The 72089-nt window shown below is 33.9% G+C and overlaps 4 protein-coding genes across 7 annotated transcripts; 2 read left to right on the plus strand and 2 right to left on the minus strand.

The window, feature by feature from the left end:
* The first annotated feature begins 10564 nt into the window (after positions 1-10564).
* On the plus strand, positions 10565-12270 carry LOC107852947 (pentatricopeptide repeat-containing protein At2g20540). The gene has a single exon (XM_016697980.2). The coding sequence runs from the start codon at positions 10633-10635 to the stop codon at positions 12220-12222; it is 1590 nt and encodes a 529-aa protein (XP_016553466.2). The 5' UTR covers positions 10565-10632; the 3' UTR covers positions 12223-12270.
* Positions 12271-16609: 4339 nt separating this feature from the next.
* LOC107852956 (zinc finger protein ZAT9-like) lies at positions 16610-17916 on the plus strand. The gene has a single exon (XM_016697988.2). The coding sequence runs from the start codon at positions 16630-16632 to the stop codon at positions 17848-17850; it is 1221 nt and encodes a 406-aa protein (XP_016553474.2). The 5' UTR covers positions 16610-16629; the 3' UTR covers positions 17851-17916.
* A 6754-nt stretch (positions 17917-24670) lies between these two features.
* LOC107867863 (cation-chloride cotransporter 1) lies at positions 24671-53428 on the minus strand. Of its 4 annotated transcripts, XM_016714322.2 has the most exons (13): positions 52906-53428; positions 47855-47992; positions 47351-47429; positions 45605-45696; positions 37168-37282; positions 36924-37024; positions 36727-36788; positions 36388-36615; positions 34564-34678; positions 34211-34405; positions 30578-30978; positions 26869-27030; positions 24671-25963 (listed from the first exon to the last, which is right to left on the minus strand). In XM_016714322.2, exons 1-13 carry the CDS (start codon positions 53076-53078, stop codon positions 24885-24887), a joined length of 2940 nt encoding a protein of 979 aa, XP_016569808.1. In that variant the 5' UTR covers positions 53079-53428; the 3' UTR covers positions 24671-24884. The 4 variants fall into 4 exon arrangements, with proteins under 4 accessions (XP_016569808.1, XP_016569814.1, XP_047249546.1 ...); XM_016714328.2 differs by lacking the exon at positions 52906-53428 and having other exon boundaries at positions 47848-47987; XM_047393590.1 differs by lacking the exons at positions 45605-45696; positions 52906-53428.
* A 13877-nt stretch (positions 53429-67305) lies between these two features.
* On the minus strand, positions 67306-69428 carry LOC107852960 (pre-mRNA-splicing factor ISY1 homolog). The gene is made up of 2 exons (XM_047393596.1): positions 69197-69428; positions 67306-67711 (listed from the first exon to the last, which is right to left on the minus strand). The coding sequence occupies exons 1-2, from the start codon at positions 69418-69420 to the stop codon at positions 67684-67686; spliced, it is 252 nt and encodes an 83-aa protein (XP_047249552.1). The 5' UTR covers positions 69421-69428; the 3' UTR covers positions 67306-67683.
* Between the last annotated feature and the right edge of the window lie 2661 nt (positions 69429-72089).

The following is a 72089-nucleotide window of genomic DNA, read 5'->3' on the forward strand; positions in this document are numbered from 1 at the left end:
AGTTTAATATGCAACATTATACATTACTGCATCTCAAACATGTGTAACTTTATGTGTAATTATTGTATGATTTTATTTTTTTCAGGGCATGAAATACCGTATAGACAAAGGCCCGGGCATCCTTTACATATTTTGAGCTCATGCAACCGTGGTTTTGCTGAAGACTTAAAGTCTTATTTTGGATAAGATGTTTTAGGGGCATTTAGAAATACTTTATTTGGGATTTTTCTTGACCTTCCACAGTGCAACTGGATTGGGCAGATTTCAAAATATATTCTTATGCTAGAAATCCAATAGGATATTAAGGACGAGATTCATGTGTGTGTGCAGGGGAAGATTTTGAAATTTACCAAGCTTGAGTTTGCCATTATCACCGGCCTTAAATACGCTGGTGATATTGATGAGTTTATGTATACTTCATCATCAAAATTTCCTTTGATGTCGAAGTATTTTCCTGAATATGGAGGTGGTATAACTAGGTCAAAAATGATAACACGTGTGAAGATGGGAAATTTCGAGAACTCTGAAGATGTTTTGAACCTTGAGATATTATATTTTGTTCATACATTCATGTTATCTCAGCATAAAGAAGCACCAATCAGTGTAGCTCACTTTCAGATGGTCAAGGATGGTTGGTACATATACTTTCCATGGGGGAAGATAACTTTTGAAAAGTTGATCAATTCATGGCGGCAAGATTTCAGAGTCGCAAAGCAGTTATATTCTTTGGGTGGAATGCCCCACGCTCTAAATGTCTGGATATTTGAGTGTTGCTCTGAGGTAGATAAGAAAAATACTTTGCGACAAAGAAACATCATCCCAAGAATACTTAACTGGTTTGTGGAGTGTACAAGGCCTAAGTATGAATCTTTTATGTCTGGCATGTTCAGTAAGGTAATTGTATAACATGTTAAGTATTTTTATTTTATACTCAATTTATCGAAGTTCTAATATTTAATTTTGAAATTAATTTTTCAGTGTTCTTTCAAGAATGACCAACCTACAAGCGAAGAAGTTTGCACGTTAGATTTGTCTTTCTCTGAAGATTCTATGCTTTTTGATCCAATATCTGCTGCTTCCACTTCTGTTGCTGCAATATTGAAAAGGTCAGGCGATGAAGATCAATCTCATGTTGTCACTGCAGATGACAACTATGATGATTTCACCACTAGACCTACTAAGGAATTTCTAAGAAAGGCTCGTTTGGCTACACCTTTATCAATTGAACAACCATCCAAAAGAAGAAAAATAGTTATATTTCAGAAAGTTAGTCCAGCTGCGACAAATGGACAGAAATCAACAAGTTCTCCTTCAGTACGTCATGTCTCTGGTATGTTTTCTAAAAAATAATAAGAATCAATAGATAAACTACAAATTCGTGTGTCTGATTTTAATCATTCTCATCAAGGAGAAATTGGTGTGTCTCCTGAGCGCGAACAACTCAAGTCTGTTCCTTCATCTTCCACAATGCCTGAAGGAACTCCTAAGTCTAATTTAGATATGACGCAGATAAAGAGTTATGTCAAAACATATGTAAGTTAATTTTCTTATTCACAAATTTTTATTTTTGTAAAACACTACTTGTTTCTAATATCTTATTGTTTATCTGTATGTTATAAGGTTGATAAACAAATTGTTGACCTGAAAACACTAATCTCCAATATACCTGTCGAGATCGTTAAAGCCTTGAAGAAAGAAGAGAATAAGAATCTCTGGTATAAAATAATATTTTGTTCAAATTTTTAATACTTTGAATAAATACTCATACATTAGTATTATTCATGATATATAGGAGGAGAAAATTGTTGATCAACAAGAAGGTGCAGAAGAAGACCAAAAAATAAATGACAGTGTTTATAAAAATGATTTGCCGGTAATTTTAATCAAAATTAAATTGGTGTGTTACCATAACTCTGTATAACTCCAACATCTTAACCTATTTTTGTTTGGTTCTTATACAATATGAAGATGAGGATAAGGGACCAGTCATTGAAATATCAAATAATGAACCATCAATACTTGTATCTTTGAAAACAGAGATCCAAGATTATGTCCACATCCATACTGAATGTCCAACAATAACTGAGGTTCAATTCGAATAGAAGTTTGTTATACATTCACAACCATGCATAATAGATATCAAATTATAAAAAAACATTTTCAATCACGATTATATAAATTTGATTAAACATACAGACATCCACTTGTCAATTATTTGTAGGATGAGCACATAACTGATAAAGAAGAGGGACATGAAGAAGAATCGGAAAACACACACATTAATGATATGAAATATATATCGGTACATTTTTGTCTCTCCTGTTGGTTTGTTCTTGGATGAATATCAATATATTAAAATGCTTTATTTGGAGGCTGTTACAGTATTATTATACATACATTTGAATGTATAATGATATGTTATACATTATTAATACTAATAATCTATTTGAGAAAATGACTGTTCTTTATGAATATTCTCATACATATCTATGTTACTTTGAATTATTTATGTAGTAACATTTATCAATCACCTAACAACTCAAAATAAATATGAATACATTCATACGCACTCCTTACAAACAACAATTGCAAATCACTGTTATAAATTTTTTTTCCTGTTCAATTATGTCTTACTTTGATTAAATGTTCAGGCCTTTTAATTATCACTTTATTTAGGCTGAGCTTATTCCTGATAAAGAGCAAGCTGGTCTTGAAGATTTGGAAAAAGAGCATGGTCCTGTGATGGTATATTTGTTGTTATTTTATTAAAATTATCTACATAAACTTACCAGATATGGTACATTTGTTGTTATGTATTGTACAATAATAATATTTGTCTTTATGAAATTTTGATGATGACGACTATTTGACAGGATATGAACTCAATCCACTAAATTACAGTGGATTATGTATAATTTGCATCGTAATACTATCTTATTTTGAGGTTGTTTCTATTTCATTATACATTCATTTGAATGTATAACATTATGTTATACATTAAATCAGCATATAACAGATACATTTGCATTTTTTATAGATATGAATTTCAAATCACTGGTACATATTTTTTTCATTCAATTACGTATCACTTTGACTAAGCTTTCATACATGATGATTGTTACTAAATATAGGATGAGCATAACGCCACAACAGAAGCAGGTTGTAATGAAGAATTGAACATTAAGCATAGCCCTGATATGAAACATTCAATGATATTTCTTTGGTTGTTCATGTTGTTTTTTAACTCAAAACTTACATACTTATACATTCACATCCATGCCTAATAGATATCAAATTATATAAAAAGCTTTTCATTCACCATTGTATGACTTTTCAAATCACTATTATAATTTTTTTTCCATTTAACTATGTCTTAATTTTTAAATAAATGTTCCAACATTCTAATTAACTCTTAATTTAGGATGAGCTTATGCCCGATAAAGAGAAAGCTAGTGTCGAAGATTTGGAAAAAGAGCACAGTCCTGTGATGATATATTTGTTGTCATTTTCAATTTTAATCCCGATGGTTTAACACTTCAAATCTAAATACATAAACTTACGAGATATTACTGTTAAAAAGGGATCATAATATTCCTATATGCATATCTCAATTTTTGGATTTTCATTCCACAACGATTTATTTTTGTGTTGTTACTTCGTATTATGCACTTCTAATATTGATCTTTATTAATTTTAGCTCATGAGGAATATTTAACAGTAGATGAATTGATTAGACCCAAGTATTGTGGATTATTTATAATGTGCATTGCAATACTATCCTAATTTGGGGATGTTCCATCTTCATTATACTTTCACATGAATGTATAACAGTTTATTATACATTCATACAGAGTATCATACATTCATATTCAATTTTTATATACATAGATTTCAAATCACCGTTACATATTTATTTTCTTACATAATGATTTTTATTTAAAATAGGATGAGAATATTGTCGCAAAAGAAGCAACTTGTTCTTAAGAATTGAACAAACATCATGGTATTGATGTGAAAAATTTGCAGGTATTTTTTTTGTAGTTCATGTTGTTTTTCACTCAAAATTTATCTACATAAATGTTTTTGTTGTTTAGGTAGAATTAACGTTATACATTAATATGTTTGCTTTTACACATAACACATCAATCTTATTTCTGTAGGATGATGTCGATGCCACAATAACGGAGTCTGTTCAAGACGCTGTAGACGCACTATTATTTAATTTGTCAACACTTTTGGATACAAAGAAATTCGATGTTGTTACACCAAATATAGTGACAGAAAGCTAGTGGTCACTTCCAGATAGTCAGATTTCACCGGATTTTTTGGATGCTCAAGTAAGGGAGATTGAAGCAGCAAAAGCATATGAAGCCAAAAAATTACCTGTAAAAAGAGATCGAAAAAAGTCAAAGATTTTTAGGTCATCATACATCACAAAATTTGGATCGAGCTCTAAAGATGAGGGCAATTCTGCTAATGAACAGAAGCAGATGTATGCTTTTGATGGTTGTACCATTTACGAAGAATTGCTAATTAATTGATCAGCGATTATTCACAGTAGCTTGAAATTGGGTTACTCAAATATCATGCTTCCAAGTAAGTTATTTAAATAATATTTCTAAATTATTGAGAATAGTTCAGAAGAATGAATCTTGGTGAAGTCTAATCCTTGTTTATGTTGCAGGAAACAAACAGACAATCACTATCTAAAAAATGCTCCAGGATTAGGTTATACTCTATTGGACTTTGTTGTTGCACAGACACTCAAAAAAAATTGGTTCTACTTAATGTCGCAACGCAACACATGTTGAAATAATAAGGTAAATTAAACTAAACTATATCATGCTTGTTTAAACTTTTACTAAAAATTTACTCATTGTTATAGAATACATATGTATCAAAATGTGATGTATAATCACATTTTATACATCTAATGGTAACAGATCATACATTCCTGTTCTTGACCACTACATAATAATATCTAAAACATATGACTTATAATCTGTTGAATGATTAAATATCATACATGTGATGTGATGTATAATCATATTTTTATACATGTTTTGTTAACAGATCATACATTCATGTTCATGAACAACACATAATAATAACTAAAACATATGCCTTAGAATCTGTTGTATGATTAAATATCATACATGTTGTGTGATGTATAATCACATTTTATAAATGTAATGGTAACAGATAATACATTCGAGTTCTTGAACAATACATAATAATAACTAAAACATATGTATTTTTCTTTCAGTGTTTAACATATTCTTACCATTTTTAACCTGTAGCACTTAGATGTGATATTCTACCACTTGAGAAAAAAATTAAAGTTGCAGCAATGTAATACATATAGTTATACGACAACCAGCTGCTTTTTCAAAACATATATCAAAAAGACAAACGAACGATATTTTCCTGCAGTTGAAATAGATCAGATATCCACGCAAGAAGACTACACAAAATCTGTTGTTGTGGCTTCAAATGAAATCGCTATAACAAATATAATTAATGAATTCTGCATTCCTGTGGGTTTACCATGCCATTTGATTGATGAGGTATATGTTTTCGTTAACTGTGGAAAAGAATATCACTGGATATTGGTTGTAATTGTTTTAAAGGAGAGAGTCATACTTGTGTATGACTCACTGTCAAGCAAAACGAAAAGTGAACCACCAACCGAAATACGAAAGTTAGCAGCCATGCTGCCTGCTTACTTGTCGGACAGTGATTTCTTTGAAAAGACTAAAAGAATTGATTGGTCTACACTTAAAGCGTACGAAGAAAAACTTGGTCTGCAAACTGGTGAGATAAGTCACGACCCATTTGATGTTGAATACGTCTAAAACATTCCACAACAAACGTCTGATAGTTTGTAAGTGACTATTACTTTTTAAATTTTTACATATATAATCATGCTAAATTAGTAACCGTATTAGTCTTTTATTTTATTATAAAATTAGAGACTGCGGGGTCTTTGTGGATGCATATGTAGAAGTATTGAGTGAAGGACAGCAAGTCTATTCATGTGAGTTTGTAGCTGCAACTCAACGTGCACGGTATGCTTCGTTACTATGGCATTACGGAGTGACGAAGGCAATGAAAGGTTATACGAGTGATCATGACGATCCTCCTAGACCAAAGAATACTTTTCTCCAATCACCTGATGAAAGTGCAATTATTACTTTAGAGTAGCACCTTCTAAAAATATTCTAATTGCTTTTTTAGTTGTTTATGGTAAACAGTTATATGCAGTAATGTTTTTTTGAATGTTGATTTTTAGGCACCATTATATGGATGGCAGTGTTTCTTCTACATACATTTACATTTACATAAACTTTATTGTACTGATTCTATATTGTTTGTTAATTAATTATTTTTTCAAACCTAATATTACTAACACTGTATACCAACAAATTACATATTAATGAATTATATATATGTAAAATATTGTATTTTTTTCAGCATTAAAGAAGTTAAAATTATATTATGAGTTAATTATACATTGAACAGGTATCAAATTATTTTTGATAAATTTATTAGATAACATCATACATGTTGACGTATTCAATAAAATTTAAGAAGAATAACAGTAGATCGTAAATTGTAAACAAACTTAATATATGAGCCATTAGACGTACTATTGATAAGAAAACAAGAATATTTTGTAATATCATACATACATCTTAATGTATAATTCATACTCATACACAAAATTGTTTACTTTATATTTCGCCAGTTCTTATGTTTTTTAAAAGCATTTACTTTAATACCATACATGTTGTTAATATATAATAGTATAGCAAACATAATATATATAAGATATGTTAATATTAAATGTATTATACATTATAACGACATATTAATACGTTACAATAATGAGCAGTAAAGTCACAAAATATGATATTTCAAAACTGTATTAATTGATTGCGAAAATGTCAAACATTAAGTAATAAAAAAATCATATAACAATTAAAAACATAAAATAAACTTCAACAAGCAAATCAACAAAAAACAAAACAAAATGATGTTATGTAGTTATAACCAAACTAACAATTAGCATTTAGAACAACAAAATAAAATCTTCAACTTTCTTTTGGGAAGAAATCGCACATCCTACGATTGTGGCCTACACGCCCGCATTTACCGCAATGATTTGAACTTGCAGTAAGTGATTCACTAGATTTCAAATTCCTTCCTTTTTTTGGCCTCCCAGGAGGTCTTTTATATTTGGGTGGAAAAACTTCTTCGGCATCAACAGATTCTGGAACAATTCAATCTTTCATGTATGGCATAGGAATTATGGGGAGTTCATACGTCTTGACAATGGTGTTTGGCCTGTACAATTCTGAGCAGTAACGTCCATACTCTTTTACATCAATATTTATACTCTTCAAAACAACAATTACGTGTACATATGAAATTTCATCAATTTGATACCGACAATAATTACGCGTGCCACGATCAATATCAACAATATACCTCCTTCCTGATTCATACACATAGCACAGATAACTACCAGCTGCCTTAACCTGTTTGCAATGAATAATTTTATACAGTTAAAAACATACAAATTAATAACAAATATAAAGGAGATTCAACTATCATAATACACACCGTCATCCGCAACGATTTAACTCCATTATCAGTTAGTATTTCTTGAAATCTTATCCCGAGCATTTTGTTTGTATAAGATGCAATTTCATTATTCTGACAATTCCATGCAGCGAATAGAATCCTAACTTCTTCAAGGAAACCTAAAATAGAAAGTACTCTAGCCTCTACCAAACAACCGTTAATACATTCAGCTATATTAGAGGTCACATTCTACCTCTATCAACGGGAGAGTGACATCGAGACCATTTATCATATTCAGTTTCTTCTAGATATTCCTTAACCTGTGGATCAACCTTTCCAACCTTTGACATAATGTAATCAAAATCTTCTTTTCTATAAGCTTTAGCCATTGAATAATACAGGTCACTAAGTCTGTCTTTGCTTTTTCTAAAATATTTACAAATATTTTTTCATAAATGCTAAATACATGCTAGATGGGGAACATTAGGATAAACAATACTCACACTTTTTATGATACTCTCGTTTCGATCCGATACAACACACATATTGTTCCATTTTTCAAATGCTTCTCTAAATATTTCAAATTATAATACCTGCAGCATCAAGAGTGCTCGCCGATACAAACGTTCCTTGATATGGCCCGCTTAAATGTGCACCATCTACAACTACTACTGGACGGCAAAATTTGAACCCCCTAATCATGGGATGTAATGCAATAAACAAGTATTTAAACTCGTTATCTAATGCCTTATGTATCCAAATGTATGATCCAGAATATACCTGGTTCAATGTATATATATAATGGGGCATTTTTCGATATCCATCAGCTAGTCCACCTCTAAGCATCACAATTGCCTTTTGTTTTGCCGGTCAATCCATCATGTAGTTAATATCAACACCGTAGACGACCTTCATCTCTTCAATTATGGCTGCAGGTATGTGTATTCTCTTGTAATTAATTAACTTTGGTGCAGTAAATTCATAGACAAAAGCTATTATTGCAACCAAATTATTCAGTACTCTATCACTCAGGTTGCAACTATGTCCCGAATCAAATGTCTTTATCATAAAGATTTTCGAATGATTCATCGAATACACCTTCATGACCCATTTGCAATCTTTGACACGGCAGTGTAACACATAGGTGTAGTTACATTTTAAAATGTGTTGTCAATTTATTAACATACATATAAAATCAATAATTTGAATTAAAATATCATAATTAAACTGTTACAGTTTTATTATACATTCAAATGAATGTATGATGGCATAATATACATTGTAAATATGCTCCATTTTGTGCAAACAACAAAAATCAGAAATTGAAGTCAACAATGAAACTCCATTAACAAAGGCTATTACAAATCAAAAACATCCTTTACAGCATCTACAAATAATAAATAATAATTTATTTCATACCTTTGTTTGTCAGATCATTTAGTATAGGTGTTAAAGCCATTCGATATTGCATATTTCGCCATAACCGATACCAAAGTTTGCTTATCCTTATAAAGCTGGTTAACTTTTATTTCAGTGTTCTTGCAATCAGTAATGAAATTATTAACTTTAAATTCTGGAATGTCTAATGAATACTGATTCTCTGTTTCAACAACAGTTAAAGCAACTGAATCAGATTCACTACCTTCAATACACATTACAGCTCCAGTTTCACTATAAAATTCGATATCCTTAATCGATTTGTTGAAAGTTATTATACAGAGCGGAAAATTTACAAGCCTAGAACATTGTTTCTTCAACTCAATATAAACCTTCACTCCATTATCATTTCTTATGATAATTGAAGAAGAATTACCATTAACGATGTATTTAACTTTAATTTTTTTTCGAACATCGTTAATACCCAATTCCATCACCATTGTCGCAATCAATTTCAAAAAGTTAATACTTTCTGAAACAACAATGACATCACTTTTGTATACTTTTAAACTTATTTTCGTCTCCCAAACACCAAAATGACGCAACAATATTGGAATGTTCATCTTTTTTTCTCACAAGAAATCACGAACAAAGATTTTTTTTTTCAGAATCCTAAATCAGAAAGAAGACAATTAGAAGTAATGTTTAAGAGTTTTCTTTTGAAATTCAAATTTCAGTTACTATTTTAACTCATATAATAATTAACATCAGGTTATTAAATGGCGTAATTTAAGGAGTAGGGAGATATTTACTGATCCCCAATCCCATGATTGTAGGCAAATCAGATTTATCCTACATTCGGCGAATGTATAACAACCATCCGAATGTATGACAATATTTTGCAAAATAGGGAGAGAAAAAATCTCAAGGGAGATTATGTAAATAGTTTCACTTTATGCGGTATATATGTGGTTTATACTAAAAAGACTTACTCCAATTCGCCCCACACCCACATAGCCTAAAATATGCACCGCTCCGCATAGTCTAAAATTTGCACCGCACTGCTCTATTGTCATCCCTAACTAGTTCTGTGGTTGAAAAAGTTTGAAGGTTGAACTAGATTTCAATGCAAAAATTAACGAGGTTATCCATCAAGTAGTTTCATGTTATATAGACAGCCTTCTAGTCTCGTAAAAAAGTATTAAAGTTTTTTGTTGCAGTTTGATGTTGTTTTTTGTGCAGCTAGCTTATTGACGTTTTTAATGCATTTTTTTAATGTAGTTTGGTATAATTTTTGGTGCAGTTTGGTGATAGTTCGATCTAATTTTTCTATGTAGTTTGGTGACTTTTTGAGTATTTTAGTGCTGTAATTTGATCAAGTTTGATGCAAACTGCTGTTTTTTTGTACTTTTAAGCTATTTTCTTACGAGAAAAATTTAAGAATAAGATGTCCAAAAGAGAAATAATTGAGAAATTAGTGATAGAGAAAATGTAATGGAAGTATATGAATTTCCGTTAGTATACACGGTTGTTTGTATAAGAATATCCAAAGATCAATATTAATAAACTTTTAGATAATATCCTATAGATAAGGGATTATTTATGCCCTTTTCTCTGTGCTACAATAAGACTCCCTTTCTTTCAAAATGAAAATTTTAGCAAAGGCTAATGTCAATAAACACAAGAAGATGCCTTTTCCTACTAGAGAAATGCAGGAATATGAAGCAACTTAAGCAAGCACATGGACAAGTAATCACATGTGGACTTGGGGAAAATAGCTTTGCGTTGAGTAGGCTATTGGCTTTCTGTTCTCATCCTAATCTTGGTAGTCCAGCTTATGGCTGGAAAATCCTTGAACAAACACAAGAACCCACAATTTGCATTTTCAATACAATGTGTAAAGCTTTCTTGCTTAAGGGTGAACTCAATAGAATCATAGGGATATACAAAAATATGTTGAAAATTGGGATGTACCCTGATAATTACACGCTCCCTTATGTGTTAAAAGCTTGTGCCAGAATGAAAAGTTGTCATCTTGGGGAGTTGGTTCATGGGCAAATCTTGAAATTGGGGTTCTTAATTGATATTTTTGTGGGTAATACTTTAATAGGATTTTACACTGCTTTTGACAATGTGGAAGCTGCAAGATTTGTTTTTCATGAGATTCCTTGCAGTTGTGTTGTTTCTTGGACTGTTTTGATTTCTGGGTATGCAAAAAGAGGGGATGTTTATGAAGCCAAACTAATTTTTGATGAATGTTTAGTGAAAGATAGAGGAGTTTGGGGCTCTATGATATCTGGTTATGTACAAAATAATTGTTTCAAAGAAGGGTTAAAATTGTTTAGGCAAATGCAAATGACTGGGATTGACCCTGATGAGGCAATTCTTGTTAGTGTACTTTCAGCTTGTGCACATTTGGGTTCTCTTGATATTGGAATTTGGATTCATAGATATGTGGAGAAGTTGAGAATGCCAGTGAGTGTTAAATTAGGGACCGCTTTTATTGATATGTATGCAAAATGTGGTTGTTTGAATACAGCAGAGAAGTTGTTCGATGAAATGCCGCAAAGAGACCTTATTTGTTGGAATGCTATGTTATCTGGATTTGCTGTGAATGGAAATGGTTTAAAGGCCTTAAAGTTATTCAATGAGATGCAAATCGTTGGGATTAGGCCAGATGATATTACATTCATCTCGATGTTTACCGCTTGTAGTTATGGAGGCATCGCAAACGAAGGTCTAAATTTGTTGAATCTAATGTGTAATGTGTATCATATTGAGCCCAAAGGTGAACACTATGGATGCATAATCGACATTCTCGGCAGAGCCGGACTGCTTGAGGAAGCAAGAAACATAGTCCAAAACATGCCTGGTTCGAGTGATCCTTCAGAAGAAGCCATAGCTTGGAGGGCATTACTAAGCGCCTCGGCGAATCATGCACTTGTTGATTTGACTGAGGCTGAGGCTGCCGCTGAGAGAATTGCGCAATTAGAAAGGCATAGCGGAGCATACATTCTACTCTCAAATATTTATGTTGCAGCCGGTAAACATGACAGTGCTAGAAGGATAAGGAAGAATATGTTAAGCCAATATATAGACAAGGTACCAGGTTGCAGCTCCCTTGAGATCAATGGTGCTGTTCATGAATTTATTGCTGGAGAAAAAACTCACCCTCAATTGGTTCAAATCCATGAACTTTTGGGGACTATTAACCATCATTTAGATACTAGTATACACATCTTACACGGATCTGATTGATGACACATTTATTGGTTTCCTAAATTATGCTTTTGGTTTCTCAATTCATTTTTTCTACCTAAATTTTAACTTTACCAGCTCTTTGATGAGCGTGTGGCCCTTTGATTTAAAATATAATATATTTTTTAAAACATAACTTTTAACTACACATTTTTAAGTATTCAGTCTGTTTGTAGGAGAAGTGGCATCAAGAATTATACATTCACCTGATCAAATTTAAAAAGGGGAAAAGGCTCAAATATGTCACTGAACTATCAGAAATGGATCATTTATGTCATCCGTTAAAAGTTGGGCTCATTCATGTCATCGCCGTTATAAAATCGGTTCATCCATGTCATTACTTTTTAACGGTAGTTTTCTAAAAAACAGTTTTGCCACGTGGCCTCTTATTAGAGGTCCACGTCATTTTCGTAAAAAAAATATTAGTTTTGATCCATTAAAAAGAATTCACCCGCACCCAATCTATCACCTTAACCCACTTTAATATTAGTCTTAATTTTGACCCTAGATTTGAACATATATATAATCATTTAGTCTTCGAACATGAAATTACATACTTGAATACTACGTTTAAAATAATATAGGTTAGAATAATTAATAATTTAAAATGGCAAATGAATAAATTATGATTAAAAAATAATTTGTTTTGACTCTCAAAATTCAAATATCATCACATAATTTAGGACGAAGAGAATACCACATACATGAAGAACCACAACTTTTAATTAGAAAGAATACCTAAAATTTCCTTCTAAATTTGGATTATAAGTTGTATAATTGAATTATTGATAGTCTTAATTATTTCGTGAACTTGACTATTTGGTAGCCTTTATATTCTTTAACGTGGACGAGACGTAGAGCATAATTTATTTTAGGCATGTTAGAGTTTTAAAAAATATAAAATAAATAAAAAACCACCATCCAGGTACGTAGGGTGTTTTCAGTCCATATATTTTTGAGTGTTGTTTGGTACCTACTCACGTAGACACTATTTATGTGTATATTAATGGATCTTTAATGTGTCTATTAAAGAATCAACCCACGATGAAAAAAGTTATGTTCTACGTCTCGTCCACGTTAAAGAGTATAAAGGCTACCAAATAACCAAATCTATGAAATAATTAAGACTACCAATAATTCAATTATACAACTTATAATTCAAATTTAGAAGGGATTTTTAGGTATTCTTCCTAATTAAAAGTTGTGGTCCTTCATGTATGTAGTATTCTCTTCGTCCTAAATTATGTGATGATGTTCGGGTTTCGAGAGTCACAACAAATTATTTTTTAATCACAATTTATTTATTTGTCATTTTAAATTATTAACTATTCTAACTTATATTATTTTAAACGTAGTATTCAAGTATGTAAATTTCATGTTCAAAGACTAAATGATTATATATATGTTCAAATCTAGGGTCAAAATTAATAGTAATATTAAAGTGGGTTAAGGTGATTGGTTGAGTGCGGGTGGATTCTTTTTAATGGATCAAAACTTTTAAAAAATGACGTGGACCTCTAATAAGAGGCCACGTGGCAAAACTATTTTTTAGAAAATCATCGTTAAAAAATAATGACATGGATGAATCAATTTTATAACGGCGATGGCCTGAATGGGCCCTACTTTTAACGGATGACATAAGTGAGTCATTTCTGATAGTTCAGTGGCATATTTGAGTCTTTTTCCTTTAAAAAAATAACGTAATTTTTTATTATGTATTAATAAAATAAATCTATAATTACGTATTTTTTATTTATTAAAAATAACTTTTTAATACGATTTATGAAATAAAAAAAAATAAGCTAGATGGTACTTGATTTGACAAAATGAAGTACTAATATTTTTAAAAAATAAATTTTTGGTAAAAGAATGTAATAGAAAGTTTACTATAATTTATAATAAAAAGTTTTAATTTATAAAAGTTTTACAAAGTTATAAAATTTTAATTTATAATTTTTTTAAAAGAAAAACTCAGAGTACCATCACATTACCCTTTATGTCAAATCATATAAAATGTAATAAATTATTATGTTTTACCTAGTTTTTTGTAAAACATAATAATATATCACGTTTTACTTGATATGATATAAAGGGGTGACGTGATAGTATATTGAGTTTTTTTCGTGTAAAACGTAATAATTTGTTACGTTTTACAAAAATTTTACTGTACACTTCCGTTATCAAGCCGTTAAAAAAAAGATATAAAACATAATAAATTATTATGTTTAGTTTATTTTGATAATTTATTAAATAAATGACTTATTTTGATTCCGAGTTCCCGCTGTAACACCAAAAGTTAGAGAGAGTCTCTAATTCATCAAATGCTTGCTACTTCCTACAACCAAATACCATATAGCTCTATGCATAGACAACTGATAAATGAAAAAATCACCCTAGTTTTTTTTTTCTTTTGAATTTGTTATGATTTACTTTTAAATTTTCTCCTAGTGTCTCCTTAATAACTAAAATAGTCCACTAAATTTAAACTTTACGTACAATAATGTAATTTTGGTTAGAAATAGTCTCCCAACCACATAAATTGACTGTACATAGACGCACGTTTTCTATTACTGACACACTTCTTTTCTCTTACTACTTTCTTAATTAAACCACATATATACGCACGTTTTCTATTAATGATCTACTTGAATTATATTTTGTACGAACGATAAATGCTTTTTTAAAAATATATTGTTTTGAAGAATAAGTAATTTGCTTACTTATGTTTTAGTGTTTGATAAATAAGTATAAAATTTTTTAAAAATAATATTATTCCACAAATATTTATATGTAATGTAAGAAAATATGACTATGCAAGGAGGGTGAATTGGAGAATCAGGAGTTGTGATTAATGCTTAAGGGTGCCAAAGGGTGGGATAGTCAAGGAGCGGAGGTTAGGTACCCGATCCAATTTACAAGCATATCAATTATTTCATCGAGTACTTACTATATATCTCCTATCAATATATGCACTATTTGATAATTTTGTCCATCAATATTTAAATAAATAATTAACGAAAAATTGCTATATAGAATTTTTGAATCAATTTATCGATTTCACGTGAACATCAATATACTTATTTTTTTCCTGATAGGTAATTGTAATTAATTTAATTTGAATTTGCCATGAGTTACTTTTCTTTTAGATTTGTCTTATTTATCCGTACTAATGGAATAAAATAGTCAACTTACAACTTATAATATTGTGATTTTGTGCGAGTAAATTTGACTAAAAAATACTAACTGCTGTAACAATAAAAGGTTGAAAGAGTCTCCCAACCACATCAAATGAATGTATAAATGCACATATGGTTTACATTAGTTATTAATACTTGTGGTGTTTAGCCCGTGATCTCCACACGCCCAATAATTAGATATTAATATTAAAAGAATTTATTTATTTTCAAATTGAGAATCCATGTGAGAGATTGTTTATTTAATTTTTTCACTTTAAAATTATATACATATCTCATAAAAATTATTGTATGTCTTAATGAATATAATGTTTGGTTATTTTTCTCATAAATAATTCTTAAAGTTATTTCAAAACAATTGTATGTCCTACCTTGCTGATTGGAGGGCTGGGTAGCTATGTTTGTTTTCGATCAACGTGTTGATGCACACTCAAGCAGTGGTCCTAATAGGATAATGTTCAACCGTAGGGACCATTGCTTGAGTGTGCATCAACACGTTGATAATAGCAGGTGATAGTGCAGGTAGAAAATAACTCAGGTATAAAACACGAAAATCGAATACTTTATGTATGTTTTTTTATCATTATCTCTTAATTTTTCATAATAGTAATTTCGGATCCAACATGCATACATATCGGGGCCGTTTGTTACACTTTCATTAGCACAAATACTTAATAAACCTGTCAACCAAAGTTTAAACAATTGATAAAAAGGAGTAAGGAACTATTATCCTAAAACTTATGATTTGATATTGAACCTTGGTCATTCTTATTTCATTATTTTCATTCACTTTAATTATTTATGGGTAAGCCACATCAAAAGTTTTTATTTGAAGCCTTCAAACTATATGATATACTCATCTAGGCTAGTTAATTATATAATTACCTTAAAATGACACTTTTTTTCTTCCTTTTTAGTGCACATGTACATACAATGTACAATATGTAATCTTATGTAAGTAAAAATTGACTGAAAAAACACTAACCCTACAACCAAGAGATTTAGAAATAGTCTTCCAACCACACATAACCAAAACCTTCCACTTGTAACAAACTCATTTTTCTCTCTCACTCACTTAACTCTCATCCACATCCAACTAACTCCAACTATAAACTAGGAAAACTTAGTTACTGTCACTAACTAATAATTCTTTATTTATACCAATAGTACTAAGAGTGCAAACACATTACTCCCAAACACTTATATTCATTAAATGAGTGAAAATAATGGCCAAAAAAGTGAACCATCAAGTGTTATACTCTATTGTAGAGTATGTAAGAGGGGATTTAATAGTGCTGGAGCACTAGGTGGGCACATGAGATCTCATGGAGCTGCTGGGGAAAACAATAATAGAAACTATGGGGAACAAGTTAGTGAACCAAAATATACGATCAATAATTTTAGAAGGGATAAATCAGAGAGTCAGAAGCACTCTTATAATCTTCGTACTAATTCTAATCGATTGGTGGCAGGCAATAATCGATCAACAAGTGATGATCGAGTGGATGTTGAAAAATCGGAGTATTATTATGGCCGCGATGGTAAAGAGAAACAACATTCTTCAAGAGAAGAAGAAGATCTCGCGAATTGTTTGGTCATGTTATCGAGCAAATCTTGTGATTTGTCCGATGACAACAACAACAGCGAGTCTAGAAACAAGGCTAAAGAAGTGGAAAAGGGCATGTTTCAATGTAAAGCATGCAAGAAAGTTTTTAATTCCCACCAAGCTTTAGGGGGACATAGAGCGAGTCACAAGAAAGTTAAAGGGTGTTATGCTGCAAAACTCGATGTTGACGATGACGACACCACAAACAGCAATAACGATGATAATGACATCGATGAAGACTTGATGATCTCTACTGGTGATTTAATTTTGCATCAAGAATCTAACTCTTCACAATCCCAATCTCCATCTTCGAGCTCGTTTTCAAGAAAGAGATCGAGGGTGCATCAATGCTCGATTTGCCAGCGAGTCTTTTCATCTGGCCAAGCCTTGGGCGGCCACAAAAGGTGTCACTGGCTAACATCAAGTATACCAGAGACTACTTTTATTCCTTCTTTTCAAGAAATCCAATATCATAATCAAGAACAAGTACTATACAACAAACCTATATTTACCAACCATCATCAACCGCTCGATCTAAATTTTCCAGCACAACTAGGCAATCCAGCTGAAGTTGGGTTGAAATTACATAGTAATCCATTTGAACAGGAAAGTCCAAAAAGCTCTCTCCAGCTATGGACAGACCAACAAGTTGATATTAATCAAAATGAAAATCAAAATCACAAGTGCAAATATTCTTTGAGTAGGGAAGAAGATATAAAGTCCAAAGAAGCAAAGTTGAGTAACCTTAAAGATGTAAATTTAGATGGTGGCTCTTCTTGGTTACAAATAGGGATTGGTCCAACTCCTGATATACTACCAACCCTCTAAGGTTAATATGAAGTGATTGTTTTGTCAATTATAAAAATATAGTTATATATTTATATTTAGAGGTAAGTGATTGTTTTGTCAATTATAAAAATATAGTTACATATTTATATTTAGAGGCATATCCATGATTTGCAAGTTTCTGATGTCATATTATTTTGAAGAACAATGTATATAACGTTATATATCATACTATTTTGAAGAACAATGTATATAACGTTTATATAACGTTTTGAGTAAGCTATATCAATAGCTAAAAAGATTAACCTCACTATGTTTTGTCAAAAAAATATGTCTAGTTTGGTTTGAATCCTTAGAAGCTACTAACCAACATACAATAAAACATCATAGATCAAAAAATGTGTTTTTAATGAAAATATTAATACAACGAACTGGCATGCATGAATGTAAAAATTTGACTCCCGATTATTGGCATTACAAACACTTAACATTATTACAGAACGTTATTGTGGGTGTAAAGGACTATATTTAGAATTATATCTCTACATTTTCTCATTCATATGTACATGTATGAGTTTCGATTGAGACGTTCGAATGCAATGGCACCTCCACCTTTTGATTCTCCCCTATTATATCTTTCGTCTCAATTTATATTCAATTTATATGAGATATTAAGATGTCAGTCCGTGTTTGCAATACATTTAGCTTGAATGTTGTTGTAAAGACTTTATTTATTAATATAAAGATTTAAGTTATTTAATTCAAAGTTCTGAAATATTTTTGTTAAAATGCAGATAATTTTTCTTTCTTTCTTTTTTAGTAGTATTATTTTTAACCTTTTCTTTTTAACAATCAGCTTCAACATCATTTTAAGTAAAAATAAGATCATAAATCACAATTAAAATTTTGTTTGGCACCTCAATGACTAGCTTGGCTGTCTCTTCGTTACTCCATGGCAATGAATATTTTCTTTTTTCAAGACACATAAAGTATGTTCAAATTACTTGAAGTACATTTATGTACTAAGTTACAATCAAATATTCGACGAATATAATCAAACCACATATAGTAATTTCCTCGAAGTAACATTTATATATTTATTAGTTTAGTGTACATATTTTGTATGCCAATCAATAAAATTTTTGTACGCCAATCAATAAAATTGTGTATATGAAGAAGAAAACTATTAAAACATAGCAATGATGTTAAAATAAATATTGTATCTATGTAAATGAATATTATTTATCAAAAACAGAACTTTAGGCTTTGATTATTCTACAATTAAAGTTAAGAGCTACTTCTCCTTGCTAAAAGTGTTGGAATCCAAATAATAAGTATGGCGCCCCCTGATTATTCTACATGATATCGTGCAGATTGTAGCTAATCATTGAAAACATTGGTGGTGATAAATCAAATAAAAAAGAAAACTATATAATAAAAGAAGCATAATATTTGATATGATTTGGTTAAACGACATACAATCATATATATTGTAAAACTAATATGAAAAGTACAAATTAAAACCTATTAAGAGAATAATCTCCCTTTTAAGAACTCTTCAATATAATGACTATGTTGGAAGGATGAATATTGCTTCTTTTGAGATAGAAAAGGGATGTTTTTTGTTAATTATTATAGCAGAAGGATGTAACCTAGATTTGGCCCATAGTTCAGGTATGATTTTAGCCCAAAACTCTAACCATGCATGTTGTGCTATTCTATTATTTGTAAGGAAAAGATCCTCAATGTATACAAGTCCCAAGAAGATTAAATTGTGGTTATGGTAGAAAATTAGAACAAACCACTCCTAAACCTAAGTTTAATTTGTTCGTACATAAAGACTCCCAAACTCCCTAGTAATGGCATTCTGTTTGATGTTATGTTCCACAAGTGAAATCTCTGTTGCGATTCAGGTGCGTTTCTAATCTTTTTTCTCCCTTATATTGCAATCCTTAATTAGTAATTTAGATGACCAGAAAAACACTTACAAACACACCCATTTAGGTTTTTCCTTATTTGAGTACTTGAGTTATCCATGTTTTCTAGGATTTCACCATCCTGAATCTCTCAATGGTCTAGTTTGCCTATGAAACGATTATAAAGATGAATCCTTTCACAAGACAACATGTTTAACTTCCTAGACCCATTGGAAATTTTAGCTGCTTTCAAAGTTGGAAAAGAAAAGTTTAGCATGATCTTGTTTCCCCTCGACGTAAAATTAAGTTACACTTTTAGATCCGAAGAGTTTTGGTGACGATGACAATATTTTTGTGTATGCTTTAATGGATGAAGCAATATGGGTGAAGAAGCAAACAATTGAGCTACCATCAGAGTTATGTGGAGACTATTTGGCCCTTGGAACAATTAACCTTTATTTAGTCTATTGTTTTGATTGGATTAATTATTGTTAACTCTGATTGGATTAATTATTTTTAACTCTTGGATTTCACATCTTATTAATTCTTTATATATGTCTCAATGCGTTGTGGGGCATTGAAAGTATCGAAAGGCGAACCCCTCAAATTTGAGGCGTGAGGCATAAATTAGGAATGGAACAAAACAGTGAAATGGCAAGAAATACAAGAACTACAGTTTCTTCACCTCTTAACCTCGCCCGCCGAATTTTTCTTTAAAGCCTTGAAACCGTATTGCTTCTGTTCCGTGAGAATCAGGCGTAAATTCTTATTGCTTGAATCCCTTCTCCAAACACCCTTTACGGAAGTGGAAGGAGAAACTTGACAATTACCTCCACCTTAGCTTGATCAACTTATAGTCTTATATACCCTTTTTCTAGATCTTGTGGTCCAAAACAACACTGACCATAAAATGACATTTCCTCCAATTTAGGAGAAGGTAGGTTTCCACCCACCACTATGAAGACTTCCATTGAAGTATCAATCATATCCACAAAAATTGATAACATAAACCATTGGAATGTTGCCGAATGTGCCATATTGCCAAGCGAATGTTGGCTTCTCTTGGTCTTACGGGCAATACAAATTTGATAATTGATTCTACTCAATAATACGTTAATCATGCACTTTCAATACATTATCTTTGATGGTATTGTAACATATTATTTATTATTATAAAAATTTGAGAAATTTAATTCAAAATTTCAAAATATTTCTATTGAATGATGGTAGTTTTTTTTTTTTTTTGACAATATTCAATATTGCCAAAAAAAAAATAAAATCATAAAATTAACAAGTAGAATTTTTTGAGGCCTTGAGATTTTGGGGCCTAAAGCAAAGGATTTACTAGCATCAAGCCACCTCTGATATGGTCCATTTCAAGGCATAGGACTTGATCCCATATTGGTATTTAAAAATATGGTGATGTGAGATTTTTATAACTTTGAGTTCTCCCACTCTAATAGTTAACTTTTGGGATGTGCGTCTTCTGAATTGTATCAAATTCATGAATCTTCTTTAATAATAATTGATCGGAATAGAGTAGCATATAAAAAAAAATTAAAAATTACATATACACATAAGGTAACTTTATCTTATTACATAAAATTCCATATTGAAAAACAAATTATAAAAATCCCAAATTAATTACTCAAATCCCTACCTTTTTTACCTTCTCTCTCTTCCTTCTTATACATCCCAAACCACCGTATTTTCTTCCAAATTGTGCTCCTTATTTTCCTCCTAAAACCTTGCTACCTTTTCTCTCCAATTATCTATCTCCATTAAACCTCCTTATTATCTCTCCACACCCATAAATCCTGACGATCTACAATAATCTCTCTCCAATTTCATCACACATCCGCGCACATAAAAATCTTCTCATCTTTTCAAGTTGATGTAAGAAAAGAAAATAAGTTGATCCAGTTATTATACGGGTAAATTTTTCATCTGAAAATTAATATGTTTCTTTTGTTGTTCACTTTAATGAGTCATGTTGTACAAGGAATGGATTTAAACATATATTTTGTTGCTATCACCTTTTCCAATTCATAATTGTGGATTTACAGTGTCTCAAATGGATCCGAAAGCTGCACGCAATGCACGTGATTCACTGGATCTGTTATTTAAGCATTTTCAAATTTCATCAAACACCTAGAGATGTTAAACAATTACAACACTTCTTAGTTTTTGATGTTGGTTTGGATTCTTAGTTTTTATTGTTTTATTGAAACTGCTTATACATACATATGTTATGTATAGTCAGCAGCATCGTTTACTAGGATCATGTTTCGATTTTAATTCAGTGTATTGCAATGACGTAAAATCTATTGTATTGGTACTTCTCAATCATTAGAATGTTAATACTATCTATGTTTGCAACTAATATAATAAATTGTCGTTTATATTCAACGTATAACAAACATTTATACACTTAAGTGTTTAATATTTGTAACGTATGACAAATAATTATACACTACATTGCATGTCAGATATCATTATATTTCAACTACTGAAATCTCATACCTTTAAATATATGTATAATAACACTATACATTCATTACGTCATCATACATTTAAATATATGTATAATAAATCCTAATACAATAAATATTATAACGCAAAGTAATAAGTAACATTATAATATATAAAACAGTTATGTATGAATCAACCTATATATATGTAAGTAACAAAATTTAATCTAAATACTTAACCAATATTTTTTCAGATTCCATACTTCGGATACATTAATAATCTTTTTAACCATTGAATGAGATACGATTATACATTACTTATGTCATCATACTTTGCAATACATGTATAATAAACCCTCATACAATATATATTACAATGCAAAGTATAAAACAACATTATAATATATAAAACAGTTATGTATGAAACAACTTATACATATGTATGCACCATAATTAAATTTAAATAATTAACTAATATTTTATCGGACTCCATACTTCGGATACATTATTAATATTATATAGTAATTACATGTCATAACATTATATAGTCAGAATATTTTTTGAATTTGAATTTTATCGGACTCCGTACTTCAAATATAAAGAATATCAGGCTGCCAAGAGTCCGAATGCCTCAACAATATATTGCTGTTCATATTGATTTTGGGAAACGAAAGAAAACAATCATTTTTTTTTTCAAATTGAATTTCAAATCACAATAACAAAAAAATAATTGTGGTAATGTTTCAAGATATTTTTTGAATTTGAATTACAGTAACTATTTTTAAGCATACATAAAATCAAAACATTAATTACTGTTCTTATTAAGGTAAGAGAATAACTGGATATGATTTATTTTCATAATTTTAGGAAAAACAGTTTCCTCATACATTGGAGTTATGTATGAGGCACTTCGACGTGTATATGTATATTTTCAAATCTGGAAGAAAAAAAATCAATTCGGGATCTTATGTAATTAGTTTCATTTAAGATTGGATTTATGTTGTTTATACTAAAAAAAAAATTACTCTTTATCTGCTCCAATTTCTTTTGGGCTTGAAGTATGATTGATTAATTGATTTTAAACATGCATAATATAAAGTACACACAGCACAACATGCATCGTTACTTTCTCTATAGGTTGTGACATTTGATTAAAAGTGACATGTCTTATTGTAAAAGAAGATTGGAGGTAAGTTATACACAGTGAAAATTTATGTATTTTTGTACTCGCCATCTAAAAATTAACCTATTCTAACAAGAAACTTATTTTATTAAACCTGATATACATATACAATAATGTCAAAAGCATATGGTGAAAATTTGTTATAACTTATAATTAACCAACTAAATCACATTAGTAGTATTAAAAAGATTACGCTATCTATGTACATTTAACTTAATTAATAAATTTAAAGAAGATCAATATAAAAGTTAGATTTCACCATATTTATTTATTAAGCTCTAGCCTGTTTGGAGGGTACCTGTTCCTCATCTCAATTTTAATCCTTTCTCGGTTCACCATAAATTTCGTTGGGGTTCTATTAGTTTGACTTGTTTGGAAACAGGAGTTTTGAGTAGGAAATATTTTGTGACATTTTTTCTATCGAAGTTTTCTTTTCATATATATGCTGCATTATTTGGTCCATGTCAATTCCGAATTTTGTCAACTTAATTGTATACGATGAATCAATCTCTCTACGTCACCATCATATTGTCCGACGCCTAAAGTACAAAATCAGATGTCATAAACTTTTTAAAAAAATTCATGTATATTTATGCTCACTCTTCTTAACTTTATGAGATGAAGATGAAAAGCTATAATAATTGGTTTAATTTTTTTAGAATTAATTCCTTCCAATATTTCTTTTATTGAGAAACAAAAACTACTACTAATTCAGAAAAATCAAGCTAAGATTGGACAATGAAAGAGAAGGAAAAAGTTAAAACGATGAAAGTATATGTACTCACTATGAGGGATACCTGAAGAATAAGATTCTTCCCGGTCTTGTTTGGTTAGGATAACTAATCCGGGATTAATTCTAGAATGAGTTTATCCCATGTTTAATTGGGATAACTCATCCGGGGATTAGTTATCCCCACATCATGGGTGGGATAACTAGTCCCGGGGGATAACTTGTTCCCGATGAAACAACACCTCTGCTTTACTCCCTCCGTCCCATTTTACTCGTCCCAAATTGGGATAGCACAGCTACTAAGAAAAATAATAAATAACATGGCTAGTTTACCATAGTACCCCTATTAAATGATGTTTACATTTTAATTTAAAGAAAAAGTAATTAATGCAAAGGATAAATATGAAAAAAAAAAAATTGTTTTGTCTTGATAAGTAAAAAAGAACAAGTAAAATGGGACACCAAATTAGGAAATTTGGGACGGAGGGAGTATCTTGATGCATCACAAGGGAACAATGTACCTTAACCAACTTGAGATTCATCAATAACGAGATTTTCCATCTCAGTTTTTAAAAGACTAATTAATAACAAAATTTTCTTTCCCCAAATATTCAGTTCAAAAGAATTAATGATACAAAAACCATATCGTACACCCACCTAGAGGAAAAGAGGGGAACAACAAAAGGTAAGATAGAAAGTAACAAATTGAATTTGAACTACTAAAATAAAGCAACAAAGAGAGGGGAGGTAAAAAGGAAATGTATGAACAGCACTGCCTATGTAAACAAAGTGACAACATCTCTACGATATCCACGAACTATCAATAGCCTAGGTACATTCTCAACCAACAGGTCCATATATTCCATGTAGAAAAATGCCGGATGATTGGCAGGAGGAGGAGGAAGACTTACAAACACAACTGCAGCCATCCTCGAGTATTTTAGAATCGTCGAATTCAGCTTCAAAGTGGTATACAGGAATTTTTCAACTTGTTGCTCATTGACAACCACTGGCTTTCCATCAGCCATCAAAGGAGTCTTGTCCCTCTCCGCTCTCTCTTTCATCTCTGCCAGATAACTAGCTATTCTGTGCTGCGCAGCACTGAATGCTTCAATGGATTCTTGCTGTTCCCCTTGGCCTTCCCATGACTTCATGGAAATGACAATTACCTCAGCTTGCATACGCAGGTCATAAAGAAATTTCTTTACATCAGCCTTGAGTCCCTCTGCATCAGAATCTTCCTCAGCAATGCAGAATACCTGAATCTTACAGCCCTCAAAGCTATCTTTTGTGAGAAGCAGTTGAGAGAGCAGCAGCATAAGACCACCGTCTCTAACTATCCAATATAAATCAATGGTTCCATACTGTCTTTGATACTCATTAGGCCATTCATCCAGACCCTTCACGATAACTACTGCCTTGTTTGCGACAACGCAGTCATTTATGATACCAACAAAAGTAGCTGGAATTTCAGTTAAATTTTCACGCCGCCATATCTCAGGGTACCGCATAACAATAATATTTGGCTTCAGATTCCCAAGGCCCATAGTCTGAACAATGCCTCTAAAGCCTTCTGACATGTTGGGAGCAACAACTATTTCTGCAACACCTTCACAATTCTTGTAGTCTATATACGTACTTAACTGTTTGCAAGCGGCCTTGGCATCCTCAGCACGTTCATGATAGTCTCCATCTATAATAGATATAAAGATGGACATTCCCCTGCCTTTTTTCTTCATACAGTTGGCAAAGTCAGCTAGCTTAGGATGACAAGGTACATTTTCTGGCAGCTTGCCCCATGGACGACAAAATATGAGGGGGATAGGGTACCAATTTTTGGGATGTACCTGACTTGCTGCATAAACAATTTGATGTTTATTGTGTGTCATTTTGGATGTCTACAGGCACTACGTAAGATCACTTAGAATAACCTTCTCATGAGAAAATACAAGATAATGCCAAGCCAAGAATAAAAGATGCAATAGAGTCCTTTGGATGGATACTAAAATGTGCTCGATTTAACCAGGATGACAGTATAGTAGATTTCAACTATATGATGCTTACTGAATAGGAGATAAATAGAAGGTGGTACTTTCCTTCGGTGCTCCAAATAATTATAAACCTCACTAATGCTTATATTGCAATAAAATAAGTGAATTGCCCTTTAAGTTTCATTAAACCTCCATGAACTATTAAGCTATGTACGCAAAACCATGTTTTCTATGAACTTATATTCACGGGCCAAATCCAATTAGTGGTGTCCTATGAATCGCAGTTATGTTCCTTCAGGTGGATTTAATCCAAACTCGTGAACTCCTATTAACTATTTCTCTATGCTTATAATTATTCGACTTCATGAGCTCCGTGATTTTTATGAAAAGCATGATTTATGAAACATTATGATTTTTCCTACAAGCACTTGTTTAGAGAAGAAAAACCTATCTGATTTGAGCCTTCTTCAATTGTAGCAACTGAATCAAAAGCAACATAAGATCCAATATATATAAATTTGCACACAGAAAGTGATTCTAGTAATGCACTTTCTTCAGAATGTAGGTAAACCACATAATTGGAAAAAGTGAGATCCTGCAATGACAATCCTAAATTGTGCTTCCTTCACTCAACCTTTAAACAATTACAAAGTACACACGAGAGATGTTTTATGATGACAAGGAATGGACAGTATGGAAGGTCTGATTTATGTTTGTTTGACAAGAAATTTAAATGAATAAACAGATACAGAGATAGACAAGAACGTACCTCCCAAAGATCGTAAACTGCGAAGAGCAAGCTGAAAATATGCACTCTTGAAACCATCACCCCAGTCTCCTGCTTTCCCCTTGATACTCACATAATAATATATTAGACTTGCTAGGGCTAGTGATACCACGGTGAATGACCACGATATCAAAAACATGATCACTGAAAAGGAACAGCAGAAAGAGAACATTCATTACTCTGAAATGCAGAAGGAAATAGAACTCTATGCATTGCCTTTACCATATGAGTCAATCCTTGGATTCTTAGACAACAACAAACCCAGTATAATCCCACAAAGTGGGGTCTGGGGCATTGGATTGGTTGGGGGTGGGGGGTGGGTGATAAAAAATGGAGAGTCTGGCTCATCAGCAATGTTGAATCACTACCACTATTCAGGCAAAGAAACAGGCCATCCTACATCTGGATCATAAACCAAGATTCACACTCTTCCCAATATTACTTGAACAAAACTACCACTTAATGTGGCTGTCTGCACCAGAACAGAATCCTAGAAAGAAAAAAGAACCAAGTCTCAGCAAGCAGGATAATGGGATTTAAGTTATGTTCCAGATGTTCTCTATGTGGTGTTGACTCAAAAAGCATTACTCACCTCTTCTTGCATTACCCAATAACAGATCAGCTATGACAGCTGTTCCTCAACATAATAGGGCTCAGGTGGACTTTGCCTAAGGCTACTCGCGATCTGCTGAAGTGATGGATTATAATAGCGGCTCTATGAGGCAAAAGAAATGGTGGAAAACTTACCTGCATACATATGGTGGATAATTTGCAGAGACCATAGGAGGTTGCACAGATGGTAAGCACTCCTCACTTTCAACCTTGATGAATTTGAATCACCGAGGGAGGAAAAAGGGTGGAAGCTACTAAGGAGGGGTAAAAGAAAAAAGAAGAAGATAATTTGCAGACGGAGAAACACAAGATGGTTTTGAAGTCGGATATAGCTCCACCCAGAAAATCAAGATGAACTTATTTTTTGTTTGATTTCTGGTGTAAATATAGCTTTGTAGATGATGCAGAATCATTACTGGCTCTGTGCAGCTTTTTGAATGGTAAATGTGGCTCTAGGACAGCCTTTCTGCTGATATTAATATACTGTCTACACTTTCAAGAAATGCAAGAAAGGTGCAACCAATTAACAAAAGGAAAAGAAAAGGAAAAGTTGGACTAAGCAACACCAATCAGATCTAGAAGTAAATTAAGAGATCTCTTAAGGAATCAATCAGATCTCTGAGCCCAAAAGTCTGAATTCTATCAAACTGAAAACATTGAGAGTTGTAGAAGAATATAGAAAATGGAGGAACAGTCACCTAAGATCCTCAAACCATGTCCAAACAAACCATCTGATGGATAACAATAAGGTTAATGGTAACAATTTATGCCAAAAATAAATTCACCAACTCATGTACAAGAACAGTAACCAAGAATTCTCCAAGGCTCCAAACCCATGTCCAAGCAAATGATCAGAAGACGTCTAAACCAGGTTAATATTTACATTATCGCCAAGATACAACCCAAGGAAAATCACACCCCAAAAGCTAGCTATTGAGGTAGGAGAACCCAAGCTTATATAAGCCCCAAATCAGCTCCCCATTAAACCAATGTGGGACTTTTGCAATAGGATCATAACAGACCGCCACGCTCCATGTCTATCGTCCTGGATGACTCCAGACTGGGTAGCTTTCACTCTACCACAAGATTCCCAGGTAGCGCTGCCTTCTCAAGTCAGGTGCCCAGGCACCTCCATGGCCCGGTGGGCAAGGAGGGTGATGGGTGCTCTGATACCATTGATACAACTCAGGGAGAACCATAACCCAAAATCTAGCTATTAAGGTGGGCGAGCCCAAGGTTATATAAGTCCCACATCAGCTCCCCATTTAACTGATGTGGGACTTTTTGCAACGGGATCATAACATGTCAAGCGTAAAAGAGAGATACTTTCTTCTCTGTTCTTTATTTTAATATAACAATCAGCCGAATAGACAAATTGACATGATTTTCAAGTTAAGTAAGAACCTATCAATCAAGATGAATATATTCAACTGGAAACAAGATTTCAAGAATCAAAGGTGTTTGGGCTGTATAACTTGGAATCAATTGATTTAAAAACAAAATGACAGATGATAATTCAGTTATAACTACTCACTTGTTAGAAACAAGAAACAACTACAAAAGAGTGACAACAAAATTTTGGCTCTGGATGACACAGATGGATGCGATTGCAGGTAGGAAGTTCTTGAATGATCAAATGTTTAGGAAGTTCTAAAGCAACCACTTTGTAAGCAATTAATGAGAAAAAATGCATCACACCCAGTCGAGAACAAGATAACCAGCACATTTGGACTAAAGACGAGGATAAAGAAGAAGGGTAAAGCTAAAATTGCACACAGAAGATACTCAGAAACACATAAGCATACTGACATGGGGCGTGAGACAACTTTAGAGCTTAGGATCTCTTCTTGATGACTAAAAGACCTATTTGAATCTCTCTTCTTTTTTTTAATGGAAAAGGATAGCTTGACAGGAAATAGCTAAAAACAGGAAAGTAGAATACCTATTTTAAAAGGGAAACTATAAATGAAACTACGAACCTACTAAGGAACGAAACAACACTAGAAATAGTAAGTCCTATTTTTAGTTCTGCAGGGAATCGTCAAACTTGGGCTTCTTGGACTGGAAAACAAGTCCACACACCTATGCTTGGACAAAGAAGAACTTGCACTTGACGTCGAAGGTTAAGAAAAACCAATATAACTAGTTTTGCACCACCTTTCTAGCACTTCTTTCTAGGTTTTTCAATTTATTCTGTAAACTTGTTATTAAAAATTTATTCTGTCAACTTAAAAATCACAAGTTCACCTGAATTATAAGAAATCACAAAGTTGTTCGGCACATTGACAGTTACAAGATCTATACTCCGTCCATATTTTGAACAAAAAGCCACTAATGTCCACAAAATAAATTTCTTTCTGACTGGTAGTATATTTAAACCTCATTGTTTTCTTCTCTTGACTAATTTATTCTTAGAAAGACTGTAATAAGTTGACATTTTGCTGATCATATATTTTGCCAAATAATTGAATCATTCCTAATTATAATTATAGTTTTTTTCTATTAAAATTTCTATGACGCACAGCAAAAAGCAAAAAAAGAACACATCCAGCCCTTTCAAGGTCTCAAATTAGAATTGATAGCAAAAGCCTAGTTTGGTAGCTGAGCGTACAATCAAATGAACAAAAAATTACCCGGGAAAATGTTGCCAATTTCTGTCAAAAATAGGCTAAATGATTACTGATGCAAATTAGGAGAAGCAATATACGGACTACTAAAGGTCCAAGTCAGACATTATCAGGTTCAAGCTCCTGGATACTCACTAATCTATAACAAGTAGCACCAAGTGATGGTTTCTTTGGGCAAGATAAAGCAATATGAAGCAAATATTTATGTTGAGCAAAGAATTTTTCTGTTGCTTGTACTTCTACTACAGCTGTTTGTCTTGAACCGGGGGTCTATCCAGAAACAGCCTCTCTACCTCACCTCTGGGGTAGAGGTACAGATTGAGCACGCTCTACTTTCCCCAAACCCCCACTTTCTGGGAATACACTAGGAATGTTGTTGTTGCCGTAAAGTGATATTAACCAAAACAGAGAAAGAATACCAGTTCTCCAACAGCAAAAGTAGAAGACCGTACCTACACAAAGTAATGCTCCAACAAGAGAGATACTCCAGTGGTGGAATTTCCACCGAGGTCGCCAGCTGGGAGCATCCAACAGATCCAGAAGGAAGCAGGATAAGTTCACACCGGCATAGCATAGGAGGTAAAACATTGTTATAGTTGGTGAAATAAGATCCAAATTCCCAATTACGACACATCCAATGCAGAGGAAGGCAGTGAAGAAAGTAGCCGCATGAGGCTCACTTCCATCTACCACTTTAAAATAGTTCAGAACTGGTAGAATATCGTCGTTTGCAATCGCAGCAAGGAGACGTGGTGCACCAGTCAAGCTTTGAAGGGCTGCCCCCAAGGTTGAAAGGATGATACCGACATAAACAATTGCTGGAAACGGCCAAGCAATTGTAGCGGTCAACAACCTGCACGAGTGCATTAGCCATGCACCATAAGTAGCTTTTGAAATACCATTCAATATAATAATATAATTTTTTTCTTACAAAGTTATGTACTTATTGGTCAAATACAAGTCAATAAAACTCTCAATCACAAATATATTGAAGCTAAACAGATGGAGTATCAGCCTTATAACTGAAAGAAATTACGACCAGAACTTGAGCAATGAGAAAGAGAGAGGCATAATGTACAAAGAAACCCATGTCTTCAAAACCATAACTTGGATGACAGACAAAAGAAAATCATCAGTATGAATTTCAGAAGAAGAAAGCATCATTGATTTGAACCATGCGAGTGAGAAAGAGTCAGTCATAATGAACAAGGAAAGCCATGTCTTCTAAATCCTAGCTAGGATGACGGCCAAAAGAAAATCATCAGTACTAATTTCAAAAGAAGAAAGCATCGTTACTTTGAATCAAGAATAGTGAGAATCGGAACTGAATATCAATTTATAATTTATGCAAAGGCGGAGAAGTAAATCCATTGATGCTAATTACCATTTATAAAAAAAAAAAAAAAAAAAAGTAAATCCATTGATGCAATAATGCAGTCATATAAAGCAAAATTCGAGTTGATTAGCCGTAGCAACCATCTCAAAATTTGTAGTTTACAACTAGTAAACATTTGAATGGAGAAGACAATCTAAAGCTTAAAAGAAAGTTCATCTAAACTCTCAGCTTAGTTGTAACACCTGCTTTTTCCTTTGGGAACTTCAACGACATCTTCACAATTTAAAGCTCAATAATCCTCTCCCTCACAGTAGTCTCTAGATAGTCTAGATATATTTTACTCATCAGGTTTCAAGTGACAAATCCCCTAAATCCTCTTTTTAGAGAAAGGACACCAGAACTAGCCTAGTTCTTAGAGCAATTGTTATGTCCCATTAGAATTGGAATTTTACAGTTTTCATCAAAACTACCTGCTGGCAGAGTATGGACTGCTTAGTTGTGGTTTTGAATGATGATCATAATGTTGGGAATAAGTTGGAAATGATTTGAAGTATGACCTCTAGCCAAGGAGGAGTTATTTTGGAGGTTAAAAGTTGAGGAATAGCCAGTGGGCACACTACAGCCGCCCCATAGCGTACCCATGATTAAATTTTGAGTTGAAAAGACCGGACAGCCAGCGGGGGATTACAGCATGTTTTGACCAAAGAAGAAAATAGAAGCAGCACATTTGGCCACTACTGTGCACCTATTGCACGTTGAAGGATGGCCAGGCCTGGAGTGCTCATGTTACGCGAGCTACAACATATAGTTTATTCCTAGGATGCCACTGCACATGCAATCACACGTGCCCAGTGTCTGAACAATCTAAATTGCAAAAGTTGGGATTTTCCTCTTCATCCCAACTCCTAGTACAGACCACGACTCCAGGTGGAGGATTTCACCCTAAATTTCTTCTCAAACATTAAGGTGAGTTTAATGTGGTTGCTTAATGTTATTTAATCCCCAAATTCATTGATTTTGTCTAGATTTCTGATGCTTCACCTAAAATTTCGTAAGGGTCAAAAATTGAGATTTTGTTCTCTTGAGGTAATGATTTCACTATAGCTTGAGCTAGAACTGACGACTTGCATAGGTTATGTGAAGGCCATACATTGCGGGTTTGGAAAAGGTTCAAGCAATGGGTCACCTCATAGCAATGACACAAGGTTGGATTAGCCTAAGGCCAACGCCCCAAGAAACCCATGAGCATTTGGGACAAGAAATGATGATGGTATGTTATTAGTTTGTAAATGAAAAGTCATGAGCGCATCATTGATCTCATGCCAGTTATGTTGCTTAGCTAGCTTAGGTAAGTGGAGACAGAACCCCCTAACTGTGATTTTCCATCAATGGCATGCTTATAAGTGTTTGTTGAAGTCATACGAGCACTTTGAAGTATCCTGTGGCCTAATGCATGTGGAGACGATATGTGATAGTGTCGCTAAGACGTGAAAGCACCAAATGACAAATTGATTATGTACCAACAACAACAACAAACCCAGTGTATTCCCACTTAGTGGGGTCTGGGGGGTAAGATGTACGCAGTCCATACCTCTACCTCTACCTCTGATGAAGTAGAAAGGCTGTTTCTGAAAGACCCCCGGCTCAAGGCACAAGATATCACACAAACACATAGTAAAGCACAGAAGCAGATGACATAACATAAATACGGCACCCATAAGGAATATAAAACAGAGGAAAGCAGAGGAAAGCACACAGATTCGTAAGACAAATTGATTATGTGATTATGTTATTTGAACTCTTTTACAATTTCATGATTTATTTAGGCCCCGTTTGTCCACGAAAATAATAATATTCCGGAGTTGGAATTGGAGCTGGAGTTGTGTTTGGCCATGAATATAAATTGGAGTTGTATTTGAAATTTTGTGAGAGAAATGGGAGTGAGAAAAGTGAAAACAAGTTTTACTTGTTTTCACTTTTCCAAAAACAATTTTCACTAAAGTGAAATAATTTCTATGGCCAAACACCACTAATTTTCACTTTTTTCACTAAAGTAAAACAATTTTCAGAAAAAAGTGAAAATATTTCCATGGCCAAATGCCGACTTGGACTCCCAAAGTGAGCTACGATATAATAATACATGTTTATGTTAAAATTTGAAATATCTAAATTGAAACGGAACTGAACATGTTAAAAGAATGTTTTGACGGCTTGAAGCCTTATGCTTAAATGCATATATCTTTTTGGGAGATATTATGGATTTCTAAGATGTTCATTTTTCCTCGAAAGGCAAGCATCATCCAAAACAACAGGAGGAGTTGTGAGTTGCATGAGGCCCTCATGGCCTTATGTGATGCCTTCGTGACCTTATGCATGATGCCCTTGTGGACTTATACTAAGATATTCCTTATACTTAATGCCATCATGGCCCTACTGTGAAGCCCTTGTGACATTTTAACGGATTTGATGTGCCCTCGTAGTATTATGGGTTGCTAGTGTACCCGACCTTTTTGAGTTTCCAAACTATATTACACTAGGTTGCATGCAATGTGTTACTACATGGCTATGTTGAGCTCGAGGTAGTGCTAGTTTTATATGCTTACATCGATCATAGTTTGCTACACATGATTGTATCCACCACCTACTTTTGGGAAGTAATTGATATACCTCCGCATACTTAAGTCTCATTATAGAAACTATGACACTCAGTAACAAGAAATATCATAAGAGCATTGCAATTTAGACGAACCTGTCAGTCAAAAGTTTATCTCGTGTTGCAACGGATCCAAAGATCAGCACTGAAACTAGATACAAACCACTAGTCGTCAAAGTTGCTGCTAATGTCCCAACAGGAATTGAACGCTGAGTATCCTTTAGCGAGGCTGAACGGTTCGAACCTGCCATGATCCCAGTCACAGCAGGGAAAAAAAGACCTACCAACGCACTTACATGGAGCAACAATCAAATATTAGACCCATCTTCACACTTTGAACTTACGCATCACTGAAGTAAAAGGCAGAAAATGAATGGACTACTTATTCCTAGCAAAAGTATCATGCGAAATTGAAAAGAGAGAAGGAAACAAAGATCTGCAAGCCTTACTTGAAACTCCAGTATATCTTTCCATTAGGATCTGGAATCCCAGCATTACTAGTCCTCTGATATGCAGGACCCCAATTCTCCTTGAAAGATTTCACACTCAACCCCGTAATTCCAACTGTACCATGCACAGCAAGAGAAGTTAATGACCTTGCCTTCATATAATCAAACAAAAGAAAATCAAATTTAACTATGGATCAGGATAAAGTTTTCCATGAGCGTTTTGCATACGAGGAAGGAAGCTAGAACTCTGCTCCCTCCTCTAAATTAATGATGAAGTCAAGAAGTAGAAAGCTATTAAATTTTGTCCAACACTCAAATGTGACAATAGCATCCATTCCCATAAAGCAAAGAAAGAAATGCACTTGAAGATCTATGCTATAATCATGAGTAGCATACATCAAACCTAACTGTAAATTTAGAATGTCCTAAACGCAGGAGGAAAGGACCTAAATCCATAGAGCAATCAATAAGAGAAAATACCCAAAATGGTCCTCCAAATTTGACTCCCACTCAAAATAGTCCCTATTCTTTGTGGTGAAGCACTAATAGGCCTCCACCTTTCCTATACTAGGAACATATTTAGTCCTAGATAACTTTTTCCAACTAAAACAAACAGAATACTTCCTGTCCATGGAAGGTGAGCCAACCCAGATCTGTTATCAGCAATGGCGTCAGCAATGAGTAGTTTGGAAGCTTTACATAGACATAAGCATTCAGTGTGTTTGACATATTCTTCTTTTCCTTTAAACATTTTTCTCTTTTACAGAAAGAAGTATTCAGTGTGTTTGACATGTTCTTCCTGTCCTAATTTAAAAGAAAGGGAAGACAGTGGAATTGCACAACTGAGATTGTTAATAACATAAAAAAGGAGGTGGTGAGTACACAACATGATGACGGTAATGCAGTGAGCTACCAATTGCAATGACGAGCTCCTGTCACAGCTGAATCTGAGATAAAAAAATCTGAAGACCAGAATATGCTTTTAACAGTCACATCAGACTGTGGGAGGTGAGAAAAGAAAGGGGAGACAGAACCTCAGTGTGTCTTGAAGTGATGCAGTTTAGCAGATGATGAAGGCCCTTGCAATAATATTATAGAAAATAGATTGCCTATTTAATACAAGTTGAACAGGACATTCATCTTAACAGCAAGAGTACAAGTGACCTGTCAATCAAGTCAGTTTGCAAAAGCTGATTGTTCTCAGGTTTTTAAAATTGATGAAGCATTTTTTTCATACGAAGTTTTAAAGTTGATGTAACCTTTGTCTGAAAGAACTTCAAAAAGATAAAGTGCAGAAGAAGAGACCAACCCAGAAGAACAGAGCAATCAGCTTTTGTTTCAGAGAACATAAACTTGAAAGGCACATGAGGCATTCCGTTAGTTATAGACGCTATCGGTTACCTAGTACTAATTCTTGCTCCATTTTGAAAGATGAAGTATTCTTAGTGCTCCACCTCAAATAACGGAGACTATTTTGAGTGGAAGTCCAATCTTGACGAATATTTTTCTCAAAGCAGTAACAACCACAATGAAGCAATAGAAGAGCTAGAAATTGCAGAGGTTGAGATATCAATTCAGATTGATTATTACAGACTAGATTAGCAATAGCAATATGTTTCCACTCTTCTCAAGGGACAGAACAAAATGAATTAGTCGACAGCATACGACTAAGAAAGAGAGAAAAGGAAAAACCTTACACTGTCAAACAAGTTTTTCTTCATATATCTTAACTTTTAAGCAGGTACAATCAACTTCTACGCAGCAGAACACTTCACAAAGCTTTCAAAAAGGAATTTTAAAAAAGTAGGCATAAACAACATAAACCTGCTGGACGATCATGCCTTGCCAAAAGAATGCCAGTGAATATGCACATCAATGACAATAAAACAGGTACAAGGAATGCTGGTGCGACACGATTAATCATTTTTACACCACCAAAAACTATGAAGCAGAGAAGAATAGTCACGACAATCCCATAAATTTGCAGGTCATGCAAACTTGGTCTTGTAATGGGCTCCGCAATATTTGTACCATTAACTTTTGTGACAGTTTCTGCATAAAAGACAGTAAAATTCAGAACTACAAATGAATTTGACAAAATAATGCATTACCCAATAAAGTCTAGGCAATAAATCAACAGCGACAATCTCACTCAAGAAATACCTCTAAGAATGCCAGCAGCTGGTACAGCATCTAGGAAGGTTTCCACAGCTCCCAATACATACCTGTATCATGTGATAGCAGGCAACATTAACTCAAACTTATAGATAGTGCCAACTGATGAACACAATGTAGCCCCGCCTTTGCAACATTCAACAAGTGAGTAGCAATTAGTACAAAAGATCAGATCGTAAACTCACATTGCTCCAGCAACTGCATTTCCAAGAAAAAAACAAAGCCCAATGCTGACACCAACTTCTGGACCCAAAGCACGACCAATGAGATAGTAAGGTCCTCCGCCCTAATTTTGAGAAAACAAATAAAAGATACCATTGACCATTTAAGCTACTAGAAAAAACGCAAGTGCATGTGTCTGATATAGGAAAGCAAAATTGAGATCTTTATCTTCATTCAAATCCTATCTGATGAGCAACTCTTTCCCACCTTCATGGCACCATTGGTGGCAATAGCACTTAATGATATTGTGGTCAGGAAAGTGCAAGATCCACAGAAAGCAACGAGCAACAATGACTCACCAATCCCAGCCATACCAACAATCCTACAGCATAGGAGAAACAAAGCATCACATCATGTCAAATAGAAAAGGATAAGACCAGACGAAAACAAAAATAGATAATTGTTCAACCCCCACCCACCACACAAAGTGCATCTTTCCTTTCTACTTCCTCCTCCTTTCTCTGACTACACTGATGTGAGAAATCATGGGAAAATATTAATAAGGTACATAAACTACATTATTATAGTCACCCTATTTATAAACACTACATTACAATTCTTTTCCATGCACGAATACTATGTACAATCAATACCTATTCTAACAATCCCCCTCAAGCCGGTGCATAGCATCGAGCTTGTTACCTATGTAACTAACATGAGGACCAATGAGGGAGTTGGTGAAAATATCAGCAAGTTGATCACTTAACTTTAATTTTGTAATATCATCTCCTGAGAGTATCTTTTCCCTGATAAACAGTCAATTTTAATGTGCTTAGACCTCTCAGGAAGTACCAGACTGATGTAATATGAATGAACAGGTCCAAGCCATAGGAAAATACCCAGCTTCTTCTCGTAACATATCAACTTTATTCAGAAGCAACATTTCTCGAAGTAGCATTCCCATAAGTAGAGGATGAAATGCTTGATTGTCACACACAAGTTCCATCTTACTGAACTCTCCAAATTTTAATTGTAATAAGGACTTTTTATACAAACTAGCTCACACATTGCTATAGTCATTGCCCAATATTCTGCTTCAACACTACATCGAGTAACATTTTGTTCTTATGCTTCCGGGAGACCAAATTACCTCGTACTAAAACACAATATCTAAATGTAGAACGTCTATCAGAAGGTAATCCTACCTAATCCACACTTCTATATCCAACAATCTGCTCGTGGTCTCAATCCTCGAAGAGTAATACTTTACCTGGAGCTGACTTTATATATCACCTTGAATGCAAACAACTGCATCTCGATGACTATCACTAGGAGAATTCATAAACTAACTTACAACACTCACGGGAAAAGAAATGTCAAGCCTAGTAACAGTGAGATAATTCAACTTGTGGTAAAGTCTGTGTACACTTTACCCTCCCCAGACCTCACTTGTGAGATTCTACTGGGTATGTTGTTGTTGTAATAGTAGTCACAGTTAGGGGTGTTCATGGGTCAGTTTGGATCGGTTAGTGATTAAAACCATAACCAAAATCAATTTAGTCGGTTTTTGAATTTCTAAAACCAAACCAAACCACAAATAGAAAATAACCGTCGGTTTGGTTTTTGTCGGTTTGGTTTGGTTCGATTTTTCGGTTTTTTCGGTTATTGACTAGCCTACTCCAAACATCTCTAGAATAAACTCCTCTTTTTAACCCATAGAAAAGAGTATCACATTGAACAATTTCTCATGAAATATTTGTACAGTGATGGACAAATGACATTATAAACTCTTAAAAATTAGAACAAACACATTAAACAAAACCAACATTGAGATGAAAAGCACCAGCTTTGTATTGTAGGCACTAAGATTATCCAACAACATACAAACACATACATGTACACAGAGCTTTGTATTCTGTTGCAGTGTACTGCAAGAAGAGACAGAGTTGGGCAAATTTGAGTTATCTGTTTACTTTAAAGACTAGCTAGGTGAGCTAATCATATAGGGAAACGATTGAATAAACAAGGAGACATAAAACTACCATTTGAACTAGAAACCATGATAACTCGTATTGTGAAAGCTGAAGTAGAAAAAGTGAGGTAGGGATCGTAGGGTTAACTTATTAGTAATAGTAGGTAGAGTTGGGCTTGGGTTTGGGGCTTTGGGCAATTGGGCTAAAGTATTGGTTGGGCTAGACATAGATTAAAATTTAGTTTTAGATTAAATTTAATAAAATATTCATATTTTATTTATAAATTATAGATAAATACAACAACAACAACAACAAACCCAGTATATTCCCACATAGTGAGGTCTGGGGAGGGTAAGCAGTCTATACCGCTACTCCAGAGGATGTAGCAAGGCTGTTTCCGATAAACCCCTGGCTCAAGACAAGGAATAGTAATCAAAGTCATACCAGAAAACCTGGAACAAGACAAAACATAGAGACGCCACATACAGGGAAAGAGTAAACAAAGACTAGTAAACAATCATAACACCACAAGCAACAAGAAATCATAATAAGAATACTACACCCACCAAGTAATGCCCTACCCTACCTACCCAAAATGGCACTAGCCTTCCATCCTAAAATTATAGATAAATAATTATAATATATATATAAAATTTATCGGTTCAGTTTGATTATTTTCACGGTTATTTTTAAGTAAAACCATAACCAAACCAAATAGCATTTTTTTTTTTTTAAATTTAAAACCAAACCTAACTAAACCAAACCAAACGTCGGTTTTTTTAATTGGTTTGGTTCGGTTTACGGTTCAGTTTGGTTTTTAACCAAACCTATGAACACCCCTAGTCACAGTGAGACAATTCAACTTAACAACCAACCATCTATATATTACAGGATCACTGAGTGGCTCCTTTTGTCCAAGCAAGAGTTTAGCATTCAAATCCATAGGAGTGTCAATGGGTCTACATTCCATCATTCTTGTCTCCTCAAGAATGTCTTAGCAATGTTGTCAAAGACATGCTTAAGCCTTGAAGTGAGGTTCAAAGCATGTTGAGCGCTTCACCTTGCTTAATGTGTCGTTATCAAGGCTTTAAGACATACTTTTCCTAGCCAATGAATATATATATATATATATATATATGTTTTTCATGCATGTAATTATTCATCTTGAACTAAACATATATATATTTGTAGTTTTTCCACTTGTGCCTTTTTTCGTAGAAGCCCACACTTTATTTGCGCTTAACGCCCAACAGATCTTAGAGATTATTTGCGCTCTTTTGCTTTTGATTACATTGTGCCTAAGGCATACTTCCATTGTGAAATAATAATACTTGATCTCGTCTGATTAACCTCAATACCTAGAAACTACTTCAATCTTCCAAGGTCTTTAGTTTAAAAATGTTTAGAAGAGATTTTTTAAATTAGTGATATTATCCTTATCATTGTTGGTGATAGCGATATCGTCAACATACACCATGTGAGAAATAATGGAGAAAAAATATTATTGAATTGTGTGTTTACATAATATCGAGACCCTATTTATAGACACTATAGTACAATCGTTTTTCAAGTAGGATTTTTATATACTATTCTTATTTCTCTTCATATTCTAACACTCCCCCTCAAGCTGGTACATACAAATCATATGTACCTTGCTTGTTAAAAATGTAAGTAATACGAGGACCGATGAGGGAATTGGTGAAGATATCTGCAAGTTGATCGCTTGACTTCACAAATTTTGTAACAATATCTCCCGAGAGTATCTTTTCTCTGATAAAGTGAGAATCAATCTCTATGTGTTTAGTCCTCTCATGAAATGAGAAACACTGGATTTGATGCGATACGAAGGGCTGCTTGATTATCAAACACAAGTTCAATCCTACCGATTTCTCCAAATTTTAGTTCTCCCAGCAATTGTTTGATCCAAACTAGCTCACAAGTTGCTACAGCCAATGCTCGATATTTTGCTTCCGCACTAGATCGAGCAACCACACTCTGTTTCTTACTCTTCCAAGACACCAAATTACCTCCTACTAAAACACAATATCCGGAGGTAGAACATCTATCAGAGGGTGATCCTGTCCAATCAGCATCTGTGTATCCAGTGATATGCTCGTGACCTCGATCCTCAAAAAGTAGTTTTTTACCTGGAGCTGACTTTATATATCGCAGAATACGAACAACTGCATCCCAATGACTATCACGGAGGGAAGTCATAAACCGACTTACAACACTCACAGGAAAGGATATGTCAGGTCTAGTCAAGGTGAGATAATTCAACTTTTCAACCAACCGCCTATACCTTTCAGGATTACTAAGTGGCTCCCCTTATCTTGGCAGAAGTTTAGCATTTGGATCCATAGGAGTGTCAATGGGGCTACATCCCATCATTCTTGTTTTCTCAAGAATGTCTAAGGCACACTTGTGTTGAGAAATAATAATACTTGATCTGGACTGAGCAACTTCAATACCTATCACTCTGTCGAGATCTTTAGTCTGGAAATGCTGAAAGAGATGTTACTTCAATTTAGTGATACCATCTTCATCATTGCCGGTGATAATGATATCATCAACATAAACCACCAAATAAATACACAGATTTGGTTGAGAATATCGATAAAACACTGAGTGATCAGCTCCACTACGAATCATCCCAAACTACTGAATTACTGTGCTAAACTTTCCAAACCAAGCTAGAGGGGACTGTTTCAGACCATAAAGTGACCTGCGCAATCGACATACAAAGCTACTAGACTCTCATAAGCAACAAAACCAGGTGGTTGCTCCATGTAGACTTCTTCCTCAAGATCACCATGCAGAAAAGCATTCTTAATATCCAACTGATAAAGAGGCCAATGATGAATAGCAGCAATGGATAGGAAAAGACGGACAAATGCTATTTTAGCCACCGAAGAGAAAGTGTCACTATAATCAAGCCCAAATATTTGCGTGTATCCTTTGGCAACAAGGCGAGCCTTAAGTCGAGCAACCTAACCGTTTGAACCAACTTTGACTGCATAGACTCAACGGCAACAAACATTAGATTTACCTGCAGGAAGGGAAACAAGCTCCCAAGTACCACTCACATGTAAAGCAGACATCCCATCTATCATAGCTTGCTACTATCCTGAATGAGAAAGTGCTTCACCTATAGTCTTAGGGATGGAAATAGAGAACAAAGATGATACAAAAGCAAAATAGGGTGATGATAACTCAAGAAAGTATAATGTGGGTTAGCATTACGAGTGGAACACATACGTTTTTGAAGTGGAACTGAAGGCAAGTCCGTAGTAGGAGCAGCATCCGACGCAAAACATGAATCATCTGGGACTAATAGTGGACGCGGAAGACGATGATAAGTCAAAAGTAGTGGCACTACAGCTGGAGACGTAGAAGTAACTGTTGATTCCTCAAAGGTTGGTTCGGGTAAGTCTGGAGATATGAGTAAGACCAAGGATCGTGTGGGTAAAATTGGAGATACGAGTAAAACCTCAGAGATATCAGGATGATCAGAAGATGTATAGTAAGATCTAGATTCAAAAAATGTGACATAAGCGGACATAAAGTATCATAAAGTATCGACGAAGATCCGGTGAATAACAACGATACCCATTTTTGAACTCGAGAGTAACCAAGGAAAACACACTTGAGAGCACGAGGGGCTAGTTTATCTTTTCCAGGGGTTAAGTTATGAACAAAGCATGTGCTCCCAAAGACACGAGAGGGGATAGAGTAGAGATGTGACTGTGGAAACAATATAGAATGGGGAAGTTGATTCTGAATGGAAGATGATGGCATTCTATTAATTAGATAGCAAGAGTCAGGACTGCATCGCCCCAAAAATGCAGCAGAACATGGGATTCAATGAGAAAAGTGCAAGCAGTCTCAAGAAGATACCTATTTTTTCTTTCTGCAATACCGTTCTGCTCAGGGGTGTACGGTCAAAATGTCTAGTGAATAATTCCTTAATGAGTCATACACTCCTAAAACTGAGAGGATAAGTATTCTAAGACATTATCACTATGAAAAGTACGAATAGAAACACCAAATTGAGTTAAGATTTCAGCACAAAAACTTTTGAATATAGAAAATATCTCAGAACGATCTTTCATTAAGAAAACCCAAGTACATCGTGAAAAATCATTAATGAAACTAACAAAATAACGAAAACCTAAGGGTGAACTGACTCTACTAGTACCCCAAACATCAAAATGAACTAATGAGAAATAGACTTTAAACGACTCTCAATACTACGTGAAAAAGTAGCACGGGTGTGTTTCCCGATTTGACATGACTCGTCATCTAATGTGGATAAACTAGACAAACTAGGCACCATCTTTTGCAGCTTGGATAGACTCGGATGTCCCAAACGTTTGTGAATTAGGTCTGGAGGGTCTGTAACGAAGCATGTTGTGAAGAAATTTGAAGAGATTAGATGGTAAAGGCCTTGTGATTCATGCCTGTGCCAATCTTCTGTCCCGTACTCTGCATTAGAAAAGAATCATAAAAAAAAGTTATGCTATAATAAAGGGCACGTGTCAAACGACTAGCAGATGCCAGACTAAAAGGACAACAGGGACATAAAGAATAGAGTCTAGAGTGACAGAAGATAGTGATTTGGCTTGTCCAACTCCTTTTGGTTTTGTTCGGATTTCATTGGCTAAAGTAATAGCAGAAAGAGATTGTGAATAAACGATATCAAACAGAAATGATTTGTTACCATAAATATGATCAAAGAAGCACCTAAGTCCACGACCCATGATCCAAGAGTACTAGACTGTGAAACACAAGCAAAAGGATTACCAGTTACAGAAGTATCAGGCTGGGCAACTGAGGCTACTTGCGGAGATGTCTGCTTACTTGCTCGATACTGAAGGAACTCATCATATTCTGTCTGGGCAATATGAGCATTATTGGATGGTCGATTAGGCTGTGGAGATGTCCACTTACTTGCTCGATTCCGAAGAAATGCATTATATTCCTTTACAGCAATAGGATCACAACTGGGTGGTGGACCATGCAAAATATAACATATATCCTGAGTGTGTCTAACTTTATGACAATAACTACACTTTGATCGAGATTTTCCAGAACGACCTCCTCCTCGCCATAAGTTGATATGTTCGTTTTTCTATGGTTTGAGATGCAAGAATAAAGGAGTCAACGGTGGGTGATGAAATTACTTTGTGACTAAGAGGCGCGGCAAAACGAAGCAGACGAAAGAATAACTCATCAATTGTAGGAACCGTACTAGCTAAAATCTGATCACGTACTAAATCATGGACAGTAGAAGGTCCAAGTGTAAGAACTAAAAACAACATCTGTCTATATCTTGTTGTTTTTCCACATCCGCAGTGACGGGCATCAATGTATCAAATTCTTCCATGACTGCTTGTACTTGTCCCAAGCCAGTAGACATATCGGATTCCTGTTTCTTCAAGTTGGTCATTCGAGATATCACATTATAAAAACGAGATATGTCATTAGAGTATAAAGCAAAAGCCTTTTCCCAAACTAGATAACATGTCTAGAATGGGCGAAACAAACTTGGAATCAATAGATTTTGCCTTTTCATCTACCACACTAGCCTTCATCTTTAAGTGATCTTGGACACCTTGATCTTTCCACCACAACTCAACTGAGAAAGCCCAGGCTAAATAATTTGAACTTGCCATCAATGGTTCGGAAGTGATCATAAGACTTGAACATCCGATTCCAATAGTTTTTGAGCCAAAAACATCATACCCACAAGACATCTTGAAAATTTTGACTTGAAAATACCAAGAACAGAATTAGGGTTCTAGAGATTGCTGAAATTCACCAGGGGGAAAAAATATAAAGTCACCGGAATTAGGGTTCCGGTGACCGGAATCTGTGAAACTTCGCTGAAACAGAAAAAACAAAAGCTAGTTGGAGGTCGGAGTATCTGGGTGATCCCAACAGAAAAGAAAAAATTGAAAAAATCGACCGGAGAATGGCTCACGCGCTGACGCGTGACAGATATCGCTGGAATTCCGGTAGGCGCGTGGGGGCGCGTGGCTGGTGACTTTCTGGTGGTTTTGGTCGGGTTTTTGTCACCTGAGCTTTCCGATCCTCTTGGTGGTGGTGTATTTTGCACACAACCCACAAAACAGATAATGACACAAATCAGATGGTGACTTTTTTCCTGAGGCTTCTCATCAATTGCTCTGGTACCATGTGAGAAATAATGGAGAAAATATTATTGCATTGTGTGTTTACATAATTACATCGAGACCTTATTTATAGACACTATAGTACAATCCTTTTCCAAGTAGGATTTTTATATACTATTCCTATTTCTACTCATATTCTAACAAACCACAAATTAACTTCATCCTCACCAGAGATAAAAGGAAGTTCAGCTCACTTTGAGTACCTCACAGAAAAATGTTAAAATTTATATCAACCCATACTTCTGATGTGAGTAGACCACTCAAGCATAACATAGCAAACATAGAGTAATCTACTTTACAATTTACCCACTCAGCATAACAATCAGTGCAGGAATTTATGGAACCCGGGAATTACAAATGCCAAAGTATTGGAAATCAAAGGAAGTTATCCACATCCAGAATGTTGACCATAATCCTTAAAATGCAGATTTATGGACATGAGACTTGATCGCCTTTTGATAGCTACAGCATTATAAATCTTGTCCACAGAAAGAATCTGAAGAGAACACATAAAGGAATGGATATGATGCAACATACCAAGAAAATCTGATATAATATATGATTCCCATAATATTTTGCAAGCATGGCACGAAGACACCCATCAATGTCCCAGACTTGACAGCAGTGGGCTACAACAGCATTCACAGGAAAGAGAGTTAAAAAGGCATTCAAAGCTCCATTGAGCAACCCATCAATAGAGAATTACATAATTCAGCAATGCATGTGAGCTGCAAGTTGTGATCAATGAATTTCAAATCTCAAAAGTGCAAGTTCTGATGAATGCACAAATACAACTAAAACTAAGTCTCAGTCACAAACAAGTTGTGTTGTCAATATGAATATCTCCACTTCTTCATTTAAGCCCAAATGGAAGTCCATAATTGTGAGAATTGATAGTAAATCAAATTGCAAGAGAAGTACGTGAAACCAACCAAGTAACTAGAGAAGCATAAAACAATATCCCTCATACTCTCTTCCATGCTGATCAGAAATAAAACCGGAAACAAACCTCATTAAATGAAGTTGTAAGGGAAATGGGGAAATGAAGGGGAGAACAACCAACTAAACTGTTATATTTTTATTTCAGGCAGCCACTTGAAGAATATATATGCACTCACTTTACCACATATTGGATAATTAATAACACACTAAACAATTCAGATTCATCTTATCTTGCACAAATTATGAGTAAAACTGAGAGTTAGCACAGCAAATTTATTGATAGACACCAAAAGATCAACAAACTTTTTACTGAGGATCTCCCATGCTTTAACCTTTTTGAATATTCTGTTCATGTATTCTGTTTTCTAACATTTTATTTTCGACACAAAAGAACTTTTAAATCCGAAGATCTCAGTTTTATTACAAGAACGGTACTCCACTAAAATAGTATGATAAGTGCCATATTAAAGTGCCAAGGACTACATGAATAGGGAAACAAGTTCAATGGGTCTACTTTCCCCTCTTGCAAAGAAGAGCAAGGCAGGGAAATGGTGATCCCAGCAACCTCCTCTATATTTAAGACTAGATCATCACTAACACGAGATCTAACATTCGAAGATTACTCGTTGAGAAATAAGAACCTTATCCAAAAAAAAATTGACAATTTGGAATGGTGTAAGACATTGATGCTTTCTTTAAAGCAGACTTGAGTATGCAATGATAATTTATTACTAAACCAATCAACAATATGTTGACATACAATGGATTTACTTTAAAGTAAGTTCTACACTTTTGTCTTCTTATAACTTCACTCTACCCTTTAGCCACCTTCTTACCCACTGTTCAGCATTTATTCAAAGATGCAGACGCTATATTTCTTTAACCATTCCCGGTCGGCCTCCCTCAAAAAAAGAGAGGAAGGCATAGGATACGACAACAAAGACCGCAAAGGAAAGAGAATTCCATGGGAGACTCTACCTTGAAAGAAAGTTACATGTTTTGTTGGAGATCAGAGAGGATCAGTTATAGGAGAGGAATAGAAGAAAAGAGAAGGGGTAGTTCCCTCCATTGGCTAGGAAGCAAAAGGGTAGAGAGGATAAAATGTACCCATCCACGTGAACTTTTCCAGTCTCTCAAGAACTGGATAAAAAGGAGCACTCTGTTTACTCCTCCAGTTGTAACAAATCACCATAGGTAAGTTAGATAATTCATTTATGGAAATAGAGTTACATGTTTTCCTCCCCTTTCTCTTCCCCTTCCATTAAGCCAAACGTAGTGTTAATTGGTATGACATAAAACTTCAAGAAAATAGAACGGATGATTAAGAACCTATTACAGTACCCTGGGCCGCTCAAGAGTGATAGACACATTCCCACCATCTCTCGGACTGGGTGGCGCTTGAATTTGATCCCCCGTCATGCTGAAATAGCAAGATTGATTAGAACCATAATATTATTCAAATCTCAAATACTGAAAAGGAAAGTTGAATTTGAAAATTATCAGTTTTGAAAATACAAAAATGATAAGTTAATAAGGACATGCATCAAGTCTTTCAAAATTCGAAATTAACCCCAAGCCAAGACCCAACCAACAGAGAAAGATTCATTATTCTCCAATGTTGTTCACAAGTGCTACAACTTTTAGACAGTTCTGGGAGAAAGTGAGTGAGTCAGTGAGTGAGTGAGAGAGAGAGAAGAATCAAAGTAAATCTAAAGCGATCAATCAACCACGCCTCAAACTGGAACAGGTTGGAGCTGTATTTATTATATTTATATAATACAAGATAAAAGGTTTGTTGGAAAGAAGGAAATAAATGTAAAAGAAAACAGAATGTTTACCTCTTACCTCTTGAGACCTAGAATATTTACAAGAGAATCAAAGCCAAATAGTTCCAATTTGGATTCTCTTTGAGGACCGTTTACACTGTGATTGGGGATTGAACCTTCAGAATCCACATCTTGCTGTATATTCACTTTGACTTTCCTGATAAATAAATTGTGTAAATAAAAATAATGCATATAAGAAAGAGAAGTGAAATTCTCGAACACTTTAAGCGAGAAAAGAAAAAAGAGCCTTTAAACCCAAAAAAAAAGGAATGTTGCCGCTCGTATATAAGACCATCTCATATAATAAGTGTTGACGTATAAGACCATCTCATCTAAGAGCTTAAATTGCTAGAGAGAGCACACTTCTATTTACATAATTATTCTCTCCAATACGACCCTTCGCGTGCGAGCCTGATTCTTTCCATAGGCCAACCATGTGTAAATTCTTTTTTTAATGGGTAGAAATGAGACTCAAACCCACGACCTTTACTTGCACTGATATCATGTTGAAATGTGTGACCATCTCATCTAAAAGCTTAAGTTGTTATAGAATGCACACTTTTATTTACTTGAGTATTCTCTTCAACAATAAGAATTCTAAGTATTGAAGAATCTCAACATAAAAAGGGCGACGTTTACTCCCGTATCTCACCCACAAGAGTTAAACAATCTACTAGTATTAAAATCCTACATAAATCCAAAAGCAACCTTTGAATTAACTAATCTACAAGTTGTAAAGTTTTTAGACACAAAAGAACGTAACTCGTTCAAGAAAGAAATATAAATTCAGAAAATTCCCCACTACAAATCAACAAAAGGGTAAAGAAACAATCATTCATCCAATAGGCTAAAAAGGACCTACTCAGATAAACTGATTTAGCTCAGCGTGAGGGGGTCTTGTTCCTGTGTAGTCTGACATCTCTATATAACCATGTACTCTCCCCAAAATGACAAAGAATCATCTACCAAGTTTCAAAATGGAGAGAACCTTAAATGTTTTTGAAGTCCAGTCCAGGATGTACAGCAACAATAAGAAAACACCAACTTAGTTCATCATAATGCACAACAGAGTTCAACCCCACCCCACACACCCCACTCCACCCCAAAAAGAAAAAAAAAACAGACAGATATTAGAGACAACATGTATCACCATATCTCCCTTTTTCCCAGCAAAAAGTGAATAATCATGATACACACTTCGGAGCTTCATTTTTATGTGCCAGAAATGCTTCCAAGAGTCCTACAATTTCTCCTTTTGCAAACCCAGTTTCTCAAAGTTAACTGAACGATAACCCAATCTGCTAGACATCTCATAATTCAGAGTCAACAAGTTAGCCAGCATCCAGTACAGTCCTTTTAACTAAATCTTCTATTTATCTCTAGATAAAAATAGAAATCCTTCACAGCACACATATCTACCATGAAGAACCAAGCTTATTTATCAAACTTTGGTCAATTTTTGAAGCCTCAAAGAAAATCCTCATAGCATTGTAGGCATTATTATAAACTTGAACCTACTTCTACTTAATACCTTATCTCGACATTTATACTGAAATGAAGTCAAATCATAAACCTTCCATGGAAGGTTACATTTTCTGTGAACTCTGACATGTCAAATTATGAAAACAACAACAACAAACCCAGTGTATTCCCACAAAGTGAGGTCTGGGGAGGGTAAAATGTACGCAGTCCATACCGCTACCTCCGAAGAAGTAGAGAGGTTGTTTCCGATAGACCCCCCGGCTCAAGATAAAGAATAGTAAACAAGAGCGTAATGAAACATGAAGTAAGATGCATGACATAACATAAATAAGGAATAAGACATAATAAAATAGAAATCAGAGCAATACGAATAAGATAAATAAGTGCAATATGAATTAGGGGATAAGAAAAGGACATTTGGAATAACACAACCACCTAGTAGTAACATACACTCACAGACCAAAGGCACCCATCACCTCCAAACCCTCCTGACTAGAATTGCTAACCCGGCTATACATGAGCTCTTCTAACTACTTGCTACAACCCACGCACTCATCCTAGCCTTCTACCCTTATCCGCGACCTCCACACCTTCCGATCTAGGGTCATGTCCTCAGTAAGCTAAAGCTGCTCCATGTCATGTCTAATCACTTCCCTCCAGTATTTCTTCGGCCTACCTCTCTTTCTCTTGAAGCCATCCAACGCTAGCCTTTCACACCTACGAACTGGGCCATCCGTGCCCCTCCTTATCACATTCCCAAACCATCTCAACCTTCCTTCTAGCATCTTGTCCTCCACAGAAGCCACTCCCACCTTCTCCCGAATAATCTCATTCAGAACTTTATCACCGCTAGTAAGTCCCACATCCAACGCAACATTCTCATTTTCGCCACCTTCACTTTTTGAATGTGGGAGTTCTTGACTGGCCAACACTCTGCTCCATACAACATGGCTGGACGGACTGCCACTCTGTAGAATTTGCCTTTAAGCTTAAGGGGCACCTTCGTATCACACAACACTCCCGAGGCGAGCCTCCACTTCATCCAACCTGTTCCAATATGGTTAGAGACATCCTCATCAATCTCACCATTCCCCTGAATCATAGACCCAGGATACTTAAAACTATCCCTCTTACAAACATCCTGGGAATCCAACCTTACCACCACATCGTCCTCCTGCCTCAAGTCACTAAACTTGCATTCCATGTACTCTGTCTTGGACCTACTCAACCTGAACCCCTTAGATTCAAGGGTTTGCCTCCAAACCTCCAATTTATCATTCACACACACCCGCGCCTCATCAATCAGCACGACATCTTCCGCAAACAACATACACCAAGGCATCTCCCCGTGGATACTCCGCGTCAACACGTCTATCACCAACGCAAACAGGAACGGACTAAGAGTCGAACCATGATGCAACCTTGTATCGACCGGAAAATGCTCAGAGTCCCCTCCCGCTCTCACCCGAGTCTTCCCTCCATCGTACATGTCTTTAATAGCTCTGATGTACGCCACCGGGACCCCTCTCACCTCTAAGCATCTTCAAAGAACTTCCCTAGGGACTTTGTCATACGCCTTCTCCAGGTCGATGAACACCATGTGTAAATCCCTCTTCCTTTCCTTATACTGCTCCACCAATCTCCTCACGAGGTGGATTGCCTTTGTCGTCGAGCGACCAGGCATAAAACCAAACTAATTCTCCAAAATGGACACGATCCTCCTCAATCTCCGCTCAACCATCATTTCCCAAATCTTCATAGTATGACTCAACAATTGATACCCCTACAGTTGTTGCAACTCTGAATGTCACCCTCATTTTTTTCATATAACGGAATCATCATGCTCCACCTCCAAGACTCAGACATTCTCACCGTTTTGAAAATGTCGTTAAACAAATCAGCCAACCACCTTAAACCTGCCCCACCTATGAACTTCCAAAAATCCACTGGAATCTCATCAGGCCCCGTCGCCGTTCCCCTCCGCATCCTATGAATAGCCTCTCTGACCTCCCAACCTTAAAACATCTACAATAATTGAAATCACAGCTCTCCTCCGAGTGCTCCAGCTCCCCTAACTCAATGCCTCTGTCCCTCTCCTCATTCAAAAGCCTATGAAAATACATGTCAAATTATGAATATTCCTCAATTCAAACAAGTCAGCTTTTATTTTTGTTAAAAAAAAAAAGGAATGACTTAAGCTCAATTAGGGTAGAAGGTTAGTAGGTAACTAGGTGTATTGCTTTCCCATTCTTGGAGTACTAGTTTTATTCTTGTTTTTCGTATTCTTAGATTTTTGTTCCTTTTTTAGCCTCGCTTGTTGTTACTTCTTCCTTTTACATCTTCATTTAAGCCGAGGGTCTATCAGAAACAGTATCTCTACCTTCTTAAGGTAAGGTTAAGGTCAGCGTGCACTCTACACTCTAGACCCGACTTCTTCTTGTTGTAAGCTCAAAGCTCAAAGCTTGGTTTGTCAGCAAGCTCAGCTATCTAACGGACTGCACAATTTTGTTGTAGATCATACAAAAACCTCAATGTGAGATACTATAAACCTCAACAGTCAGTAAAAGTAGAGCAACAACCTTGGGAATGAGGTTCCAAACACTATACTTGAGTGAATATTTTTAATCTACCTAAACCACGAAAGGCAGAGTCGTCTAGTTCTAATGTTGATGGAATGTAGTAGGTAGCGTGGCTTTATTAGAATACTTATATTCTAGATATGCAAAAGCTGACGAAATCATAAAAAATAAAAATTAAATTATAAAAAAAACTACTCCCTCCATCCCAATTTATGTGTCATCTTTCAAATTTCGAGATTCAAACAAGTTTGTCTTTGACCATTATTTTTTCATATATATTTTAAATATTTCAAACTATCAACTACTGTGTTTAATAGTACTTTTTACGTAGTTCTCAAATATATAACTTTTACTTCAAAAAACTTGGAAATTTCATATCCAAATTCATGTCAAACTTAAAATGTTTGACTCTCGGGAAGCCAAAAGTGCCACACAAAATGAGACAGAGAGAGCATATGTAGTAACAAACACAAAAAAAATATTCAGTGATTCTTCCCAGTTGTGCTAGACTTGGTGGAAAGAGTTAACTTATGTGTACGTGTATTTAGTCGAGGTGCAAAAAGGCTGCTCTGGACACAACAGTTATCCAAAAAACACTTGGTGATTCTTCTCGGCGTCCTCCTAGCCTTGGTAGACAGTGTTTAACTTATATTATAGATATTCAAAAGCTGACGCAATCATTAGAAAAAAAAACAATATGTAGTAATAAACAAAACAACACTCGGTAACTTATATCTCCGTGGATTTAGTCGAGGTGCGAAAAAACTGCTCTGGACACACGGTTATCAAAAAACCATTCTTCCCAACTGTCCTCTTAGCCTCGGTGGACAGAGTTAACTAATATTATAGATAATCCAAAGCTGACGCAATCGTTAAAATAATAAACACACCATATGTAGTAACAAACAAACAAAAAAACACTCCTTAACTTATCTCAGTGGAGTTAATCAAGGTGCGGGAAAGCTGGTCAAAAAATGTAAGTTAGGAAGGTAAAAATGAGAGAGAGTACTTGTGATCTTGTGTAGATGAGGAGGATCGAGGATCAATAGAGGACATTTCCAAAACGGCGCGATCATTATCATGCGCCACAACCGGACTGTATCTTCGTCCCCTGCTAACACCTGAACCTGATGATGCCGCCAACTCCTCATCACCCTCAATTTCATCCTTAGAAGAATGCATTAGAATTCCAACAATGCCCACAATTTCCTGAATCTATATAGTATTAATTTGATATGATTATATTCAGATCTGATTCAGCGTATATAGAAAGAGAGATCTGACAATTCAAACAAACGGCGAGGTTGAATATTATTTGTACTTTTAACAGAGAAATGAAATATGTGTTGCAGATAAGGACGGGCACAGGCAGGCAGGCGGGCGGGCGGGAGAAGAGAAAAGAAGTGTTGAAGTTTCCTCAACGGAGCAGAAGCAGCTATTCTTCTCAACGGAGATTGTTAAATTCATTCACACGCAAATTGACTAAAGGGTCCTTTAGTTGGAAACTAAGTTATTTCGCATAATTAACTTTGAAATTATCTTATTGTGTACTCCTATGATATATCTTTAACTACACTAAGTTATTATGTTAATTTTTGTCTTAATTTACGTGATAAAAATAAAATTTAAATAATTAATTATATTTTTAATATATTTTTAGATTTTTTTAAGTTGTTAGTTATTTAATTTATAATATTTTTCGGCATTGTAATTTATTATTCTAAGCTGTTAGATTTTGTAATTTATAATACTCTCCTTATTTAAACTTTTGTAGTATTGATAATCAATTTATATTTTAAATATAATTTAAGCTTTTAATTATTGTGATTTATAATATTTTTCTATTTTAATTTAAGTGACACTGATATAATTTTGAGAGTCAATCAAATATCACGATTGAAGTAGCAAAACCGACATGCCTTGAATGACTCATAATAACTAATTAAAAGTGATATAGCAAAATTGCTCTAAAAAAATACTTGTGAAAAAAAATTAAGTGAGCTATAAGATGTCAAATCAATTTAAAACATCAAGAGTTAATTTATCATTTTATATTTATTTTACTTTTTTATTAAATATTATTAATTTTTTAATACCCGAATAGCTTATAATAATTAACTAGAGATGATATAGTAAAATTACAGTTGAAGCTGCTCAAGCAGACATGTTATAAATATCTATTTTACCTTTTAAAAATTAAATTTTATTAATTTTATTATACATAAATGTCATATAATAATTAATAAGAAGTGATATAGTAAAATCACAGAGCAAGCAAGCATCTGGAAGCATGCATATCGACCGTCAGCTACCTGCTTCCAACAGCTGCTACTCGCACTTATATATAGTAGGAATTAATATGATATATGAATGGTGGATAAATAATTTTGGAATTAATTAATAGTTCCAACTAAATTCAAGATAAATAATCTTATACTTTATCTTAAGATTATTATATTTTATACATCAGATCAAATTATCTCTTACACTTTGTTTGGATTGTGATTATCCATAATTTCATATAATCAAAGGTGAATTCAAAATTTAAATAAAAATCAAATAATAGTAATTAAGGAGATTTGAACCACTAAGACCAATAAAACCTTTAAAAATCCGTTTACTCTACCAGGACGACAAACTACTTTATTTATGGAGTTCTCAACTTATTATTCTTTTTTTTTTAATTATTCTTATATATATACTAGATTTCTCTATATAAATACTAGACCCACAGAAAAGTCACGGAATTCTCAAAAAACCCACCCAGCCCCTTGGATCCGCCCCAATTGTATAGTGTAAGCTAGTAGGGGTGTGTACGGTCGGTTTGGTTTGGTTTTATATATTATCGATTCGGTTTATTGGTTTTCGATTTTTAAATATGCTAAATCAATAACCAAACCAATAAGATATTTTTTATCGATTTTTGATTAAACCGAACCGTTAAGGACTAAAAATCGATAAATCAATAACATTTTTATCGGTTTAATTTATCGGTCGCTTCAATTTTTGCACACCTCTAATGCTAGTATTGTATGATAATGTACAGTATTTTATGTTTGAATAAATTGTATCATTTGTTATTATTTAGTAATATTTTTATTATTTGTTTTGACGTACCATGATTGATAAGTTTGTTAAAATATACTAAATTATTATATATGTTAAGTTTATCAATAATCATTAATAAATAGACGAACGCAATTTTCTTTTTACTAATTCGTCATGAATTATGTCTTGCAGATATATTAAGTTATTAAATTAATACAAATTCTAAAAAAATAAAGTTTTAATAAAAACATGTCAAAATATATGTACTTAGATTCGTTATATTTTATAGTAATAATTTTCATTAGAAGAATGAGCAAAATAGGTGAGGGTTAAGGATAGAATATTTGGGTGGAGTTAATAACATAGGGTAAAAGTAAAATTGAATTATGGAATATCAAGTAAGGGTATAGTTGGAAAGAGAAATTAGGTAATAATGAAATATCACGTAAAGTGGTTATATGAAGTGAGCCTTCTCAAAACTACTAAACTATGAAATCAAATCATAATATACTATCTATTTCAAAGAGCACAAAATAAATAGTATAAATAACATAAATATCAACCTTTTTAGAAGTAATTATATTTTCTCCCATATTTTTAATTACTTTACTCTCTCTTCTTATTAATATACATAATATAGCCGACATATATATGTCATTTTATGTATATGTTGAGATTTTTATAATATGTTTAGGGAATTGAAATTTTTTGTAATATTAAAAACATAAGTTGTGTCTTTGTGTAATTTTTAGAAATAAATAAATATGATACTTCTATTAACCACACCATACTATACATGGGTAACCATCATCGACAAAGACTTAGGGGGGTGTTCATAAATGGATCAAATCGAAATTTTTAAATTGATTTGAAGCAATTTGAATAATACAATTCGAATTATTTATAAAAATAATTTAAAAATATTATGTGTTTCTCAATTCGGATATGATTGGATGTGTTAGGGTTCGACCCTGGGTATGAAGAAAACTCTGTTGGGAGCGTTAGCACCTTAATGGGCCCTGCAACACACGATTTAGATTAATCGGGGCTGCAATGCGGGTACCGAACACCGGATGGAAAACAAAAAATGATTGGATGTGTTTGCAATTGGAACCAATTCAAAAAATTGAAATTTATATAGTACATACTATATAATAATAATAATAATAATAATAATAATAATAATAATAATAATAATGTTATTTAATCTATAATAGAGGTATATGGTCATACGCGTATACGGTGGGTATAACTCAGGGCCCAAGCCCAAATCTAGACTATTTCAATTTACTATCGAAATGTAACCTTCTTCATCCATTTTTTCTCTCAATCTCACTCTAAAATCAAATTGAGATTTGATACAAGCCAAATGATCATCATAACTTTTGATGACATCATTTGAGGCAAATACAAAGAGGTTCAAGCTATGGTCAAGCAAAGAACTCAAGAATGCACTTGAAAGACCTACTTCGAGCTCCTAAGCAAGCAACATCGTGTTTGGAAGATAGCTTGGAGCCGAGGAAAGTCATGGCACGAGGAATAAAGAGCCCTTATGGGTTATTTCTGAAATAGCCACTTTTGGACTATTTTTGTAATAGGCTAATTTTACAAAGGCAACTACTATAAATAGGTGTCTTAGACATATTTCATTAGGGATTTTTTTTTTCATGATGTATTCATGAGATTCCATGGGAGTGTTTGAGTGCTTGAAAAAACATTTGTTGAACCTTGCTTAATTAGAAACGGTGGTTGTGAAGCGAACCTAATCCTCTTTGCGGTCACCGTAAGAGTCAGGTGCTTATTGATAGTCATTAGGGGAGGTTTTAGGATTCGAATACATCCTTCGATTGCCCTTTCGGTATCAATTTTGTGTCTGTCTTCCTATCTTGGTTATTCTATCCTTCTATCTTTATTTTTGCATCTTAGATTTGAGCCCTCGTGGATCAGATCGTTTCATTTGTTATCAGAGCTGAGCTTAATTTCGTTCATATGAAGTCAATCTTGGGTTTTTTATCTTAAAATTCGCAAAAAAAATTAGAAAAGAAAATCGAGATAGTTCCAAATTTTTTTTAGGATTTTTCAATTTTTTAGTTTTTGATTTTTTGTGTCTTTTTGTGTTTCTAGTATTAGATTTGTGTTCTCTAATACTATTTGAGTCAAAATTCAAGAGTTGAGCTTATTCCGGGTTATTTTGAGTCATCTACCATTGTTGCTGCTTGAGTTGAAGAAACTTGAGGTGGGTTTCTCGAAATTGGAGATTATTTGGTGATAATTTGAGCTTAAAAATGTGTGGGTTGAAGTGAGCTTGGGGTTTGAATTTTATAGAATCCCGGGTTTATTTGGATGAGGGTCAATTTTTAAATGTTCTTCATATTCTTCATGTGTTGTTGCAGAAGAACATTCAAAAATAGTGTGTTTGATCCAAAAAGGAGCTAAGAAAGAGGTGTGGTACTTGTTTATTCCAAAGAATATTTCAAGTCTTCCAAAGAAAGAAAGAATCAAAAAGCATAAAAAAAATATTCTCAAGGAAGAGATAAAGGAGAGTACAAAGGAGGGGACCACAAGAAATTCAAACTTTCTTGAGCTTGAAAGATCAATTGAAGAGTTCGAACTCCTTGTATTTTTCATCCATAGCAGCCTAACAACACCTCAAGTTGGAGAAAAAGCAAATTGAAAATTTCGTTGGTGATTCTTCAACGACTTGACAATCCTACACACCGTTCCTTCACACGAAAAGTTTCCAACCAATCTTTAGATTGTTGAGGAGATTATATGGGTGATTCTTCACATTTTGGGTGAATCCTTACATAATAAATCATAAGGGAAAGGATTGAACTCGAGCTAGAACTTGTTCAGGGTGACAAGCAAATTGAACAAGTCGTCAAGTGCTCACTGCCTAAGGGTGACGAATAGGCCTAGCCGTCAATCCTTTTCGTCAAGTCAATGATAAGCCATCAGGATAATTCATCAAGTACACTGCCTAAGGCCGACGACTAAAGACTAGTCGTCAAGCCTTTAACAAGCTTTGACAGCAAGTAATCAACCCCAACCAGATTAGTTGACAATAGCTACTGCCTAAGGGTGACGACTAGGGACTAGTCATCAACCTAGTCGTCAACCAAGTGACGACCAATCAACCTAGTCGTCACCTAAGAATTGTTTAAGTCCTTTATGTTTCCAAGGTCGACGACAACCAGTGACAAGCCGTCACTCAAGTGACGACTACAATCCTAGTCGTCAACCAAGTCACCAACTCGGATAGAATTTCGTAAGCTCACTTTTAGATTCTTAGTTTCTTTCTTTTGATTCCTAAACTTCTTTTATTGATTTTAAACACTAATTAGCAAGTAGTAATCATCCTACTTAGTTGTGAATTAGTTTTTGAGTCTGTTTTTTTTCGTCGTTATTTTCTTTGTGTGCTTTTCTTATTTTAATTCGTAGAAACTTCTTTGATTCTAATTCGTTAGTAGATTTTGTTTTGTTTCTTGAGTTGATCAAACAAGAATCCATTTTGGCCGTAAAGTAGTGATTGACACCTTATTTACTATCGGAGTATAAACAACTTTCAACATTTGCCGCTCCAATTGTGAGGATCACAAAGGTGAGTTCATACGAGTATTGGTGAGGAGCTTTTACTATTAATCTTGTTTGTTCATTTTGTAGGTACAAAGTGATATAAGGAAAACATTGCTTTGATATCCTCGTATAATGGTGTATATGACACATGAGACTATAATTGTGGTGAAAAATGTTATGGCTATGAAGAAGATGGAGATTTTGGGAGCTATGAATATAACCAAGATCAAGATATGGATAAGAATGAAGGCTACTATTCCAAAGGAGGATGTAAGATGAATGAAGTGCCTAGTTCTTATAATAAGTATGGAGATGATGAAGAGCCTTGTAATGGTTCTTATAAATAAGATGTGGCAAATGAAGAGTACTACACTTCCCTCATCGAGCATCAAAGCAATGTAAGATATAGCTCATTCACTTACAAATCTTATGAGAGTCATGGTGAGCATACACATGTGGAGAATAAATATTCATACTACTCACCTTGTAGTACTTCTTATCAAAGTCAAAGTGGAGTGAATGGTTATACTAGCTATAGTAGAGGTTGTCCCACGAGTAGACAAAAAGCATACATTTTCGAGGTCTAAGGGTGTTACATCTCAAGCTTTTTATTCTAGTTCCCGAATATGTGGAAGCGGGAACCAAGGTATGAATGGAGGGTATAGTAGGATTCAATGTCTTCCTACTCTATCTATTGTTAAAGGAGAATGGGATCCCGAAGTTTACTTTTATTGGGAATGGCAATGCGAAAGAGTCTTCAAGGATTATGCTATGAGTGAAGCCGAACAAGCTACATCTGGCCTTAAGTACATTCAAGGTCTGACCTTAGCGTGGTGTCAACTTGCAAGGACTCCTACCTAAACTTGGGGTGCCTTGAATGGGTTTTTGAGGCCAATCTATGTGCCAAAGGGTTACATGAAGCTTTATAATAGTGATTCGAAAAGACAACCACGTTCAAAATGGGTAGAGATTTGTGTAGTTCCGAGCTGTGTTCTTATTTTTTATGATGGGTTTCATGCAAACTATATAACTCCTCTTTTGGTTGATTATCTAGGGATACCTCGAGTGTCCAAGCATTTCCCATACTTCTTGGAAGGCTATAGAGTCTCCGAGAGCGTAAAGGTTTCCTTCACCTGAGATGGGTACTATGAAGAGGTGCGGTATGACATATTCCCAATGGAATGTGGACGCTTAAACTTGGGTGCCGATTGGTTTTCATAACATGAGATTCCAAATGTGCAAAATTGGCCTAAGTTTGCAAAGGACCAATGGAGAAATCATCTCTTTCTATCCACCCTTCCCAAAACTTAAGGAAATGTGACCACTTACTCTAAGCCTTATGAAATTAAGAGACAAAAGATTGAGAAAAGTAAGAGAGTTAAAGGTGGCAATCCAAGAGAGGAAAAATGAGAGGTTGAGGGGAGTAAAGTGAGGGGGTTTCCACCAAACCGAGCTAACATTGTTTGTTCTTCTATTTCTAAGGACATTTATGTAGGTACCAACATGGCAAGTGGAGGAGAACAAGTGTTAAAAGAGCAGATTCCCTTTGAAGACTTGACGAGGGAAATCTTAATTGATTCTAAATCTTGTGGAGGACCTTCACACCAAGGTAAAGAAGAATGTGCTCAAGAACTTCAAGATAAAATAGCTAACTCTTACACTCTTGTGCATGAAAATAATGATTGTATGGCTAATAGCCCATTGAGTGTAATTAGTAGCTTGCCTTTATGTGAGTCTATTAATTATTTTCCCCTTAATGATGATGTACATGTTGTGAGTGTGTATCCATTAGTTGATCCTATTGATAACCGAATTGACTTTTCTAGTAAGATCAATTTGTGTCCACCTAGTGTTGAAGTCATTGTGTTGAATGATAGTACATTATTTTGTGAAAATTTTGTTGATCAACTTGCTTGCAAAACTATTCCACCACTTGAGTATGTGTGTGATGTAATTAATGGACCTCAAGTAAGTGAAGAACTTGAAGATGTTGGTCAAGAAGATAGGAGTGGCCCCTTAAGCATATCTTTTAAAGAAGATTCTATGGATTGTGTTGCTCATAGGGATGATCATGTATTTGAAACATCTTTGATACTTGATAATGGACTTTTATAGAATGGACTTGCATGTTCTACATCCTCCTATTCATATATAGATTCTTCTCTTTGTAAGAACAATATCTTATTTGAGAATGATAAAATCACTCCTAGTGAATTACCTAGTGGTGTGGATAGCATTGTTGAAATAGCTTATCTTGAGGGCTATATTCTATATGACAACCCATTATGGTATGACAACATTTCTCCTAAAGATGAAAATCTCTTCTTGGAGGATGAGAGTACTCTTAAGAGGAAGAAATGCGAAGTCTTGGAAAGGAATAATCCATTGGGTGACGAAGACTTTAATTTGCTCAAATACTTGAGAAACCCAATTAGTGATTGTTCCTATAACAATACTTGTGGTTGTGATTCTTTGTTTGACACCTCTTGTTTGATGACTATGAGAATGAATTGTTTGCTTCGTGTGAAGACTTAAGTAATAATCCCTTTGATGTTAGTGGTTGTATGTGTTTACTTGAGGATTCTTCCATGGAAAGAGAAAGTATCCATTGTTTTCGCATATCTTTCTCTTCTACTTTGTGTGACCCTATTGTTAAGAATACTCGTGGCGATGATCTTTGATCTAATAGTGAGTATCTACATGGTGACACCTTTGTTTAAGTGGACTTGAGTGATACCTTTCTTTACTCTCTACTTCCTTTTGATGATGCTTATGCTATTTGGGTGAAACCTATGGGGAAAAAGAGTGTTGTCTAGACCCGTGTCTATGGCCACTCTTTCCATTTGACCCCGGTGCCAAATTTAGAAATAGTTATCTTGGTAAACCTAAATTATTTCTTGGTCTACATGACAAACGAAGTTTGATTGAGAATGTTGGTATCCTTTCCTATGATGTAAAGTCTTTCTCGGGAATTCATAATCCACTTGAGAGATCAACATTGCGTAAGGAAAAAAAATTCAACAAAGATGAGAGATCTTTGAAGAAGGGGAGTAATGAAAAGCTCCAAGAGAGTTATCCATTGTGTGTTTCCATTCTTGAACAAAGTTTCACTACTTGTAGTTCAAGAAGAGAGTCTTCTCTTGAAACTACTTGGGACGAATGCTATTCTTGCGATACCCTTCTTCAATACGTAAGTAGAATTGATGACCTTCTTATTAGAAATTCGAGAGCAAAAGTGTCATTGTCTCCTTTGGGCGCTGCTTATAAATTTGCATCCTTACTTGACATACTTGTGCTTAAATTGAGTGAATCTCAACTTGTAGATGCCAAGTTGGTCATTTGTTTGTGGAAAAGCCCATGGATGTTAAGGACTTCTTGCCACTTTCATAGGGTTGGACAATTTGAAAAATCTTTTGGGGCTCTTGGGAGAATGCTTAACTTTGTTAATAGATGGAAACAAACTTATTGGGAGAACTAATTGTCTTGGACTTGTTTGTTCCATAGTAGATTCTCTATTCTTCCCCGTATCATGACTCTCTTTATGAAATTCCTTTATTTGGGAAGTTGTTTGAAAGGAAGAATTTACATGTGCTTAAGTGTTTCGATCCCATCCTTGTGTGCATTATGTGCTAAGTCTTTTGAGGCATTTGCCATTCTTATAGATAATAACACCATGGATGATGCCTTTACACTTGATTCCTTTCTATACTATCTCTTTATTCATGATGATATCCATGCTAATCTTGAATTTATTTTATGTAGAGGTAGGAAAATTGTTGGTTTGTCTATTCGTTTGAGTGACAATTCTATATAGATCTTGTGGACTTTAGAACCAATTGGTAAACCACCCTCAGTGTGGTTTCTTGAAGAAGTAATGAAACAATTGTGTCTTATGGCTCATAAGATGAAAGTAGTTCTACCTTTTAGATTATTTGATGTCATTATGACCTTTGTAGTTTTCTTATCTCTTGGTGATTTTCATAAACAAATCCTTTGTGCATTTTTCATTGAGTTTTTAATATTTAATTCAAAGAATCCTTGATTACATTTCAAGTATGTGCAACCTTGGCATGTTGAGCTGATTTATTGTGCTAACCCTAACCCTCATGCCATGAGGAGTTTGTGTTCGTTTGTCCTTCCTTTGATTTTGCAAGGCTCGAATTCGAGGTCGAATCCTTTTCAAGAAGGGGAGGATGCTACAAGCCAAATAGCCATCATAGCTTTTGATGACATCATTCGAGGCAAATACAAAGAGGTCCAAGCTATTGTTAAGCAAAGAGCTCAAGAGTGCACTTGGAAGACCTCATTTGAGCTCCTAAGCAAGCAACATCATGTTTGGAAGATAGCTTTGAGCTGAGGAAAGCCATGGCATGAGTAATAAAGAGTCCTTGTGGGTTATTTTCGAAATAGTCACTTTTGAGCTATTTTTGTAATAGGCTAGTTTTGCAAAGACAACTACTATAAATAGATGCCTTAGATATTGCATTAGGGAATTTTTTTGATGATTATTTTTACATGATGTATTCATGAGACTCCATAAGAGTGTTTGAGTTCTTAAAAAAATATTTGTTGAACCTTGCTTAGAAACGGTGGTTGTGAAGCGGATCTAATTCCCTTTGCGGTCACCGTAAGAGTTAGGTTCTTATTGATAGTCATTAAGGGAGGTTTTAGGATTCGAATACATCCTTCAATTGCCCTTTCGGTATTAATTTTGTGTCTATCTTCCTATCTTGGTTATTCTATCCTTCTATCTTTATTTTTCGCATCTTAGATTCGAGTCCTAGTGGGTCGGATCGTATCAAGATTAGTTGTTTGTTGAAATTTCAAAATTAAATAAATATTTTGTAAAACTGAATCAAAATAATAAAGAATGAATCAAATCGAAACTAAAATGAATCGAGTTTGGATGGTGATTTTAACAAATTGAAATTTGAAAATTCAATTCAGCTATAGTTAAAATTGAACTTAACCAATTTGTGTACAGGTCTACTCTTAACTGTTGGGGGTTTTTAAGGCAAGATTTTGTTTATTGGATGGTAAAACTTCAAACTTCTCATGGACAGCAAAATTACTATTATATATAAGTGAGGATGACTGAATTTGGTAGTCCTCACAATAAATATAATATTATTAAATTTTTTGTGTTGGTGTAAATTGTTATAGGTGGCCAATTCTCATTTTGCATTATTTTTCTTTTTAATTCATTTCTAAGTGAACATTTCTAATTGGTGTATTCTATTGATATTTTACATGATTTTTGTTATGTTTTTTTTTTTTTTGCTCCTCCACCATTTACAATTACATTCATATTCTACTACCATTCTTATTTAGTCCATTTCTTTATAGGTGCTTTTTTCAGTTGTAATTTTGTTCCTAAATAATATACATTTTAATTTTTAAGAGTAGTTTGATCATAATCTTTTTAATATACCTCTGAATTTAAACATAATAATTAATGTAAATTTGAAAAGAGACGAAATTTAATTAAGAGTGAGTTGGTAAAGTAATTTTAAATTTTTTTAGAAATGAAAAGTTTATTAAAGGGTGTGACCAAACCAAAAGGAGCACTTATTTAGGAATGGTTGAAGTAAAATTTTTTTTTATTAAAAATGTATTTTAGTGAACTAATTTTATCAATGATACTTTAAAATTATAAACTTAATTACGATTACTTATATAGTTATTTAATACTAAGAATAATATGGATAAAAAAAGTTCTATAATACTTTCTTAATTTGTTAAAATGGACCAGCAGAATGAAACATCTATTTTTGATATGAAGGAACATCTACAAAAGTTTTTTGTTGAATCAAGTCTTTTAATTATTTAAATTAAATTCTATCATTATTTATAGGTTAACTTTATTGATGTTATCCTACAACAATTTGCAGTATTAAATATTTATTATATTACCTTGAATGTAGAATTTTTTTTTGTTCTTGTAATAAATGAGTTAATTAATATAAGTTTAATTAGGAAAAACTTAATGAAAAAGAATTGAGAAAAAAAGAGAAAATGGTCTATTACCCCCCAGCCTTTAGTCGAAATCCCAAGTACACACTTAACCTTTAAAAGAGACCTATTACCCCCCTAAACTTTTTTTTACCGAATTTATTACCCCCCAATTGCTGATCTGTCAACATAAATCAATTAATAAGGCATCCATGCATTTCACGCTCCTGGGTCCACGTCAATATTCTCATTTTTCTTTACAAAAATTATCTCATCTCCATTCCCTTTCAACCTTTCATTTTCAAGAATTTTTTTTCATCTTCCTCTCTCCTCTCTCTTAACACCACAATTTGTTCTTTTAAAAATAAAAATAAAAATTGGTGTTGTAATTTAACTTTTGGTTGTGGATTTGCAAACTTTTGGAGCTCCATCGAGGAGAAAACAGTAGGAAACAGATTCGTTTTTGCCGGAATAACTCCGAATTTTCTCAAGTTATTCCTGAGTTGCTTTCTTTGCTACTTCTACTGAAACTAACAACTGATCCTTGAGTTCTGTTACTTAGATCCTATTTTAAAAAAAAAAACATAAGTGAAGAAGACGACGTCTACTGCAAAGTTTAGATCTTTTGATTAATTTTCACTTGTTGAAAGTTGAAAAATGAAATTTTTTGGGTGTCTTGTATTGATGCACATTCATGAAATTGAAACAATGATAGAAATTTTAGGAAAGTCGGAAAGTCGGGGTGATAAATAATTGAAATAATTTCTCGTCATTGTCGACGGTGGAGACAATAATTTTGAAGAACTCGTAGCGGCAATTTTGAAAAGAGGTGAAAAAGATGTTGGACGAACGATGCTATTGAAAATTCACAAAAAAAGATTTGAGAAGATGATGGTGCAGATTTAATTATTGAAGGAAAATGGCAACAAAAAAGATGAAGAAAAGGATGCCATTGATGAATTTATTTTTGGAGCTTTTTTAGAACAATGAAAGGAGAAAATGTTTTATTTGTTAATGATAAAAGAAAGAGTTCTCTGCTAAAAGAAGACACATAGACAATCCATAGATTAAAATGCTTGTTTATGTGCTGGGTACGTGGAGACTTCAATTCTTGCTTCTTTTAATTTTGCTTTTCTGGACTCTGTTGCGTCTTGTATAGTTTGGAGTAATGAATCATGTATAATTTGCTCCATTTCACTTCATTGATGGCTTTAGCCTTACGTTTTGAGCCCATTGTCAAGTTCTTGGATGAGAAAGATAATGAAATTTGAGATAAGGAGGATGAGGAATCAACATTAATGAATTCAAGAAAGATGAGAAAGATAATGAAATTGGAGATTAGGAAGATGAGAAATATCATTAATGAGTTCTTGGATTTTTCTGTTTTGAGAAAGAGAAGAAGACAAAAAAAAAGGTCTTTTATTAGGTGGAGAAGAAAACATTTTTAATCATTAAAAATAATGAAATGTATTATACATGTGGCATTTAAAAATATTGATTTTGAATGATTGAAGCCTCAGCTGACGCGTCTATTGAGGGTGTTCTCACCACCCATGACAGCACAGCAATTAGAGGGGTACTAAATGCAGTTAAAAAAATGTTTAGAGGGGTAATGAGACTTTTGTAAAGGTTGAGTGTGTAATTGGTATTTCGACTGAAGGTTAGGGGGTAATAGACAATTTTCTCAGAAAAAAATGATGAAGTTAATTCAACATAAGATAAAATCTCGATTTGGATCATTAAAGACTTTAATCCTCAAAACTACCACTAAAATAAAAAGGAAAATAGTGTTGGTGCATGCATGTGTCTGAAACTAAAACGAAAATCTAAAATGAACTCTGCAAAAAAAACATTCTTTCAATTTATCCAAAAAAAAAAATAATTTGATTAATATTAGAAATATTGAGATATGTTCGAACTACTTGTAAGAAAAATAAAATAAAAATTAAAAACAAGAATAGCAATAAGACTAAAAAAAGTTTACAAATATAATATGTAATATTAATTTTGGACCCGGGCTTAGCACGGCATAATGAGAAATTCTTTGAGGCACAAAATAGAGAAAACATAGTTGACACCTTGTAGTCAATTAAATATTGACATTTAGAAAGAGTTTTGTTTCTATCACCTATCATTGAATAAACTGTACAAAGAAAAAATGTACAACTATTGCTTGTTTGAAAGTCTTTCGAAGAATGCCAGAAGACATTTTTCGAAAATCCATTACAAATGAATCCTCAAATGGGTCCAACATCTCTTTTCTATATATGCAAATCCTAGCTAAATCTCCATACTATGAAACAAAACTAGATGACAGTTGTCCATGGGCGCATGGACTCAATATTTATTTATATGTATCTATGTGAAACTGCTTTTGAGTGTAGATTTAATCTCAGCAATGCATAATCTCAAGGCAAGAGAAGAGAGTATTGTGTAGCTGATATTGTTTAGGTTGACATGATTACACCGTCCATATATATATATACACATTTACATAATGATAGATCAGAAATTAGTTTTGTCCAAAAAAACAAAAATAGTAATATTGCAGTTACTATATCGTTGTTCTTGGCAGTTATGCAGCTATAGGGTTGCCATGATTGAAAAGATACTTAAAATCACCTTGATAACGTTCAATCGAGATTAAAATCAATATTGAACAGCGAAATTAAACAACACAAATTAAAGGATGGTTGAGAAAAGATGGGAAGAGAAAAAAGAATGACTCAATCGAAGCAATTGAATCAAGGGAGAAGAGAAGTTGATTAACTACAAATTGAGAAACAAATTTGAATCCACAAATGAGTGACTCAATATGAAATCAAGTAAAAGAGTTCTAAAATCAACAATGAAAATCCATCCATCACTAACCTAGATTAATGTACTACACTAAGCCTAAAGGGATTCCACCCTACACTCTCAAAGAAGTTCAACTTTCAATTCATCAAAGTCTAGATGAGAAATGGCTAACGCAACTGTTACAGTTCTTGTCTTTACAGAAATGGCTTATTACAAAAATAGCCCAAAGTGACTATTTAGGAAATAACCCACAAGTGCCCTTCTTGATTGCCCGAATGTCATATTGATAATCCATGGTCTTGTGTATTCGTTGCTCCATAGCTTCCTCTAGGCTCACCAAGCTATTATCCATATATGGAAGCTCATCCTAATGTGCTCCAAGCTAACCATGCTGGTATCATCCTCCCCTTTTTTAAAAGAATTCATTCTCAAATTTGAACCTTACAAAAACATACGAAGGATAAGCAACCAAGAAATCCTGATAGTATGAGGATTAGAACAAGGGTTGACACCAATTTCATCATGTCAAGGAGGCATAAATTTGAAATACAACCAAGAATCCCTTGCGTTCAATAAGAGTAATGCATTGTACAACACATGAAGAATCCAACTATGAGCAATATCATGAAACTAGGGGTGAGCATAAAAACTGGAGAATTAAAAAATCAAATCGAATCGAATTAGTTTATTCATCGATTCAATCTTTTATCGGTAGTTCGATTTACGGGTAATGGTTTCGAAGAATCGAACTTTTATTAATTAAATTTTTTAAAAATATCTTTAAATCTGAAATGATCCTTCTTTATTTTTTTAAATTTTCAAATAAAGAGTTAAAACCGCTCTCTGTTTTTCTCTTTTTTAATTTTTCTCAATTAAAAATGTACAACAAAATGTATCATTTGCATTGTGAATGTCACGGACAAAGATTTACATGATCATATTATAAAAGATTAGACATGATGAGGGTGTGTTTGGTAGGCTGGAAAATTAAGATTTCATGGAAAAAAAAATATATTTTTTGGGAAAAATAGAGTTTGATATAACAGTTTAAGACTTTGATCTCAAACTTTGATAATTTGGTCCTCATTTATTTCTCATATGCACTGAAAATTGAACAAAACTGAATCGAACTGAACTGAACTAATTCAGTTCGGTGTTCGATGCACACTTTTCCAAAATCGAAAATAATTGAAGAACCTAACCAAAATTTGATAAAATAGAATCGAAGAATTGGAACAAAGAAGCGACAAAAATCGTGAGACACAATTGTTTCCCTGTTCCGCCATAAAACCATACCAAAGGTGGTGTGACCATTGGTTCAAACACCCATAAGGGTTTACAAGACCCACGTAATTTGGCCACAAAAGCAAATAGACCGACCCAAAAAACTCCTGCCTTTATATAAAACAAATCAAATACAAACATGGACTTCATCTTCTACTCACTGGTGGTAATGTTCTTCTTCAACTCTTTTAGTCAATTAAGGTTGCACTCTGTTGTTTTTTCCTGTCTTTTTGCTGCTGATTTGTGGAAACCATAAGTTGTAAGAACAATAACCTAAAGTGAATTATAAGAGTACGAAAATACAGACTATAGGCAGCAAAAAATATCATATATTCATGTTGTTCTTACAAATCATAGGCAGCACAAGACAATATGGTTCAAAGGGAACCGAGGTTCAAACTAAAAACAATACAAACCATACAGAGGACAAGTTTGTTTCCGACAATAGGCATACTTTTTTTTTGGATTGAATAAAATAAACTAGCAAGCACCATATCCTGAACAATTCAAATTTCAGTTTTTTAAGATGCTAAGGGCAATAAAAGCTCATAAAAACAGAGTATCATCAGTACATTAAGAAGAAACCATACGTAGAGACCATATGCTCGATCTGCGTAGTACGCAGTTTAACCCAGGCCTACCTTTGAATGTTGAGTATGGCCTTAGTTTCCATTTGTTCTTCCTTTAAAAACTCACTGCAATAATACTTGCTCAGAAGCTCCATCTTCTTCTTCTGTACCACCATTCTTTCAATCTCCTTCTCATCAGGCAATGGGACGTGTACCACAAATTCATCTTTTTCCAACAATAAATTTTCTTCCACTAGCTCGGTGTTTTCCTTTTGCATAGCTGCGGCAGCCCGCATCTTCTTAACCTAAACAGTCACTCAATTTTAGGTTTTTATCTTACTTAACTTTAAACTCACTCAACTTTAGATATTTTACTCAAAAAGTCACTCAACCCATTTTATTATTATGTTAACTAATTTTTGTTTACGTAAAATATTTTTTAATAACAAAATTCTAAAAAATATAAAATATTCATTTAATATCCTTTTACTCTTTCTTTCATTTGAAACTCAACTGTTTGCTAGGGTTTTTTAATATATAAAAAAATATTATTAAAGGGGTCATATCCTTTTCGTAAAGTCCAAACTTATTCGTTACTCTCCATTTTTTTTATATGCTCTATATGTATTTCGTGAGTCAATTTAACTAAGTTTCAAATCTAAATTAGATTAGATTAATTTAGTTCTTTAAAACAAAAAATTTATTAAATTAAGAAATATATCTTAAAATATTGATCAAAATTTATATTATTTGCTTTTAAGAAAAATATATAAAAAGAAATGAAGGAAGTAATATTTAAACGACTACCTTTGTACTGTCTAACTGGATGCGAAATGTAAAAAAAAAAATAAAAAAATACTATTAAAACTTGTGGTTTTAAAATTAAGTATAGATATTTATGTGTTTTAAATAAATTGTAGTGCAAATATTTAATTCGTGTGACTATAAATTATCTTTTGGAATATAAAATGTGTACTTTAAAGTTATTTTTTTTTCAGTTTCAATTTATTTACCTTAATTTTATTTGCAAGTAGTTTAAAAAGCAAAAGAATTTTTGTAAAATTTTATGATCTTAAATTCTTTTAAATGTAGGTATCAAATGAAAGAAAGGAGAATGAAAGAAAAGGTAAAAGGGCCATTAAATGGATATTTATATTTTTCAGAATTTTTTTATTAAAAAAAAAATTATATTAGTAAAAATTAGTTAAAAAAATTAATAAAATAAATTGGGTTATTTTTTGAGTAAAATATCTAAAGTTGAGTAATTTTTTAAATAAAGTTTAAAGTTAAGTGATTTTTTGGGACAAAAGTTTAAAGTTGAGTTACCATTAACTCGAAATGTCAGGCCATCCATATTTACAAGGCCTATAGTGCTAATAAAACTCTAATCCCAATTTGATTAGGAATAGGAAAAAACAAAATTTATTCCTGTGAACCCAATTTGATTAGAAATGGGAAAACCAAAACATACTAACTTTTGTCTGATTTTAACCTCTGTTTTTTCTTTTTTACTTTCCACACGTGTTACCTTTTCCAGCAAGGTGAAATCAACCAAAACCTATACATTGCACCTTTTATTTATATACGTTCTTCACAAACAAAATTACTAAGTATTATCTTCTGCCACAACTCATGAAGGTTTTTGCTATGAAGCCCAAAAGAAGAACCGAGATTGTTTCTACTACCGGTAATTCACATATTCCTGATGAAATTCTGTTTGATATTCTTACAAGGATTCCATCAGTCAAGTCTCTGTTGCGATTTAGGTGCGTCTCTAAATCGTTTTGCTCCATTATATCCCAATCCTCATTCACTGAAGCACATCATCAAAAAGGTTCATCGAATCATCTAGTTGCCAGTTTCCCAGGTCGTTTCACTCGTCAAACTTTGATTGGTAATTTAGAGAACGAGAAAAAAGCTCATAAAAACAACTTTCAATTAGGTTTTTCCTTATTTGACTATCTGAATGAGCCATATTTTCTTAAACTTCTCTATCTTGTATCTCTCAATGGCCTAATTTGCCTATGGAACAATAGTAATGATGTTGCAGTTTGCAATCCTTTTACAAGACAACATGTTTTTCTTCCTAAAGTGATCATGACGCAAACAGTTGTCTTCAATTGTTGCTTCTTGGGTCTTGATCCCACCACCAAGAAACACAAAGTTCTTATGGCACAACAGTTTTCTAATTCAACTCCACACTGGAATATATTTACTCTCGGGGTGGACAAGTCGTGGAGAGAAATTCACTGTTGAGCAAAATTTTTCCCTACGATGAAGAGTTGTGCTCATATCGATGGCGTCATTTACTCTGTAAATTTGTATGACTTTGTACATGACGATCACATAGCTGCATTCAGTGTTGCATAAGAAAATTTTAGAATGATCTCGTTGCCTCACGGGGTGAAATTGTCCCTTTCACTCTCTTCACCAACAATAGTGGAGATAAAGGGAGAAGTTGCACTTGTAGATCACAATAGTTTTAACCACGATGGCAAGATAATTGTCCTGTATATTTTAATTGATGGAACAATATGCATGGGAGAAGCAGCAAATAATTGAGCTACCATCAAAGTTTTACAATATAAAAGAGAAATTTAGGCACTATCAATTTACGTCCACGCCTAAAGGAGAGATTGTAATATATGATTCTATCCTTGAACATCAATTCAGATTTTTCTGAGTTTATGTACTCATTCTTGTTCTTCTATGACATGACTGGAATGGAATGGACAAAATTCGAGTTATGTGGAGTTGATCAACAAAATTTCATAGAGATGCATGATAGCGTTTGGCTTAATCTTGTGGAGACTATTTGGTCCTTGAAATAACGCAACCATTTGATTTTAGTTTTGTTAATTCTAGGATTTAATTTGTTTGGGTAATTCTATCTTATTAGTATCATGACTACTCGTCTGTGTTACGTATATATGTAACTGAACTGTTTTTTTCTATAGTTTAAGAC

The sequence above is a fragment of the Capsicum annuum genome, chromosome 1 (genome assembly GCF_002878395.1).
Source record: "Capsicum annuum cultivar UCD-10X-F1 chromosome 1, UCD10Xv1.1, whole genome shotgun sequence".
Taxonomy (NCBI): domain Eukaryota; kingdom Viridiplantae; phylum Streptophyta; class Magnoliopsida; order Solanales; family Solanaceae; genus Capsicum; species Capsicum annuum.

Bases quoted from the DNA above. Each gene is read 5' to 3' on its own strand.
- LOC107852947 (XM_016697980.2), top strand. From the start codon at position 10,633: ATGTCAATAAACACAAGAAGATGCCTTTTCCTACTAGAGAAATGCAGG.
- LOC107852956 (XM_016697988.2), top strand. From the start codon at position 16,630: ATGAGTGAAAATAATGGCCAAAAAAGTGAACCATCAAGTGTTATACTC.
- LOC107867863 (XM_016714322.2), bottom strand. From the start codon at position 53,078: ATGCATTCTTCTAAGGATGAAATTGAGGGTGATGAGGAGTTGGCGGCA. The intron at 47,993-52,905 runs GTACTCTCTCTC...TTTATTTATCAG, and splicing joins TCATCTACACAAGATCACAA to GAAAGTCAAAGTGAATATAC. The intron at 30,979-34,210 runs GTTCGTCTAAAT...GCACTCGTGCAG, and splicing joins GATAAACTTTTGACTGACAG to GTTGTTGACCGCTACAATTG.
- LOC107852960 (XM_047393596.1), bottom strand. From the start codon at position 69,420: ATGCGGGCTGCCGCAGCTATGCAAAAGGAAAACACCGAGCTAGTGGAA. The intron at 67,712-69,196 runs GTAGGCCTGGGT...TGTTTTTGTAAG, and splicing joins GCCATACTCAACATTCAAAG to GTTCAAATTTGAGAATGAAT.